This window comes from Oncorhynchus mykiss, chromosome 27 (genome assembly GCF_057628025.1).
Source record: "Oncorhynchus mykiss isolate SJ-2025 chromosome 27, ASM5762802v1, whole genome shotgun sequence".
Lineage (NCBI taxonomy): Eukaryota > Metazoa > Chordata > Actinopteri > Salmoniformes > Salmonidae > Oncorhynchus > Oncorhynchus mykiss.
In genome coordinates, this window is record NC_143048.1 from 34,144,477 (window position 1) to 34,200,984 (window position 56,508).

The 56,508-nt window shown below is 43.3% G+C and overlaps 3 protein-coding genes across 6 annotated transcripts; 1 reads left to right on the plus strand and 2 right to left on the minus strand.

Moving 5' to 3' along the window:
- Positions 1 to 3,058: 3,058 nt before the first annotated feature.
- Positions 3,059 to 10,062, plus strand: LOC110507993 (sodium- and chloride-dependent GABA transporter 2). 3 transcript variants are annotated; one of them, XM_090223883.1, is made up of 13 exons: positions 3,059 to 3,528; positions 3,795 to 3,929; positions 4,706 to 4,846; positions 5,760 to 5,844; positions 6,666 to 6,798; positions 6,960 to 7,198; positions 7,392 to 7,516; positions 7,613 to 7,725; positions 7,815 to 7,952; positions 8,259 to 8,361; positions 8,577 to 8,677; positions 8,941 to 9,111; positions 9,404 to 10,062. In XM_090223883.1, the coding sequence occupies exons 1-13, from the start codon at positions 3,087 to 3,089 to the stop codon at positions 9,524 to 9,526; spliced, it is 2,049 nt and encodes a 682-aa protein (XP_090080009.1). In that variant the 5' UTR covers positions 3,059 to 3,086; the 3' UTR covers positions 9,527 to 10,062. The 3 variants fall into 3 exon arrangements, with proteins under 3 accessions (XP_090080009.1, XP_090080008.1, XP_090080010.1); XM_090223882.1 differs by having other exon boundaries at positions 7,815 to 8,361; XM_090223884.1 differs by lacking the exons at positions 3,059 to 3,528; positions 3,795 to 3,929; positions 4,706 to 4,846 and adding an exon at positions 4,941 to 5,502 and having other exon boundaries at positions 7,815 to 8,361.
- A 6,918-nt stretch (positions 10,063 to 16,980) lies between these two features.
- ccnp (cyclin P) lies at positions 16,981 to 28,569 on the minus strand. The gene is made up of 9 exons (XM_021588430.3): positions 28,435 to 28,569; positions 22,036 to 22,161; positions 21,525 to 21,600; positions 21,260 to 21,432; positions 19,249 to 19,347; positions 18,871 to 19,026; positions 18,480 to 18,638; positions 17,821 to 17,999; positions 16,981 to 17,689 (listed from the first exon to the last, which is right to left on the minus strand). The coding sequence occupies exons 1-9, from the start codon at positions 28,486 to 28,488 to the stop codon at positions 17,512 to 17,514; spliced, it is 1,200 nt and encodes a 399-aa protein (XP_021444105.1). The 5' UTR covers positions 28,489 to 28,569; the 3' UTR covers positions 16,981 to 17,511.
- Positions 28,570 to 29,692: 1,123 nt separating this feature from the next.
- akt2 (AKT serine/threonine kinase 2) lies at positions 29,693 to 50,186 on the minus strand. 2 transcript variants are annotated; one of them, XM_036964810.2, is made up of 12 exons: positions 49,510 to 50,186; positions 39,108 to 39,285; positions 37,213 to 37,344; positions 36,812 to 36,923; positions 36,371 to 36,521; positions 34,906 to 35,037; positions 34,522 to 34,587; positions 34,211 to 34,402; positions 33,515 to 33,643; positions 32,987 to 33,201; positions 32,716 to 32,906; positions 29,693 to 32,597 (listed from the first exon to the last, which is right to left on the minus strand). In XM_036964810.2, exons 2-12 carry the CDS (start codon positions 39,151 to 39,153, stop codon positions 32,518 to 32,520), a joined length of 1,446 nt encoding a protein of 481 aa, XP_036820705.2. In that variant the 5' UTR covers positions 39,154 to 39,285; positions 49,510 to 50,186; the 3' UTR covers positions 29,693 to 32,517. The 2 variants fall into 2 exon arrangements, with proteins under 2 accessions (XP_036820705.2, XP_036820706.2); XM_036964811.2 differs by having other exon boundaries at positions 37,955 to 39,285; positions 49,510 to 49,971.
- Positions 50,187 to 56,508: the final 6,322 nt, after the last annotated feature.

Consider the following 56,508-nt stretch of genomic DNA (forward strand, 5'->3'; position numbering starts at 1 on the left):
GCTTTAAACATCCCAAGGAGCACTGTGCAAGCGATAATATTGAAATGGAAGGAGTATCAGACCACTGCAAATCTACCAAGACCTGGCCGTCCCTCTAAACTTTCAGCTCATACAAGGAGAAGACTGATCAGAGATGCAGCCAAGAGGCCCATGATCACTCTGGATTAACTGCAGAGATCTACAGCTGAGGTGGGAGACGTTTAAAGTTTGCCACAAGCCACCTGGGAGACACACCAAACATGTGGTGCTCTGGTCAGATGAAACCAAAATTGAACTTTTTGGCAACAATGCAAAACGTTATGCTTGGCGTAAAAGCAACACAGCTGAACACACCATCCCCACTGTCAAACATGGTGGTGGCAGCATCATGGTTTGGGCCTGCTTTTCTTCAGCAGGGACAGGGAAGATGGTTAAAATTGATGGGAAGATGGATGGAGCCAAATACAGGACCATTCTGGAAGAAAACCTGATGGTGTCTGCAAAAGACCTGAGACTGGGACGGAGATTTGTCTTCCAACAAGACAATGATCCAAAACATAAAGCAAAATCTACAATGGAATGGTTCAAAAATAAACATATCCAGGTGTTAGAATGGCCAAGTCAAAGTCCAGACCTGAATCCAATCGAGAATCTGTGGAAAGAACTGAAAACTGCTGTTCACAAATGCTCTCCATCCAACCTCACTGAGCTCGAGCTGTTTTGCAAGGAGGAATGGGAAAAAAATTCAGTCTCTCGATGTGCAAAACTGATAGAGACATACCCCAAGCGACTTACAGCTGTAATCGCAGCAAAAGGTGGCGCTACAAAGTATTAACTTAAGGGGGCTGAATAATTTTGCACGCCCAATCTTTCAGTTTTTGATTTGTTAAAAAAGTTTGAAATATCCAATAAATGTCGTTCCACTTCATGATTGTGTCCCACTTGTTGTTGATTCTTCACAATAAAATACAGTTTTATATCTTTATGTTTGAAGCCTGAAATGTGGCAAAAGGTCGCAAAGTTCAAGGGGGCCGAATACTTTTGCAAGGCACTGTAAATGGTCTTTAGCCTTTCGATGCACTCGTAGCAGTAAAGGCTCTCCTGGTCAAATGCCCCGTTGGCTCTGCACTCGTAGCAGTAAAGGCTCTCCTGGTCAAATGCCCCGTTGGCTCTGCACTTCATAAAGTGGACAGCTTGAAGGACTGCAGCCGCCCAGAATTGTCATCTTTGTGGACTTCAGGGGTGTATATGGAGGTGTAAATACATACCGTTCATTATTTTTCAATGAAATTGAAATAGAAAAAAATGACATCCTGTTGTTTAACTTGTTGTTTTGTAAATAAATTATCAAGATTATGAGATTATAATCTAATGGATATACAAAGACATTGAGTCGACAACATTCACCTGTAAGGTTATCATGCTGCCCAATCGTAGTCCAGGTGAATCCCAAAAACCTGTGAATGATTCTGGAGACGAAGTTCATTCCCCTCCAATGAGAGACACCCTCGTTGCTGCTGAGCCAATCAGCTATTGGGGCGTCAGCGTCCATGTGCATGGTGCTACTGTCATACTGGAGGATGGTTCTGTCATCTACACTCCACGACCCCATGAACTCTGGCAGACCTGCCACACCCTCTGACCCTATGTGATGTAGGTAGAGGACCTGAGCATCTGCATAGCAACAGAACATGCAGAGAGAAAATGTAATTGTAAATATGTTAAGCAAAGACATGGTTAATGTGATTAATATAAAGAATACATGTGCCATGTAAATGTCCTTAAATACACCCACCTGCATATGGTATGGTATGATATGGTATGGTATGGTATGATATGATATGGTATGATATGGTATGATATGATATGGCATGGTATGGTATGATATGGTATGATATGGTATGATATGATATGGTATGATATGATATGGTATGATATGGTATGGTATGATATGATATGATATGATATGATATGATATGGTATGATATGATATGGTATGATATGGTATGGTATGATATGGTATGATATGATATGGTATGATATGATATGGTATGATATGGTATGGTATGATATGATATGATATGATATGGTATGATATGGTATGGTATGATATGGTATGATATGATATGGTATGATATGATATGGTATGATATTGTATGATATGGTATGATATGATATGGTATGATATGATATGGTATGATATGGTATGATATGGTATGATATGGTATGATATTGTATGATATGGTATGATATGATATGGTATGATATGGTATGATATGGTATGATATGGTATGATATGGTATGATATGGTATGATATGGTATGGTATGATATGGTATGATATTGTATGATATGATATGGTATGATATGATATGGTATGGTATGATATGGTATGGTATGGCTGCAAAGCAGAGCCCAAATCAAGATACGCTTCATGTGAAGATGGATGTGTGCACCTTGAGTGTGAAGAGACGAGTTTCCATTCACACTTTTGTTACTGTGGGTTTGTTGACAAAGCCTCATTACCTTGTTGTACAACACACTGATTGGTCCCTTGCAAAGATTGCATCACAGACTCCGAGTAGCACGTCAGTTTTCCTCATACACGTACAGCAGACTGGTTCGACTAGTTAGGAATCTCCCCTTCTTTTCTGTCACGAATCATGATCACACTGTTGAACATAACAAATGGCACAGTGTTAATGGTTGAGACAAAAGACATTTCGATTTCAATTCAATTAAAAACTTTATGAATGCAAGGAGATGGAATGCCATTCCTCCCCTTTCTTTGAACATTTTATTGTTTTGAACCCTAAGTAGATTATGTAGGTTAATCATAACTCATCATGCTAACTGATTGATGCACTCTAGAGCCCGTGTCTTTGAGTAGGCTCCTTTCAGGCCTCAGTAACTTATTGATGCACTCTAGAGCCTATGTCTTTGAGTAGGATCCTTTCAGGCCTCAGTAACTTATTGATGCACTCTAGAGCCTATGTCTTTGAGTAGGATCCTTTCAGGCCTCAGTAACTTATTGATGCACTCTAGAGCCCATGTCTTTGAGTAGGGTCCTTTCAGGCCTCAGTAACTTATTGATGCACTCTAGAGCCCATGTCTTTGAGTAGGGTCCTTTCAGGCCTCAGTAACTTATTGAAGGATTGTAGTCGTCCAAACTCAACAGTAGCAGTTGGAATGTGTCTGTCTGAGTCAATGAGTACATTTCAGACTCCTGCTGCTTCAGTCACGCTGGCTGAACTTGGGATAGATACCAGCCTTCAGAACACAATGGACGGACAGGCATATGGGAGAGATGGAACAAAAGGAAAAGCATGGATAGAGGGCGAAAAAAGAAAGGATGACGACCTGGGTCAGAAGGAAATGTTGGTGATGGTGAAGGAAGGATGTGCAGTGAAGGAGGGATCAGCGAAGGTGAAAATGGAGGAGAGAGGTCACTGGGGCAGCAAGACGGAATTTCTTCTGGCCGTAGCAGGGAACGTGGTGGGACTAGGTAACGTGTGGAGATTCCCCTACCTCTGCTACAAAAATGGTGGAGGTGAGTCCATGAAGGAGAGGGTGCCATTGTTTTTCAAATGATGATCAGCTGATCAAATTAGGCAACTTAGATCATTTAAACCCCTGTATCATACAGTATGTTTGATACAGTACCGTTCGTACAGACCAGGTATAGCGATCACAAGACAAAGCCAAGGAATGGAAGCATGGCATTTCTCTTCTTGTTTCTATAAGGTACTTTATAGTAACTATATAGTAGCTATCATTTTGTTCTCATGTAGTGATCTGGTGGTGTGTATTTGTCAGGGGCGTTCCTGGTGCCGTACCTGGTGTTTGTGATGACCTGCGGGGTGCCCTTGTTCCTGCTGGAGACGGCCATGGGACAGTACACTCAGGAGGGGGGTATCACCTGCTGGAAGAGGCTGTGCCCTCTGGCCGAGGGTGAGCACCATGGCAACACGATGACACCCCCACCCACTGAGGAGTCACAGAAACAGGGCTGTAGACAGGACAGGCAGAAGAACATAGGAATACATGATTTCCAATTAATCCTAAATAAGTTTACACAAACTTCTGACGACAAATGAAAGGTATCCATGGCCGTTCTAGGAGGCCGAAAACACTGACACCTATGGCCTCGGTGCCACTGGATAAGAATGACATGAAGAGGATAATTTGTGAATACAGAGGGGTTAATATGTAAGCAGGCTGGAGGCACAACAAGTGCCAAGTCTGGTGACACTTTCTCACAGATCAAAGGTAAATGCTTCTGTCATTTACATATACATTTTTCATTTGAGTCAGATCCTCTTATCCAGACCCAACGTATAGTTAGTTCAAACAGCTTAAGGTGGCTAGGTGAGGCAAACACATATCACAGTAATAGTAAGTACATGTTTTTATTCAGTAGAGCAGCTATCAGCAAAGTCAGTGCTAGAAGGAAAAGACAAGTGTTAGAGCAGGAAATGTTTTTATTACATTTTGTTAGAGGGAGAGGGGAGTAATAGTTCCTTTTTGTAATCAAGTAATCAAGTTCCTTTTTGAAGAGATGGAAAATGAGTGGGAACTGTTTGTCTGAGCCTTGTTTCCCAACCTTTGGCAGAAAGAAAGTGTGGTAATTCACTCTTGATAAAGTTAGGGTTAGTGTAACACCTGTCCATTCAGGAACATGTGAAAATCATCTGGTTATGTAGTCTGTCAATGTGTCTCCCTCTCAGGTATCGGCTATGCAGGGCAGTTGATCCTCCTCTACAGCTGTATGTGTTACATCATCATTTTGGCCTGGGCTCTGTTCTACCTGGTCTTCTCCTTCAGCGCTCAGCTCCCCTGGGCAAGCTGCACCAACCCCTGGAACACTGGTATGTACCCTGGGCCGGCTGCACCAACCCCTGGAACACTGGTAGGTATCCTGGGCCGGCTGCACCAACCCCTGGAACACTGGTAGGTATCCTGGGCCGGCTGCACCAACCCCTGGAACACTGGTAGGTATCCTGGGCCGGCTGCACCAACCCCTGGAACACTGGTAGGTACCCTGGTCCGGCTGCACCAGCCCCTGGAACGCTGGTAGGTACCCTGGGCCGGCTGCACCAGCCCCTGGAACGCTGGTAGGTACCCTGGGCCGGCTGCACCAACCCCTGGAACACTGGTAGGTACCCTGGGCCGGCTGCACCAACCCCTGGAACACTGGTAGGTAACCTGGGTCGGCTGCACCAACCCCTGGAACACTGGTAGGTACCCTGGGCCGGCTGCACCAACCCCTGGAACACTGGTAGGTACCCTGGGCCGGCTGCACCAACCCCTGGAACACTGGTAGGTACCCTGGGCCGGCTGCACCAACCCCTGGAACACTGGTAGGTATCCTGGGCCGGCTGCACCAACCCCTGGAACACTGGTAGGTACCCTGGGCCGGCTGCACCAACCCCTGGAACACTGGTAGGTACCCTGGGCCGGCTGCACCAACCCCTGGAACACTGGTAGGTACCCTGGGCCGGCTGCACCAACCCCTGGAACACTGGTAGGTACCCTGGGCCGGCTGCACCATTGGTACGTAGTACTCCAACTCGCCTCCAGGTGAATTTCACTCACGTTTTTGGTATGTATTTTGACCATGTTTTGTAACTTTCCCCAGGTCATTGCTGCAAATGAGAATGTATTCTCAGTCAACTCACCTGGTAAAATAGTAAAAAATTATAACATAAAGGGTGTTCTTTACCATAAGAATTGTTAGAGCAAGTTTTAGTTGTAAACATTATGTTCTCTCTTCCCCATTAGATGACTGTGTTGACTTCTCTCAAAACCGTACTTTCAATTGGACTGGACAGATGAACTCAACCTCTGCAGCGACTGAATTCTGGGAGTAAGTTTACGGATTCAACATACCTTGATCTTCCAGTTGGCCACAACATAAAAGACAACGTCAGTTTGTCTACATTCTCCACCAGTCTCTTTCTCTAGGCGTCGTGTGCTGGTCATCTGGGGGGTAAAGGGGAGGTGGGCAGTGTCACGTGGGAGTTGCTGCTGTTTCTCACCCATCTCTCTGTCTCACCCCCTCTCTGTTTCTCCTCTCTCTGTCTCACCCCCTCTCTGTCCCTCCTCTCTCTGTTTCTCCTCTCTCTGTCTCACCCCCTCTCTGTCCCTCCTCTCTCTCTTTCTCCTCTCTCTGTTTCTCACCCATCTCTCTAGCCCTCCTCTCTCTCTCTCCTCTCTCTGTTTCTCCCTCCTCTCTCTCCTCTCTCTGTTTCTCATCTCTCTGTTTCCCCCCCTCTGTCTCTCCTCTCTCTTTCACCCCTCTCTGTCTCTCTCTCTCCTATCTGTCTCTCCCCTCTCTGTGACACTCCCCTCTCTGTCTCTCCTCTCTGTTTCTCCTCTCTCTGTTTCTCCCCCCTCTCTGTCTCTCCTCTCTCTCTCCTATCTGTCTCTCCCCTCTCTGTGACACTCCCCTCTCTGTCTCTCCCCTCTCTCTGTCTCCCCCCTTTCTGTGACTCTTCCCTCTGTCTCTCCCCCCTCTGTGACACTCCCCTCTGTCTCTCCCCTCTATTTGTCTCTCCCCTCTGTGTCTCTCCCCTCTGTCTCCCCTCTCTGTTTCTCTCCCATCTCTGTCTCTCTCCTATCTCTGTCTGTCTCTCTCCCCTCTCTCTGTGTCTCTCCCCTCTGTGTCTCTCCCCTCTCTCCATCTAGGCGTCGTGTGCTGGCCATCTCGGGGGGTATAGAGGAGGTGGGCAGTGTCAGGTGGGAGGTGCTGCTCTGTCTCATCGTCATGTGGGTCATCTGCTACTTCTGCATCTGGAAAGGGGTCAAGTCAACAGGCAAGGTGTGTGTGTTTGTGCACAGCACATATGCACACACACACAACATATGTTCTGTTTAGCATTGAAAGAGTACAATCTCTTATCCTTTTTCTCTCATGGCTTTCTGTCTTTGTGATTTTACACCCTCTCCCTGTCTCCATCCATACACACGCTCTCTCTCTAGGTTGTATATTTCACTGCTACCTTCCCCTACGCGATGCTGCTGGTACTACTGATCAGAGGCCTGACTCTGCCAGGGGCCCTGCAGGGGGTCCTGTTCTACCTCTACCCTGAACCAGACCGGCTCTCTGACCCCCAGGTGTGGATGGAGGCCGGCTCCCAGATCTTCTTCTCCTACAGTGTGGGAGTGGGCTCCTTAACCGTGCTGGGCTCCTACAATACCTACAACAACAACTGCTACAAGTGAGTCCTTATCCTCATCAGCACACTGTGTTTGGTGACACTGTGTGTTCTGACACTGTGTGTGTTGACTGTGTGTGCTGACACTGTGTGTGGTGACACTGTGTTCTGACACTGTGTGTGTTCTGACACTGTGTGTGTTGACTGCGTGTGCCGACACTGTGTGTGTGGAATGTTGTGTCTGTGTATGTTTCAGAGACTGCCTGTGGCTGTGCTTGCTGAACAGCGGCACCAGCGTGGTTGCTGGGTTCGCAGTCTTCTCAGTCCTGGGGTTCATGGCTCATGAACAGGGCGTCCCCATTGAGGAGGTGGCGGAGTCAGGTACTGCACAAATTAGTTTTTATTTTCAGGACAGTTGGACACTTGGATGAAATGAAGTGAAACAAATACATTGTATTTTAAACTGGGTTCTCTCAGGTCCTGGGCTGGCGTTCATAGCGTACCCCCAGGCAGTAGCCATGATGCCCCTGCCTCAGATGTGGGCTGCTTGTTTCTTCATCATGATCATTCTACTGGGTCTGGATACACAGGTTAGCTATTATCTACACAGTCCACACACATTAGTTCACACATTCATCTCTAAAGTTTAAAGGCCTTCTGTATTCCTCCCCCCATCCAGTTTGTTGCCATGGAGGTGGTGATGACGTCAGTATCAGACCTGTTTCCCACAGTGCTGCGGAGGACTGGGCGCAGGGAGCTCTTCCTCCTCTTCTTCTGTCTCACCTGCTTCTTCTTCCAACTCATCATGGTCACAGAGGTCAGAGAGAAAGAGAGGATAGAGAGAGAGCAGAGAGAGCGAGAAGAGAGAGAAATGCCAGGAATGGTGTTCCAGATCTCTGTGATCTACTTAAAGAGAGTGTTTGTCCTAGTCACACCTCTCTCCTCCTGTCCCCAGGGTGGAATGTATGTGTTCCAGATCTCTGTGATCTACTTAAAGAGAGTGTTTGTCCTAGTCACACCTCTCTCCTCCTGTCCCCAGGGTGGGATGTATGTGTTCCAGATCTCTGTGATCTACTTAAAGAGAGTGTTTGTCCTAGTCACACCTCTCTCCTCCTGTCCCCAGGGTGGGATGTATGTGTTCCAGCTGTTTGACTACTATGCCTGTAACGGAACATGTTTGCTCTTCCTCTCTGTGTTCGAGTCCCTGGCCATGGGATGGATATTTGGTGAGGCTGATGGAATACATTTCTGTCAATGATGTCTGTCAAATAAAAAATATCATTTATAAAATATATATAAAAGATAAACACTGTAGTGCCATAGAATCCTATAGAATGGTAAACCAGTATCATTCCACCATCAATCTTATTGAGATGATAAACCTGATATCAATACAACATGTCGATAATGTCATTAACGTGCACCCAATCTTGCCCACCAGGTGCAGAGCGTATGTATGGCGTAATAGAGGACATGACAGGGATGAGGCCTAACCCCGTCTTCAAGCTCTGCTGGCTCTACCTGACCCCTCTGGTTTCCCTGGTGAGTTTCAGGCTTTGATGGACAGTAACGGCAAGCAAGACTCACATTGTGCAATCCTCTAAGGTACCAGGAGATGGCACTATCACAATGCAATAGTTTACAAATTCATGTTTTGTAAATGGTACCTGTTGCATTTGGACGTTGACTTGCTTTACACAAGCAACTATGTTCACATGCTCACGTCAACAAGGACTGATCTGGAGTTATTCTAGAAGTTAAAAGCATTCATGTTGAAGAAATCCTCATTCCCTCGTCTCTCCCAGGTGTCGTTCATCTGCTCTCTGGTGGAGTACCAGCCCCTGACCTTCAACCGCTGGTATGTGTACCCAGGATGGGTGTATGTTCTGGGCTGGCTGTTGGCCCTCTCCTCCATCGTCCTGGTCCCCGGGTGGGCCCTGCTGCAGATCTGCATCGGGACAGGCAGCCTTAGAGAGGTGAGAGTGGGACTGCCCTGTGACAGGCAGCCTTAGAGAGGTGAGAGTGGGACTGTCCTGTGACTGGAGTTAAAACTCTGGTTTCCTTTGTGGATTGGTCATAGAATGATTATGTTTAGAGGGTCAAATTGGAGGACATATAGATCTTAAATTATTATTGTAAACTGAGTGGGTTGGTATTATTAATTCACTATAAATTATTGAAGAAACCAACTAACAAAGAAATAATGTTTAAATCATTAACCACTAAAATTGACATGTTGATGTGCTGACTTTCCCCTCAACTCCTTAGCGTTTCCTCCACTTGTGTCGGCCAGACAATGACCTCCCGTTGACCCGGAAGAGAAAGGCTGTCCTCTGGAGCAGAGATGGAGGTACACTCATGACTGCAGCAGGGGAAAGCACAGACAACTGACACACACCCAGAACAGCTTCTGTGTCAAAGCTCTTCGTATACTGAACGTTTATTTTAAGACCTAGCTGAACTCTTGTATCTTTACCAACACGTTGAGAGAAACACATTGATAATGAACAATGGTGCATGTTTCAATAGTGTCATCATGTTCCATATTTGAAGTGTTGCCACCTTACATTTGAAAGGACATAGCTCCAGCAACCTAGAGACACTGTAGGTTGTCATTGTACAAAACAATGTTCTTTCAACTGTCCCCACTCAGGGCTTAACATGAGTTATTGGCAGCTCATGACTTTCCTTTAAGTCACTCAATCCAGTTTCCGTTGTAGTCTCATAAAAGGTAATCTAGGTTGTCAGTTTCTTATTATGAAAGACCACCTTTGGCTAATATACAGAAACTGACTAATGGCATTTTGTTTTGTAAATTAGTGCTTTACCTCAACGTTAGCCTTCACTTGCATTTTTATAATCCTTACTAGACATCAGAAACAGGATATTTTCCTAAAAACACTAATTAAAGTAGATTAAAAAATGAAGCGTGTTTTGTCTTTGTCACAGGGGTTTATTGGCACTCAAGAAGCAAACACACACACTTTTTTGCTACACAGTATACAGTAGTCTAAAATCACAATACTTTGTCAATACTGAAGCCAAAAGGAAATATAAAGGGAAAATGAGAGAAAGAGAGGCAACTCCTCATGCTAACACATACTGTAAAGAAGGGTAACTTATTTAAAGGGGACTTGACTTGCTGTAAGAGGATGTAAGGAGTCTAATGGTGCCATCAAATACATCCCTAAAATCATTCAGTCGTTTTGACTTGGCTCACTGACATTTACCACCAGTCACCTCCACCCACCAGCCACCTCCACCCACCAGCCACCTCCACCCACCAGCCACCTCCACCCACCAGCCACCTCCACCCACCAGCACCAGCGACTCCTGTGGCGGTCCGGGTGCAGTGCGTGCTAACCAAGGTTGCCAGGTGCACAGTGTTTCCTCCGACACATTGGTGCGGCTGGCTTCCGGGTTGGATGCGCGCTAGGTTAAGAAGCAGTGCGGCTTGGTTGGGTATCGGAGGACGCACGACTTTCAACCTTCGTCTCTCCCGAGCCCGTACGGGAGTTTTAGCGATGAGACAAGATAGTAGCTACTAAAACAATTGGATACCACGAAATTGGGGGGAAAAAATAAATAAAAAGGCGATTCTGTTGGCCGTTTTATGTGTGGATTAATTGTCAGAGTAGAGGAATATCTCAGGTAAAATAACTCAATAACAACTTTTCCGCAGCAACCAGTGATCCGGGTCAATGGCATCAATGTAACAGCATAGCATCCCTCTCCTTGACCCTAACTGGGCTCGAACCAGGGACCCTCTGCACACAACAATGAGCATCGTTACACATCGCTCTACAAAAGTCACGGCACTTGCAGAGCAAGCGGAACAACTACTTCAAGGTCTCAGAGCGAGTGACGTCACCGATTGAAACGCTATTAGCCGCTAACTAGCTAGCCATTTCACATCGGTTACACTAAATAAAAAAACGGAAATTTACATAAATATTACAGCTTCGAGTCTTGGGTATGACGCTACAAGCTTGGCACACCTGTATTTGGGAAGTTTCTCCCATTCTTCTCTGCAGATCCTCTCAAGTTGTGTCAGGTTGGATAGGGAGCTTTGCTGCACAGCCATTTTCAGGTCTCTCCAGAGATGTTTGATCAGGTTCAAGTCAAAACCTAATAACATTTTATTGGTCACATACACATGGTAAGCAGATGTTAGTGCAAGTGTAGCTAAATACTTGTGCTTCTAGTTCCGACCATGCAGTAATATCTAACAAGTAATCTAACAATTTCACAACTACCTTACACACAAGTGTAAAGGAATGAATAAGGATATGTACATATAAATATATGGATGAGCGATGGCTGTGCGGCTTAGGTAAGCTGCAGTAGATGGTATAGAGTACAATATATACAGTGGGGCAAAAAAGTATTTAGTCCACCACCAATTGTGCAAGTTCTCCCAGACAAAATGAGAAAAAAAAAAAAAAAAAAAAAAAAACCAGGAAAATCACATTGTAGGATTTTTTTATGAATTTATTTGCAAATTATGATGGAAAATAAGTATTTGGTCAATAAAAGTTTCTCAATACTTTGTTATATACCCTTTGTTGGCAATGACAGAGGTCAAACGTTTTCTGTAAGTCTTCACAAGGTTTTCACACACTGTTGCTGGTATTTTGGCCCATTCCTCCATACAGATCTCCTCTAGAGCAGTGATGTTTTGGGGCTGTTGCTTGGCAACATGGACTTTCAACTCCCTCCAAAGGTTTTCTATGGGGTTGAGATCTGGAGACTGGCTAGGCCACTCCAGGACCTTGAAATGCTTCTTACGAAGCCACTCCTTCGTTGCCCGGGCGGTGTGTTTGGGATCATTGTCATGCTGAAAGACCCAGCCACGTTTCATCTTCAATGCCCTTGCTGATGGGAGGTTTTCACTCAAAATCTCACAATACATGGCCCCATTCATTCTTTCCTTTACACGGATCAGTCGTCCTGGTCCCTTTGCAGAAAAACAGCCCCAAAGCATGATGTTTCCACCCCCATTCTTCACAGTAGGTATGGTGTTCTTTGGATGCAACTCAGCATTCTTTGTCCTCCAAACACGACGAGTTGAGTTTTTACCAAAAAGTTATATTTAGTTTCATCTGACCATATGACATTCTCCCAATCTTCTTCTGGATCATCCAAATGTTCTCTAGCAAACTTCAGACAGGCCTGGACATGTACTGAATTAAGTTGGGGGACACGTCTGGCACTGCAGGATTTGAGTCCCTGGCGGCGTAGTGTGTTACTGATGGTAGGCTTTGTTACTTTGGTCCCAGCTCTCTGCAGGTCATTCACTAGGTCCCCCGTGTGGTTCTGGGATTTTTGCTCACCGTTCTTATGATAATTTTGACCCCACGGGGTGAGATCTTGCGTGGAGCCCCAGATTGAGGGAGATTATCAGTGGTCTTGTATGTCTTCCATTTCCTAATAATTGCTCCCACAGTTGATTTCTTCAAACCAAGCTGCTTACCTATTGCAGATTCAGTCTTCCCAGCCTGGTGCAGGTCTACAATTGTGTTTCTGGTGTCCTTTGACAGCTCTTTGGTCTTGGCCATAGTGGAGTTTGGAGTGTGACTTTGAGGTTGTGGACACGTGTCTTTTATACTGATAACAAGTTCAAACAGGTGCCATTAATACAGGTATCGAGTGGAGGACAGAGGAGCCTCTTAAAGGAGAAGTTACAGGTCTGTGAGAGACAGAAATCTTGCTTGTTTGTAGGTGACCAAATACTTATTTTCCACCATAATTTGCAAATAAATTAAAAAAAATCCTACAATGTGATTTTCTGGATTTCTCATTTTGTCTGTCATAGTTGAAGTGACCCTATGATGAAAATTACAGGCATCTCATCTTTTTAAGTGGGAGAACTTGCAATTGGTGGCTGACCAAATACTTTTTTGCCCCACTGTACATATGAGATGAGTAATGTAAACATATAAAAAAGGCATTGTTTAAAGGGACTAGTGATACACTTATTACATCCAAATGTTAATTCTTGAAAGTGGCTAGAGATGTGAGTCAGTATGTTGGTAGCAGCCACTCAATGTTAGTGATGGCTGTTTAACAGTCTGATGGCCTTGAGATAGAAGCTGTTTTTCAGTCTCTCGGTCCCCGCTTTGATGCACCTGTACTGACCTCGCCTTCTGGATGATAGCGGGGTGAACAGGCAGTGGCTCGGGTGGTTGTTGTCCTTGATCTTTTTGGCCTTCCTGTGACATCAGGTGGTGTAGGTGTCCTGGAGGGCAGTTTGCCCCTGGTGATGCGTTGTGCAGACCTCACTACCCTCTGGAGAGCCTTAGGGTTATAGGCGGAGCAGCTGCCGTACCAGGCGGTGATACAGCCTGACAGGATGCTCTCGATTATGCATCTGTATAAGTTTGAGTGTTTTTGGTGACAAGCCGAATTTCTTCAGCCTCCTGAGGTTGAAGAGGCGGTGTTGCGCCTTCACCACGCTGTCTGTGTGGGTGGACCATTTGTTTGTCTATGATGTGTACACAGAAGTTAAAACTTTCCACCTTTTCCACTACTGTTCCATCGATGTGGATAGGGGGGGGGGGGGGGGGGGTGTTCCCTCTGCTGTTTCCTGAAGTCCACGATCATCACTTTTGTTTTGTTGAGAGGTTGTTTTCTTGACACCACACTCCGAGTGCCCTCACCTCCCTGTAGGCTGTCTCGTCGTTGTTGGTAATCAAGCCTACCACTGTAGTGTCGTCTGCAAACATGATGATTGAGTTGGAGGCGTGCATGGCCACGCAGTCGTGGGTGAACAGGGAGTACAGGAGAGGGCTGAGAACACACCCTTGTGGGTGTTGAGAATCTGTGAGGTGGAGATGTTACCTACCCTCACCACCTGGGGGCGGTCCGTCAGGAAGTTCAGGACCCAGTTGCACAGGGAGGGATTGAGACCCAGGGTCTCGAGCTTAATACCGAGTTTGAAGGGTACTATGGTGTTAAATGCTGAGCTGTAGTCGATGAACAGCATTCTCACATAGGTATTCCTCTTGTCCAGATGGGTTAGGGCAGTGTGCAGTGTGATTGCATCGTCTGTGGACCTATTGGGGCGGTAAGCAATTTGGAGTGGGTCTAGGGTGTCAGGTAGGGTGGAGGTGATATGACCCTTGACTAGCCTCTCAAAGCACTTCATGATGACGGAAGTGAGTGTTACGGGGCGATAGTCTTTAGGGCAGTTGCCTTAGCTTTCTTAGGAACATGAACAATGGTGGTGGCCCTCTTGAAGCATTTGGGAACATCAGATTCTAAATCAGGATTGGTTGAAAAACACACCAGCCAGCTATTCTGCGCATGCTCTGAGGATGCGGCTAGGGATGCCATGTGGGCCGGCAGCCTTGCGAGGGTTAACATGCTTCTCACGTTGGCTGCGGTGAAGGAGAGCCCGCAGGTTTTGGTAGCGTGTATTTTCCAAAGAAACAAGCAAATTAGTTGTTTAGTTTGTCTGGGAGTAAGATGGTGTCCGTGATGGGGCTGGTTTTCTTTTTGTAATCTGTGATTGACTATAGACCCCACATACGTCTCGTATTTGAGCCGTTAAATTGAGACTCTACTTTGTCTCTATACTGACACTTAGCTTGTTTGATTGCCTTTGAGGGAATAGCTACACTGTATTCGGCCATGTTTCCGGTCACCTTGCCATTATTTATACCATAGCAGCGAATGCAGATCCTCTCAAGGCCATCAATCCACCGGAGTTGGGGAAGGTTTTAGTCGTCACCGTGGTTACGACTTCACCAATGCACTTGCTAATAAACTCACTCACTGAATCAGTGTATACATCAATGTCTTTGTCTGAGGCTATCCGGAACATATCCTAGTCCACGTGATCGAAACAATCGTGAAGCATGGAATCAGATTTGGTCGGACCAGTGTTGAACAGACGTGAGCACGGGCATTTCCCGTTTTAGTTTCTGTCTATAGGCTGGGAGCAACAAAATTGAGTCGTGGTCAGATTTGCCGAAAGCAGGGCGAGGGAGGGCTTTGTATGAGTAGCAATGATCCAGAGTGCTGCCAGCAAGTCCAGGCTCTGGCTGGGCCACTCAAGGACATCCAGAGACTTGTCCCGAAGCCATGCCTGTGTCATCTTGGCTGTGTGCTTAGGGTCGTTATCCTGTTGGAAGGTGAACCGTCACCAGAGTTGGAAGTCCTGAGCAGGTTTTCATCAAGGATCGCTCTGTACTTTGCGCAGGTCATCTTTGCCACAATCCTGACTAGTCTTCTAGTCCCTGCCGCTGAAAAACATCCCCATATCTTGTCTCGGAGCTCTAGACGATTCCTTCCACGTCATGGCTTTTGCTCTGCCATGTACTGTCAACTGAGAGACTTTAGACAGGTGTGCTTTTCCAAATCATGTCCAACCAATTGAATTTACCACAGGTGGACTCCAATCAAGTTGTAGAAACATTTAAGAATGCTCAAAGCCGAGAGCATGCACTAGCTCAATTTTGAGTCTCATAGCAAGAGTCTAAATACTTAAGGGATTATGGCTATCGGAACCCCTCAATATTCCGCTGAAAAGGCAGCGCACAAAATTCCAAAATATATTTTAGAAATGTAACTTTCACACATTAACAAGTCCAATAAACCAAATGAAAGATCAACTTCTTGTTAATCTACCCCTTGTGTCTGATTTCAAAAAGGCTTTACAGCAAAAGCACAACATATGATTATGTTAGGTCAGAGCCAAGTCAAAAACACAGCAATTTTTCCAGCCAAAAGATGAGTCACAAAAAGCAGAAATATAGATCAAAATAATCACTAACCTTTGATGATCTTCATCAGATGATACTCATAGGACATCATGCCACACAATACATGTATGCTTTGTTTGATAAAGTGCATATTTATATCAAAAAAATCTGTTTACATTGGCGCGTTACATGCAGTCATGTTTTGCTTCCAAAACATGATGAGTTTGCGGAGAGCCACATCAATTTACAGAAATACTCTTAACATTGATAAGATACAAGTGTTATTCACAGAATTAAAGATAGACTTCTCCTTAATGCAACCGCTGTGTCAGATTTTATTTTTTTTTAATTACGGAAAAAGCATACCATGCAATAATCTGTGTACAGCGATCAGAGACCAAAACAACCCAAAAAGATATCCACCATTTGAGTCAACATAAGTCAGAAATAGCATAAATATTCACTTACCTTTGATCTTCATCAGAATGCACTCCCAGGAATCCCAGTTCCACAATAAGTTTGATTTGTTCGATCAAGTTCATAATTTAGGTCCAAACAGCTACTTGTTAGCGCGTTTAGCCCAGTAATCCATCTTCATGAGGCACAAGCACTAGATACTGTAGACACTATTCGATAGGCCAAGCTTTGAAAAACTACAAACCTCAGATTTCCCACTTCCTGGTTGGATTTCGCTCAGGTTTTCACCTGCCATATGAGTTCTGTTATACTCAGACATTATTCAAACAGTTTTAGAAACTTCAGTGTTTTCTATCCAATAATATGCATATAAATCGCAACTGGGACTGAGTAGCAGGCTGTTCACTCTGGGCACATTTTTCATCCAAATGTGAAAATGCTGCCCCCTATCCTAAACAGGTTAAAAAATAAATAAATGGGCACATCTTTTCTCATAGCCTGTTTTCCCTTTGTCATTATATGTAGAGATATTAAATAGTTTTTCATACAGTTTTAGAATAAGGCTGTAATGTAACAAAATGTGGAAAAAGGGGTCTGAATACTTTCCGAATGCACAGTAGACAGTTTCTGCTGGACAACGATTGTCCCTACTTTCAAGAATCCCTGAGCTAAGGGGCAGATGTAGCCAGGCTATATAAATAAGTGCAGACAGAAACTTAGAGGTAGCTTACAACAAATGCTAGCAGACAACTTTATTTAACATCATTAAAAAAGTTCCATTAAACCATCTCACATTTAAACAATGGAAGCCTGCTTTTTTTGTCCCAACATTTTACAAGAAACAGTAAAAAAGATGAAGCATCATCAAAAGACAAAACATTTTTTACATTTTATTCGCAATTAGATCCAAGATAAGAGCATAAAAGAAATGTGGCACTGGCCAGTCCAGAACAGGCACTCAAGTCCTGCTTAACCATACAAGTCAGTTTGGTACTGCATATTATATTGACATCCCCTTCCTCCCCCTCATACCTCTTCTTGATGTGGTGGGTCAAATGTAATCTCGCAAGCCTTCATCTCAAGCTCTCTCGTTTACAATATGAAATGTCTGGAAGTAAAAGGTGACTAAGGGCCAGCAGTCCTCATTTAGGATGTCCGTCTCCCTTCCTCAAAACATGATACTGATTCCTCCTAAAATGGCCCATTCCCAGAGAAAAACAGACACGCACCTCATGTGCAGGCTACTGTGGGGCTTCAGGTGTGTGTAGTTGGCAGGCCCAACAGACAGGGGGCACTCAGCAGGGACGGGTGGCTGCTGACATGCATGGTCCCTGCTGTGGAGTACTTGAGGAAAGTAGCGCGAGTATCTTTGCTCTGGGCCCGGGCTGCAGCCCCTGCCTGGATGAGCATTATCCTCAGCAGGGTCGTCTCACTGAAGGAGGCAGACAGGACAAAAAGGTTGGGTCAAAACACAAAAGTACATTCTACTTCAAAGTCTAATAGCGAAAATGATTGGGTATCATGTCAAGTATATTTGCAATCAAGAAAAGAGCCTCTTCTCACCTGCCTACGTGGATACTTGAGGCAACACACCAGGCAGTTTCTCCCTCTGGGGTGGGGGGCTCCTGCAGTACCCTGCGGGACAGACAGAGGGCAGCACCAGCCAGGTGGGCAGCCAGGAACACCACACACTGTCCCTCCAACAGAGAGAGCTCCAGAAGGTAACGGGCCATCCACACCACCTGGACGTAGAGACACGTAAAGGGGGACGTTCCAGGTTGTCTTAATTGCGGTTGTGCTGGACATCTCAGATTACTAACATTGTCATGTGGATCTGATAATCTGAGCAGTTTGACTAGCAACTAGGTTAAAGCAGTCATTTGGCCAATGTCTGAACATTCCCATGGCGCCACATAGCACTTGTTAAGTGACATTCTGCATTGTGCAGTTAATTTCTGAAAGTTGTATATCCCTATTAAGATGTCCAGTGAAGGTAGACATGCAATTTGTTGACATCACAATACCGTACCAATTTACATATTATCCTGAATGCTAAACAAAACAAAACGGGTGTTAAATTCACTGCTCTGTCATTTGAGGGAACTGTCGGAGGCACTCGTCTTGTTAACTCTCCAACATTTAGAGAATAAAGGAGCCAACATGGCATCCATTCTAGAATCTGTGCCAACTGCTCAGGGTTAAAGTGTTGAGGGTTCACCCACCTTGGCACTGCAGTGGGCGATTGAGGCAGAGAGGAGCAGGAAGTGCAGGGGAGAACAGTGGGAAAGCTCAAACTTCAGCTCAGTGAGGACTCGGCGCTCCATACGGAGCAGCTGTCTATTGGAGTAGCCATTCTCCATGAGGAAGCACAGCTCAGACACCTGAAGAGAGGGAGGGGTTTGGAGAACACTAGAGAAAGCCCTGGTACAAAAACAACCCTGCTCAATCCCCTTCTCTAGCTCCCACTGTCAGTGTTTGAAAGTCTGGAAGAACCAGACATATATGCAACTCTTAATTGATTATGCTACACCAAGCTAGGCATAATGGCTTCAGTGAGGGAAAACATTGGTGAAGAACACCATATGTATCTGACCTAGGTTTGATGTAGAGTACCTCAGGGAGAAGACACTCTTCTTTCTTGGCAGCCAGGAAGAGACAGACCACTCCCAGTAGCTGCAGTTTGGCTGTGTTAACCTTGATCTGGTGTAGGCAGCGGTTCAGGAGGTGGACAGACAGGTAGAGGGTCTCCTCTGAGAAATGGAACACCTCCTGTAAGAGGCAGGGGTGATGGGAGGACACAATGGCCTGAATTCTACCACATACATTTAGTCTTAGGTACGCTGAAGGGCATCTGCTTAAAACCTGCTTCACTTTAGAGGGTCAACCTGTTGTCAAGTGCACATTTTCTAAATTTGAGAAGTAGCAAGGTGAGTACATTTTAACCAGGAAATCCTTTTAGATATATAGTAGAGGGACACGAGGGGAACTCACATGGACTTGGATGAGCCAGTCGACCAGGATGGCACGGGTGGTGTATGTGAAAGGTCTGGGTAGGTCTGCATTGGGGAAGGTGAACCGCAACTGACTTCTCTGGAAAAGGAGGCAGTGTCAATTAGAGGTCGACCGATTAGGATTTTAACGTCGATACAGATTATTGGAGGACCAAAAAAGCCGATACCGATTAATGGGCCGATAATTTTTTTTTATTTGTAATAATGACAATTACAACAATACTGAATGAACACTTATTTTAACTTAATATAATACATCAATAAAATCAATTTAGCCTCAAGTAAATAATGAAACATGTTCAATTTGGTTTAAATAACGCAAAAACAAAGTGTTGGAGAAGGAAGTAAAAGTGCAATACGTGCCATGTAAGAAAGCTAACGTTTCAGTTCCTTGCTCAGAACATGAGAACATATGAAAGCTGGTGGTTCCTTTTAACATGAGTCTTCAATATTCCCAGGTAAGAAGTTTTAGGTTGTAGTTATTGTAGGACTATTTCCCTCAATACCATTTGTATTTCATTAACCTTTGACTATTGGATGTTCTTCTAGGCACTTTAGTATTGCCAGTGTAACAGTATAGCTTCCGTCCCTCTCCTCGCTCCTCCCTGGGCTCGAACCAGCAACATAACGACGACAGCCACCATCGAAGCAGCGTTACCCATGCAGAGCAAGGGAAACAACCACAGGCTCAGAGCGAGAGACGTTTGAAACGCTATTAGCGCGCGTTAACTAGCTAGCCATTTCACTTCGGTTACACCAGCCTCATCTCGGGAGTTGATAGACTTGAAGTCATAAACAGTGCAATGCTTGACGCACAACGAAGAGCTGCTGGCAAAACGCATGTAAGTGCTGTTTGAATGAATGTTTACGCGCCTGCTTCTGCCTACCACCGCTCAGTCAGATACTTGTATGCTTAGTCAGATTATATGCAACGCAGGACACACTAGATAATATCTAGTAATATCAACCATGTGCAGGTAACTAGTGATTATGATTGATATATTGTTTTTTATAAGATAAGTTTAATGCTAGCTAGCAACTTACCTTGGCTTACTGCATTCGCGTAACAGGCAGTCTCCTTGTGGAGTGCAACGAGAGGGGGGCAGGTCGTTATTGTGTTGGACTAGTTAACTAAGATTGGATTCCCCGATCTGAAAAGGTGAAAATCTGTCGTTCTGCCCCTGAACGAGGCAGTGAACCCACCGTTCCTAGAACATCATTGAAAATAAGAATGTGTTCTTAACCGACTTGCCTAGTTAAATAAAGGTATTAAAATAAAAAAGGCAAATCGGTGCCAATTTCTGATTGTTATGAAAACTTTAAATCGGCCCTAATTAAATCGGCCGACCTCGTGTCAATGACAGAAGTACAGGAAACCAACAAAATAACTCCACTAGCTTGGTTTCCAGCCCATTGGCAAAAGATTTTCATGCGGATATTCAAACAATTTCCCAGTGGCGTTTCAACCAAATTGAAATTTGCAGACAAAAATAACGTTTGCATTTCCATCACAGCTTCAACTCTACCGATAGTTGTCACAAAAACAGTTGCATTAAATAGCAAATGCGCAGACTCTGGCCTTCGTGACTCAAAGTTTATGGTTGCTAAAATCAATAGCTTGCTGAATTAATTTTACAGACAGAAAGATCACACCATGTTGAATGAAGAAATGCTCTGTTCGCATTTATAAAATTGTACCAAAACTTCCTGTTGCAGCACAGCTGACGTGATATTTTTTTTTATTATACGGTATGACTACCAGCATAAAAATTGTAGATGGAAACCTATTTACTGATTCAAATGTAGAGTGATTCTTGACTAACAATACAAGTTTACTCCCAATCTTGTTCAACTTTCCTAAGTTGTGACAAGAGTGTGAGCTAAAGCCTAGGAAGCTAAAAACACTAGGAATTAACTCTGGGATCTATCAAGACTCTGGTTCTGACGCAAGGCTACTCATTACATGGAACCACCTCTATTACAACCCCCACCATCATGTCAGAGAAGATGTCCCATGCGTAGCTCCTGTCGTAGATAAGACCAAGCGTCTCCATGGCCAGCTCAGTCTCATGACGAAGCATGCCAGGCACCAACGCCTGCAGGCTATAGAGGCCCTGGAGGCCATGCAGGTAGATCAGCACAGCCTCTTCCTCCATACAGCCACCTGACCTTAGTAGAGATAGGGTTAACTTAGTACAGACATGGCTTGACACAAAATTATATGTTATATTTGGTACAGGAATATATTGCAGTGACCTGAATGAGAGGGGCTGTCGTCCTCATGGAAGCCCATGATAATGCCATCATCTGTTGACACAGGCAGCCTCCTGGCCTGCAGACATACACAGCAGGACAATTACATTAACAGAGTGTGGCACAGAGGAAGGATAAGATATCAAAATATGGTATTGTAAGACTGCATTAATATGGAGACTCCACATACTGTTCTGAGACTTCAATAAATGATTTGATGTGAAGTGTACTCGATGCATAAAGACTAGAGAGCAAGCAATGGGGTGAGACATTAGGATATGCACTTGAATGTGGGCCTTCGCAGCTGGGGTTTATTCATTATGCCAATTCTGTTGCAAAACACTCCTTAAACATAAGCCAACTGAAAGGAACCTACCTGAATTAGTCCAATAGAACCTCAAATTTTACAGTATGGACTAATGATTACACTCCAGAACAGACGGAAGAGCGTTAACAGGGGGAAGAGGAAATGGAATAGAAGGCAGGTCAGGCTCTATTAGAATGAAAGGTGTACCCATCTGGCCTCTGGCTCAGTTTTCTGGTAGGTCCCCTTGGACTCTCCCTCCTGGGGCTGCCAACGCTCTTTGGGCCCACAGGCATTGGCCAAGGCTCTTAAGGGGGCTCGTCTCTCTTCCGCCACCTGTGATGGAGGCAGCCAAAAATACATCTTAAGGACGGATGAAAATGTACACAACGGTTACCTATATAAACTCAGCATTGCCTGCAATGACAAGCAAAGTCAGAAGATGCGGTGACACACCACCCCAGACCATGACGGAACCTCCAGCACCAACACGATCCCGTTCCAGAGCACAGGCCTCGGTGTAACGCCCATTCCTTCAACGAAAAACGCAAATCCGACCATCACCCCTGGTGAGACAAAACCGCAACTCATCAGTGAAAAGCACTTTTTGCCAGTCCTGTCTGGTCCAGTGACGGTGGGTTTGTGCCCATAGCCGACATTGTTGCCGGTGATGTCTGGTGAGGACCTGCCTTACAACAGGCCTACAAGCCCTCAGTCCAGCCTATTGTGGACAGTCTGAGTACTAATGGAGGGATTGTGCATTCCTGGTGTAACTCCGGCAGTTGTTGCCATTTTGTACCTGTCCAGCAGGTGTATGGATGTACCGATCCTGTGCAGGTGGTGTTACACGTGGTCCGCCCCTGCGAGGACAATCAGCTGTCCGTCCTGTCTCCCTGTAGTGCCGTCTTAGGGGTCTCACAGTACGGACATTGCAATGTATTGCCCTGGCCACATCTGCAGTCCTCATGTCTCCTTGCAGCATGCCTACGGCACATTCACGCAGGTGAGCAGGGATCCTGGGCATCTTTCTTTTGGTGTTTTTCCAGAATCAGTAGAAAGGCCTCTTCAGTGTCCGAAGTTTACATAACTAACCTTAATTGCCCACCGTCTGTAAGCTGTTCGTGTCTTAACGACCGTTCCACAGGTGCATGTTAAGCATTTCACTGTAAGGTTGTATTACCAGTTGTATTTGGCGCACGTGACAAATAAACTTTGATTTAATGTTCATTAATTGTTTATGGTTCATTGAACAAGCATGGGAAACTGTTTCAAGCCTTTACAATGAAGATCTGTGAAGTTACTTGGATTTTTACAAATTATCTTTGAAAGGCAGGGTCCTGAAAAAGGGACGTTTCTTTTTTTGCTGAGTTTAAATCCTAATAAGCATTCTAAAAACAGAAATGACAAATTACAAAGCCCCTACCCTGGACTAGATTTAAAAATCACTAAACCATCCACTTGTCTGAAATTGAAAATGCATTTAGAAAGTATTCAGACCTGCACTTGTTCCACATGTTGTTACAGCCTCTTAAGATGGATTCAACCCCGCCCTCCCTATCAATCAATCTACACACAATACCCCATAATGACAGAGAAACCAGGTCTACAAATTAACTATTAAAAACGGAAACATTTACATAAGTAGCCGGACCATTTACTCTGTACTTTGTTGAAGCACCTTCGGCAGCAATTACAGCCGCAAGTCTTCTTGGGTGTAATGCTACAAGCCTGGCACACCTGTATTGGGGAGTTCCTCCTATTCTTCTCTGAAGATCCTCTCAAGCCCCGTCAGGTTGGATGGGGAGCTTTGCTGCATAGCCATTTTCAGGTCTCTCCAGAGATGTTCGATCGGGTTCAAGTCTGGGCTCTGGCTGGGCCACTCAAGGACATTCAGAGACTTTCCCAGAAGCCATGCCTGTGTTGTCTTGGCTGTGTGCTAAGGCTTGTTATCCTGTTGGAAGGTTAACCGTCGCCCCAGTCGGAGGTCCTGAGTAGGTTGTCGTCAAGGGTCTCTGTACTTTACGCCGTTCAGCTTTGCCTCAATCCTGACTAGTTTCCCAGTCCCTGCCACTGAAAAACATCCCCCCCAGCATGATGCTGCCACCGCCATGCTTACCCGTAGGGATGGTGCCAGGTTTCCTCCAAATGTGACGCTTTGAATTCTTTGGCCTGAATGCCATCTTGGTTATATCAGACCAGAGAATGTTGTTTCTTATGTTCTGAGAGTCCTTCAGGTGGCGTTTGGCTAACTCCAAGCGGGTTGTCATGTGCCTTTTACTGAGGAGTGGCTTCCATCTGACCACTACCATAAAGGCCTGATTGGTGGAGTGCTGCAGAGATAGTTGTCCTTATGGAAGGTTCTGCCATCTTTAGAGAGAAACTCTGGAATTCGGTCAGAGTGACCATCGGGTTCCTGGTCACCTCCCTGACCAAGGCACTCCTCTCCCGAATGCTCAGATTGGCCAGAAGAAGAGTCTTGGAAGTAGTTTGGAACCACCATTTAAGAATAATGGAGGCCACTGTGTTCGAAGGGGCCCAACAATGACAGTCATTTTTTGGTACCCTTCCCCGCATCTGTGCCTTGACACAATCTTGTCTCGGAGCTCTACAGACAATTCCTTCAACCTTGTGGCTTGGTTTTTGCTTTGACATGCACTGCCAACTGTGGGACCTTATATAGACAGGTGTGTGCCTTTCCAAATCATGTCCAATCAATCGAATTTACCACAGGTGGACTCCAATCAAGGATGATCAATGGAAACACCTGAGAAATTTCATAGCAAGGGTCTGAATACGTAAGTGAATAAGGTATGTTTTTATAAATTAGCCAACATTTCTAAAAACCTGTTTTCGCTTTGTCATTATGGGGTATTGTGTCTAGATTGATGAGATTGTATTAAAAAAAATCCATTATAGAATAAGGCTGTAATGAAACAAAATGTGGAAGGGGTCTGAATACTTTCCAAATGAAGTGCACACACACGTGCGCGATGCCACCCCTCATCTCTGATTCTCCCCTGGGCGGGCAATATCAAATGCGCCTATAGGCCATTTAATGTGGTCTCAATCATTTGATTAACAAGCTACTAAGCACAGATCAAAGTTATATTTCTAAGATGCTGGGATGGTGTAAATAAAACTAGCCAGTTTTTACACACTGCAATAGATATTCCAAACCTATGCCCGTCTGCTCTTCTCTTCTCTTGCTGATCAAAATAGTTTGTGTGCTTCTTAACCAATGGCTGTGCAGTGTAGAGCTACGGTGGCAGTTCAGGAGGGGAGTCAACGGTTTCTGCCAAAAATAGTTTCTGATTAGGCTTGGTCCCCCCAAAAAAATATACCATATTGTGCGCAGACTAGTCTGTTCTGTTCAGAGTAAGAAGGAGAGTGCATAGAGGAGGACCAGAGAGCAACTTTGATAGCTTGCTACTACAATAATTATTTCCCATGATGTATTTATCAGAGTTATTGACTTCACAATACACCAGATTCAAGTAACTTACATTACATCAGATGCATATTGGGATATCCTTGTATTGTTATTGACATTTAGAGGCAAACTTCGATTGGGAAGTAATCGAGACTGAACTATAAACGCAACATGTAAAGTGTTGGTCCCATATTTCATGAGCTGAAATAAAAGATCTCAGAAATGTTCCTTAAGTACAAAAGCTTCTCTCAAATTGTGCACAAATTTGTTTACATGCCTGTTAGTGAGTATTTCCCCTTTGCCAAGATAATTCATCCATTTGACAGCTGTGGTATATCAAGAATCTGATTAAACAGCATGACCATTACACAGGTGCACCTTGTGCTATGGAAAAAAGAAAGCCACTAAAACATGTCGCTACAGATGTCTCAAGTTGAGGGAGCACAAGAGCCGTTGCCAAAGAATTTAATGTCAATTTCTCTACCATAAGCTGCCTCCGTTGTTTTAGCTACTCACTGAAGAGTAGCCAGCAGTTAAAGAATCGCTGTCCATTCTTAGCCTGTAATTTAGGTAATTTGTGTGGTATAAAAATAAATAAAATCTGCTAATATGTAAAAGTATGTAGAATAGCATAACATGTTTAAAGGCTTTTTACTTTTATAAAACCAGGTAAACCAAAACATCCAAATGCATCTAAACGTGAACCAATGCTCAGTTGCGGTATAGTTCTAGAAACAAATCCCTCTACTTTCATATCACATCAAAAGTATTTCACAAATACAAAATACACTGCATACCACAAGAGGCTGGTGGTGCCTTCATTTGGGAAGCTGGGCTTGTGGTAATGGCTGGAGCGGAATCAAATACATAGATTCCATTTTCTCCCTTCCAACCATTATTATGAGCCGTCCTCCCCTCAGCAGCCTCCACTGCTGTACAGTTTTAACTGGTTCTAACAGTTGCAGCCAACAGTATTTTTTAGTGCCAACATGTTTGTGGTGTCCGTCTCCTGTTACACACACAGATACTGTTTTCCACAAACAATCACCCTAACCCTACACGGCCGCGTGGAAACCCTAACCCTACACGGCCGCGTGGAAACCCTAACCCTACACGGCCGCGTGGAAACCCTAACCATACACGGCCGCGTGGAAACCCTAAAGTTGTCTACTAAATGATTATTTTTGGGGGATTCTTGCCGATATGAAAGGTAAAGTCTTTGTTTCATAAACCATATGACAAGCAGCGTGTGTTAGGATGTCCTCACTTTGTCCCTTTCAGCCAGTGTGTGAACTCAGTGGGGTTTGCTTCATTTTTTGTTCAGTATTGACACTCCAAAAGGAACGCCTCAAAAAGAGCCCCTGTTGAGAGTTGGTCTGAGTTTGATTTGCTTGAATTTCTCAGTCTGGTTTCCTTTTTCAGGGCAATGTGAAAACAAAGCTCCCCAGGTGATTTTGTCATTATTCCCACACCACACACTAAACTAGTGCAACACAGTTTCCCCTGCCATTACCCAAAAAGAGAAGATGACGTGCAGCCTCGTGGGGGGGGGGGGTTATAGTTATGATTATTTGTATGTAGTATTTGATCTATAGGCCAAGACAGCGTCAAACTGATTACTCGATTGTGGGGGTTGAATAGTGTGATTAGGCAACAGTTGGTGGGAATCACAATCAAATAAATCTGTAAAATAAAAAAGCAATTCTAGCTCTTAAAGGGGCAGTAGCCTACCTTGGGTGTACAATTGAATTTAAAGCAGTTATTAATCTGCAGTTATTCTGCCATTTCTTCTGTTACCAATACTATTTACATGTTAATAGTAGCTTCTGATTGCATTTAGTTAAAAGATCAGACGTAATTGTAATCTATTAGCTTCCTAAATGTACGTAGGCGCATATATATATATATATATCACACACATACACACACACACACACACAGTTCAATAACACGTCCTGATGGAATGGCTTGTGCTTTACTATGTAAAACCCTGAGAGCATTGAGTGACTGTTGTAAAAAGACCTTGGTTTGTTCCTAAATATAGCAATGTGAATGCAAAGAGAACAGAAGCCTAAACAAAAAAAAGGGATGTGAACTGGCAAAAGACCTGAGTTCTCACTCAAAGGCAGTACAAAAAATTATTTTGCCTTCATTTATTTTACCCCAGAGTTCACTTTAAAGACTGAGATGGCTTATTTTATTAAAAGGACGATGTGTAAACACCCTTAATAACAAAACTCCCTCCTACAGAAGATGCCTTTGTCCAATGACATGTGTAATGGACCTGAGCATCATGATCAAGGGCTACAAATGATCTATGAAACCATTCCCACCCAAAACCAGAAAATGAATGTAAATTGTTTGAATAGTTTTATTTAACTAGGCAAGTCAGTTACTAACACATTTACAAATTGCGGCCTACCAAAAAGGCAAAAGCCCCCCTGTGGGGTTGGGATTAAAATCATAGGACAACAAACATCACGACAAGAGAACCCACAATACATAAGAGACCTAAGAACACAGCATGTTAGCGCCACATGACAACACAACATGGTAGCAGCATCAAACATGGTACAAACATTATTGGGCACAGACAACAGCACAAAGGTAAGGCAGATACAATACATCACGCGAAGCAGCTACAACTGTATGTAAGTGTCCATGATTGAGTCTTTGAAGAGATGGAGATAAGTGTTTTTTTGCAGCTCGTTCCAGTCGCTAGCTGCAGCGAACTGAAAAGTGGAGCGACCCAGGGGTGTGTGCTTTGGGGACCTTTAACCAAATGTGACTGGCAGAACAGAACGGGTGTTGTATGTGGAGGACGAGGGCTAAAGTAGGTATCTTAGGGTGAGTGAGGCCTAAGAGGGTTTTATAACTTGAGCATCAACCAGTGGGTCGTGCGACCGGTATAAAGATAAAATCAGTTTATTTAGTAAATATTTTATTCACCAATCATGCAGTTAAAATAGAGTTACGGGCTTCTAAGTAAGCATTTCACGGGAAGGTTAACACCTGTTACATTCGGCGAATGTGACAAATAAAATGTGATTTACTTGATAAGGGATAAACAAACTCGCAGGTGTGGGTCACCGGTGTTGTGCGCCATTTAAATGTTTGGACACATTATGGGACGTCGAATACACAAAACTGTATGCATTATATTTCAACTTTAAACTCACCTTCTTGTGCAAGTCCAGCAGTGGTATGGAATCGCAGAATCCGGTCTTGGCCATGATGCTTCGATCCGGAGAGAGCAAATTCACTTCGAGACGCTGCAGCTACTTGAAACCACGAGGAGTGGCAGATGAGACACAAAACAGTCAACATTATCTGACAGTCGGCTAATAAACACACGTGATTGACTAATTGGGGTTGGGGAGGTAGACGGCATGATTTGCATGTGTGTGACTGATCCCTGATCAGTTTACACTTACATATTCAGCATACATTTGGCAGATGAGGAATTACCCTACATCAATCAATTTGTAATTCAAAACTTTTACAATACAATGCTTGCTTTATTAGTCTATTTGCATTTTTGTTGTCACGATACCCAAACGGACACACATCAAATCAAAAGGCATGAGTCACATGCGCCGAATATAACAGGTTTACCTTACAGTAAAATGCTAACCAACAATGCAGTTTAAAAAACATTTAAGAATAAGAGAAGAGTAACAAGTAATTAAACAGCACTAAAATAACAATAGCGATACTATATACAGGGGGAGGGGGGGGGGGGGGGGGGGTACAGATACAGAGTGCAAATAGTCGGGGCAGCCATTTGATTAGATGTTCAGGAGTCTTATGGCTTGGGGTTCGAAACTGTTTTAGAAGCCTCTTGGACCTAGACTTGGCACTCCGGTACCGCTTACCGTGCTGTAGCAGAGAGAACAGTCTTTGACTAGGGTGGCTGGAGTCTGACAATTTTTCAGGCCTTCCCCTGACACCGTCTGGTATAGAAGTTCTGGATATCAGGAAGCTTGGCCCCAGTGAGGTACTGGGCCGTTCGCACTACCCTCTGTAGTGCCTTGCGGTCAGAGTCCGAGCAGTTGCCAAACCAGGCAGTGATGCAACCATGCTCCCGATGGTGCAGCTCTAGAGCCTTTTGAGGATCTGAGGACCCATGCCAAATCTTTTCAAACTCCCGAGGGGGAACATGTTTTGTCGTGCCCTCTTCATGACTGCCTTTTTGTGCTTGGACCATGTTAGTTTGTTGGTGATGTGGACACCAAGGACCTTGAAGCTCTCAATCTGCTCCACTGCAGCCTTGTCTATGAGAATGGGGACATGCTCGGTCCTCGAACACATCACAGGCTGGGAGCAGGGCACCAGAGAAATTAGGGGTATAGTGCCTTGCTCGAGGGCACAACAGCAGAAGGTAGCATATGGGACATTGAAGCTGGTAACCAAATGAAGAAAGAGACAAACACTTAATTCAGTACAAGTCTTTACTGGCACATAATTGTCACAATGTCAAATCTTGTAACAAGGGAGCTGAAGCTGTCTACCAGGACATAGTCTTCTCCCTAAAAACATAGCTCCTCCCCAGGTAAACCTCAACTCAAAAACAAGCTAACAATTCTTGGTACACCAGCATTGCGATATGACATTCGTGACTATTGATCACATTCAAAATACAGAGAAGCAAGGTAATTATTGTAAAGCTACAACTCACATTCTATCTACAAAGCTGTGGATTTCCCCTCTTCTAGCCTATAAATGATGCATTCATCAAACCTTTTTGGTATTTACATTGCCAGTGAAGAGTTCCATTTCGATTGTCTGTGTGTAAAGCCTACAAGAGAGGTCAGGGGTGTTGGCTTGCATGTTAGGTGTACACACTACTAGACAAAGCATGTTCAATTTATTGAGACAGAGAGCAACAAGGTTCAGAGACGTGTGGCTTTACTGCCAGTGTCAACATTACAAAAGGTCCACAACACCCCCTCGTGGCCATCCTAACATTGAAGACGACATGAGAGGGCCATCAGAGGGAGGTTGTTCCTGAAATCCGGTCCTGCCGTTTCTGAAGCTGCATTTACCAGGGCTGAATCTGGGCCTTAGTCAAGAAGGGATGGTGGAGGGATGTTTCCCATAGCCTCAGAGTACAGCAGTCAGACTATACTAACCCACTGAGGTACGGAGGATACAGGTACAGAGCACAGACTTGAGAGCTGTTCTACAATGCCCCACATCAACCTGCTGCTGTGCATGAGTACACACACACACAAAAAGGAACACATGAATGATCGAAATGAACAACCTAAAGAAATATCAACATGTTTAAACTTGTTTTATATAGACACACACACACACACACATTTAATATAATATATAATTGAGACAATGTCTTCCAAAGTTTTGGAATAGGTGGACCAAAAGGGAACAACATATCAAGAACAAAGATAAATGAAATGTTCCATGAGTGAAGGAATCTTTTTTTTTTTTTTTAAGGCAAAAATGAAATGTCACAGCACTTAGCTGTGGCCCACAATGGTTGTTTCACCTGTGACCACTTCTCTATATGCCTTACATGCATTCAAGACTGGTGCATCATGTGAGGGTTCCGCTCCCGTCAAAATCTGTCTACGAGAGAATACAGCGATAAGCAGATTGACTACCCTCCCGCCTTTGGGACGACTCCCTTTGTTTGAGCAGAGACAAGACCATCTCGTCATTATATACAGCATCACACCAGAATTGGAGTCAATTCCATTTCAATCCATGACTAACGCCGTTGACTTCCTAAATTGACCCCAACCCTTGTTTACATGGTCCTACTCCGGCATACTGACAGATGACTTAGTCTGTGTCTTATATTACTTTAAAAATACAAACCACAACCTTCAATATCAACCTTGTGACGAGTCTAGCTTGGCCTCATCACAAATAATAATTGATCCATGATAAAAACGTTTTCATCCTTAAATATGGAAACGTTCCAATTATTTAAAAAACAACAGATCTTTACATCAAAATAAAAAGTGAACAGGTGATTCTAAAAAATTATTGACAGCTATTCTCCAGGATATTTCTGCTCAGAGGGAGTGACAGCTACTGGAAAAATGTGAATGGCTGTGTGGGGATCTGGACTGGGCTCCGGACAGGGGATTGGTCAGGCTGGCGCTGTGGTCACTCTTCTATTCTTTCTTTTCTCATGACCGTTCTAACCACCAGGGGAACAAGTCAATCCGCAAGGCTGCTGAAGCTACAACTCCACCACCTCTCTTTTCCCTTTAAAAGTCTCATCGACTGTGCTGTAGTGTCCTTTCTTCTCCTTGTTTAGCCGACATGCAGAATCCAAAGATATCCATGCAGATGCATAAACATAAAACTGATGTTGAAATTCAAATGGTTGTTCATACATTCTCTTCCACACACTCAAACCCATTCCTATACACAGTGCAAGCAGGGAAATGGCTACTCTTCAAGGTACACACTTCTTCTTTACCCCTCTCCCACTCCACTTTCCCTCTGTAGGAACAGTCCACACGACTTGTAACAGCAAGTTTCAGCAAGAGCACTTGTAAATTGCAGAAATATGGCTTTTAAAACCGTAACAATCAAAATAAAAACGAGTTTCAATATTTTTCGCCCTCCCCCCCAAAAATATTTTTCTTCTTCTTTCATGTGTTTCTACATTTGTTTGGATTATTTTTTATTTTTTATCCAGTAGTAAAAAAAACAAATCTGCAGTGTATGGAAGGATTCATGTGTTGTTTGTCAGTGTTTGTGTGTGTTGGATAGGTGCCGCATGCGTTTGGCTGGTGGTGGAGTGGTATTTGCTGGCATAACCCAGGGATGGTAAAGTGTTGTCCATGTTTTGATGTGCCCAGTGTAGTAGTAGTGTGGAGGGCAGACAGGTGGGGTCCTGCAGGCATGGCCAAGGGCAGCCCTGTCCTGTTCCACCTGGTCCCGTCAGAATGAGAGACAGGGCCGCCAGTCTATCCACACAGGCCTGCTGAGGTCAGTCATCACGTCATGCTCTAGGATCCATGTTTTCACCACTTCCTGGTGTGTGTGTGTGTCTTGTGCAAGTGTTTGTTTGAGTGTGTCAGTTTGTGTGCACGCACACACCCATTTCCCCAGCAGCGCTAGTGTGTGAACATGTGGTAGCTTGCCTGCTCATGTGAGTGTGTGAGGTCAGTCCCGTATGCTGGTGGCGGAGTAAGAGAACTGAGGGAAGTGTGTGCGAGAGAGGTCAGTCCCGTATGCTGGTGGCAGAGTAAGAGAACTGAGGGAATTGTGTGCGAGAGAAGTCAGTCCCGTATGCTGGCGGAGTAAGAGAACTGAGGGAAGTGTGTGCGCTGGTCCTGGTCTTCTGCGTCTAAGCTGTGGTCTGGAGTAGACAGAACCAGGATTTAATACACAAACAAGGAAATGTTTTATTTTTCTTCCTACAATTAAAAAACATTTTTAAACAGTGAGACAAACACAAAGAGACACATTCAACTCACACTTGTCCGGGGGCGTTACGGTGATGGTCTGTGCCGTGAACTCATCGTCAAAGTAGCGCGTGTCCGTCTCCGACGTCACCTGGGGCTTGAAGGGAGGCAAGAGCTTCCTCTCTACCACATCCTGCCAGTTGATGGTGGTGAAGAACATATGAGTCATCACGTCTTTGGCATCTTCTTGTCCACCTCCAAGCCTACAAAATGATCAGTAATCATCAGCATCGTCACTATTTTCCTCACTCAATTGATATAAATATAAGACAGAAATACACACCTCTGCTTGGGGTCCTTTTTGAGCAGGCCAGCAAGCAGGGCCTTGGCTTCGGGGGCCAGGTTCTTGGGGAAGCGGATCTCCTCCATGAGAATGAGCTCAAACAACCGCTCGTGGTCCTGGTTGTAAAAGGGCAGTCGACCGCACATCATCTCATACATGACCACACCCAGACCCCACCAGTCCACCGCTCGGCCGTAGTCATTGTCCTCTAATACCTGGAGGGGAGAGAGATACAACTGAGATACAAAGAGAAATAGCAAATCCAATTCTATGGAAGCCATTGCAATGTGAACAATGAACTATTTGCAGACGGGCTGTCTATTCCGGTTGATAATCATTTACTTTACAACGGTAGAGTTAACTTTGTATGTTAAGCATTCTTTGCTGGATAGAGAATTATTGACTGGAAACCAATCCAAGATGAGAAACCAGCAAGGAATCTATCTGGAATTGTTAACTGGACACACTGCCATGTACTGTTCAAAGCACAACTAGAATGTATGATTTTGTTCACTACACTGTAGTTACCTCAGGTGCAAGGTATTCTGGAGTCCCACAAAAGGTCTTCATGGTAGCCCCATCTGTGATTCCCTCTTTACACAGTCCAAAATCTGTGATCTTTATGTGTCCATCTTTATCCAGCATTAAGTTCTCCAGCTGGAAGAGGAAGACAGAGAGAATGAAGAGTGAGTGACCACAGGAGAATCAGCAGCAGAAAACACCACCGCTGACATGACAGCTAACTGTAGAATGGACCACAGACTTACAGGCTTTTCACCAAGAGGCTGGTGCTCAATCAAATCACAATGTATTGTCGCATACACATATGATGGGATGTATAGACGTTGTGGACAGAATATGTAGTATATCTGAAGAACACGTATGATAGAATAGTCACACACACACACACAGCTGAATAGAATGGACTTGACTAGAATACAGTATTTACATATGAAATGGGTGAAACAGTACGGACACATTTCAAACAATAGGAAATATGGGCTGTTTTCCTTGACCCAGATTAAGCAGTCTGTGGTAGGATTGAGCCTAGTCCTATACTAATTCAGAAGCACTTTTAGTCCAAGACTGGGCTTCATCTGGGTCCAGGAAAACAGACCATATTTCATATTGTGCGAAATGTTAGTCTTGAGAATATACTTTCAATGTGAGGAGGTGCGTCAGGGAAACATCAGCCAGACATCCAGACAGGGAAGCGGCCATTACCTTAAGGTCTCTGTAGACAACGTCCCGTGAGTGGAGGTACTCCAGCGCAGACACAATCTCCGCACCGTAGAACCGTGCCCGGTCTTCTGTGAACACACGGTCTCGCGACAAGTGAAAGAACAGCTCTCCTCCGTTTGCATATTCCATCACAAAGCATAGCCGGTCATGTGTTTGGAACGCATATTTCAGTGTCTGTGTGTGAGGTGGGGGGAGGAGTCAGAATTAGTGACCACATTTGAATCAGGTGGCTCGTTGATGAAATGTTGTAATCAGTGTTCAGTAAGGTCAGATGATGTCAGATAGGAACTCACCGTTAAGAAGGGATGCCTTGTATTCTGAAGGACTCTGCTTTCTGTTACCGTGTGTGCTACCTCATCCTTATGGAACAGATCACACAAAAACACACCATAAGGGACAGACATTCACCCAGCAGTGTACAGCTGGACTTGGACTTCTGAGCCACTAAAGAACCCACAATAGAACCAAGAAGTAACAGTCATCAAAAGCAGCATACTTCCAGGGGTATGGTGCAGAAGTCTGGCCTCGTACAGAACGGAACACTTTTCCCTATATAGTGCACTACTAGTTTTGACCAGCGCCCTATGGGTACCGGTCAAAAGTAGCGCCATATATAAGGAACCATTTGGAGGCCTCTGTCTGAGCGACTGTCATTTCCTTTGATGCCAAATGGTTACCTTAGCGATGATGACTTCTTTCCTCAGGATCTTCATGGCGTAGTACATTCCTGTGGCCTTCTCCTTCACCAGGATCACCTTACCAAACGTTCCCTTCCCTAGCAGCTTCAGGTAGTCAAAGTCACTCATGGTCTGTGGGGGGGAGACAAACACCATGAGAGTTCAGATCTCAGGCTTATTCAAGACAGCTTGGATGACAGGATTTATTTGACCATGACAATTACAGAGTATAAGTAATAAAGAGTTTACATAGACCTGCACAACGGTTTTAGATGAAGAACGAGCAGAGAATGGAGCAGAAAACGCACCAACACACACTATGGCCCAGGTCACATAAGGAGATGGTAAACCAGCTGTGATGAGGTACTGTTACTAAGGAGGAGATATTCAGAACTAGGATACAGAGTTTCCAATGGACAAACGCAGCCACATCTAGAGGAGGGCTGTTGGACAAACACAAAGAGCACTGACAGGTCTGCTAGGTTGGTAGGGGGACAGTGACAGGTCTGCTAGGGGGACTCGAGGACAGGTCTGCTAGGGGGACTCGAGGACAGGTCTGCTAGGGGGACTCGAGGACAGGTCTGCTAGGGGGACTCGAGGACAGGTCTGCTAGGGGGACTCGAGGACAGGTCTGCTAGGGGGACTCGAGGACAGGTCTGCTAGGGGGACTCGAGGACAGGTCTGCTAGGTTGCTAGGGGGACAGGACAGTGACAGGTCTGCTAGGTCTGCTAGGGAGACAGGAGGACAGGTCTGCTAGGGAGACAGGAGGACAGGTCTGCTAGGTTGCTAGGGGGACAGGTCTGCTAGGTTGCTAGGGGGATAGGAGGATAGTGACAGGTCTGCTAGGTTGCTAGGGGGATAGGAGGATAGTGACAGGTCTGCTAGGTTGGTAGGGGGACAGGAGGACAGTGACAGGTCTGCTAGGTTGGTAGGGGGACAGGAGGACAGTCACAGGTCTGCTAGGTTGGTAGGGGGACAGGAGGACAGTGACAGGTTTGCTAGGTTGCTAGGGGGACAGGAGGATAGTGACAGGTCTGCTAGGTTGCTAGGGGGACAGTGACAGGTCTGCTAGGTTGCTAGGGGGACAGTGAATGGTCTGCTAGGTTGCTAGGGGGACAGTGACAGGTCTGCTAGGTTGCTAGGGGGACAGTGACAGGTCTGCTAGGTTGCTAGGGGGACAGTGACAGGTCTGCTAGGTTGCTAGGGGGACAGTGACAGGTCTGCTAGGTTGCTAGGGGGACAGTGGCAGGTCTGCTAGGTTGCTAGGGGGACAGTGACAGGTCTGCTAGGTTGCTAGGGGGACAGTGACAGGTCTGCTAGGTTGCTAGGGGGACAGTGACAGGTCTGCTAGGTTGGTAGGGGGACAGTGACAGGTCTGCTAGGTTGGTAGGGGTACAGTGACAGGTCTGCTAGGTTACTAAGGGGACAATGACAGGTCTTCTAGGTTGACAGCAGAACACTGACCACTTTGTTGCGGGACTTGGACATGGCCACCTCCATCTCCTCCATGCTGCTGCAGTCGCTGGGGGAGCCAAACGTGACGTCCATGGGCGCCTCTTCCTCTCGCATCTTCAGGCCGTTGGCCACCGCTTGGATCGCCCTCATCCATTCCTCCCTGGAAGGAGAGAGGAGGTTAAATGTAGATCACTTCAAGCCCAAAAGACATTAATGTACATTGACTGAGTGTGTGTGTGTTTGTGTGTAGATACGGTGGAAATGAGGGTGATTAACTAGTGAGGTCAATTGAGGTCACTAATGGGGTCAATTGCAGACCTCTAATCCTGAAAGTTGGTTAAGTAAAAATAATACAACTTGGAGAAGGAGGGCATTGACCAGTTTACAGAGAAACAAACACCCACACAACTCTTCCATGTTGTCCCTGCCTCTGGACCTTTCTGTTCTCACCTTTCTTCGTTACTCTCCACGTGGAAGGTGCGCTCTATGACTGTGGTCCACTGTAGGCAGCGGATGACAAACGTGTTGGGCCTGGGCCGTTCTGTCTTCATCAGCTGGCACTCTGCAGACAGGGAGTAATCGAGAAGTTAGAGTGTGCTACTCTAGACACTGAGTGAATCTCAATAGTCGTCCCTCGATTCCTCTCCTCCAGTCTTCTCTAAAAACCTCCTCAAAAAGTCACCTTATGATGTGAGGAGAGGATTCCAGGAGAGGAAACACAAGAAATAATTAAAAAATAAAAAATATTAAAATTAAGAGAGCCAATCTGTGGGAACGCCACCAAGCAACTCTCATCCTCATCCAAGTACCACCAGGCTCTAGATGTTGGCCCAAAAATGACAGAGACCAACCTGCCACAGAGAAGTTGTTGAGGGGTGGGAGGCTGTGGTCGGACGACATCTCTGGTTTCTCCTTGTAGCCGATGAAGGAGCCATCGCTCTTCAGGATGAAGTACCGTGGCCTCCACGTCTTAATGTACTCTCCTGCAGGGAGCGGGAGTTAGAGAGGGGGGAGAGCGGGAGTTAGAGGGGCACATGAGCCATACATACAGTGGAGAGAACAAGTATTTGATACACTGACGATTTTGCAGGTTTTCCTACTTACAAAGCATGTAGAGGTCTGTAATTTTTATCATAGGTACACTTTAGACGGAATCTAAAACAAAAATCCAGAAAATCACATTGTGTGATTTTTAACTTAAGATATAGGGGGCAGCATTTTCACTTTTGGATAAATAGCATGCCCCATTTCAACTTCCTGCTACTCATGCCAAGAATATAAGATATGCATATTATTAGTAGATTTGGATAGAAAACACTGAAGTTTCTAAAACTGTTTGAATCATGTCTGTGAGTATAATAGAACTTATGTAGCAGGCAAAACCCCGAGGACTAACCGTTCAGATTTTTTTGTTGTTGTTTTAAGTCTGTTAAAACGATATTTCTTAGGAACTTGTTTTCAGTTCCTTCCGCTTCCACTGGATGTCACCAGTCTTTGGAATTTGGTTGACTATTGGCGCAATTATTAGAAAATGGAAGAAGTTCAAGATGATGGTCAATCACCCTCGGTCTGGGGCTCCATGCAAGATCTCACCTCGTGGGGCATCAATGATCATGAGGAAGGTGAGGGATCAGCCCAGAACTACACAGCAGGATCTGGCCAATGACCTGAAGAGAGCTGGGACCACAGTCTCAAAGAAAACCATTAGTAACACACTACAACGTCATAGATTAAAATCCTACAGCGCACGCAAGGTCCCCCTGCTCAAGCCAGCACATGTCCAGGCCCATCTGAAGTTTACCAATGACCATCTGGATGATCCAGAGGAGGAATGGGAGAAGACCATGTGGTCTGATGAGACAAAAATAGAGTTTTTTGGTCTAAACTCCACTCGCTGTGTTTGGAGGAAGAAGGAGTACAACCCCAAGAACACCATCCCAACCGTGAAGCATGGCGGTGGAAACATCATTCTTTGGGGATGCTTTTCTGCAAAGGGGACAGGACGACTGCACCGTATTGAGGGGAGGATGGATGGGGCCATGTATCGCAAGATCTTGGACAACAACCTCCTTCCCTCAGTAAGAGCATTGAAGATGGGTCGTGGCTGGGTCTTCCAGCATGACAACGACCCGAAACACACAGCCAGGGCAACTAAGGAGTGGCTCCGTAAGAAGCATCTCAAGGTCCTGGAGTGGCCTAGCCTGTCTCCAGACCTGAACTCAATAGAAAATCTTTGGAGGGAGCTGAAAGTCCGTATTGCCCAGCGACAGCCCCGAAACTTGAAGGATCTGGAGAAGGTCTGTATGGAGGAGTGGGCCAAAATCCCTGCTGCAGTGTGTTGAAACCTGGTCAAGAACTACAGGAAACGTATGATCTCTGTAATTGCAAACAAAGGTTTCTGTACCAAATATTAAGTTCTGCTTTTCTGATGTATCAAATACTTATGTCATGAAATAAAATTCAAATTAATTACTTAAATTCTAATGAATTACTTAATCATACAATGTGATTATCTGGATTTTTGTTTTAGATTCCCTCTCTCACAGTTGAAGTGTACCTATAATAAAAATTAGACCTCTACATGCTTTGTAAGTAGGAAAACCTGCAAAATCGGCAGTGTATCAAATACTTGTTTTCCCCACTGTATTAGGGTTTATGTTTAACTAATTCTGAGTAAAGTGGACACAGTGTCCTAGAAACAGAGTAACAGACGCAGTGAAACAGCAACTAGTGAAGCTCAGCTCACCCCTCTTATGGAGCCAGCCCTCTCTGACCACACTGATGTCGTTCATGCTGGGGCAGAGGACGGAGGGTTGCTGGGTGTCAGGGTGGGGTCACAGGGGGAATTGGGGGGGGGGGGGGGGGGGCTGTGACTGTTGGCGAAGGGCGTCAGATGTGTCTCTGACAAAAACGTCACTCAATACCTGGGGGCCAGAAAGACCAAAGATAAAGATATTAGCCGCAATTGAAAGAGAATACATTTCATTGATTATTATTACAAATGAAAAGCTGAGTACTGATGATCATGAAAACACGTCACTGCGTTGGCTTATGACAATGGAAAATAATTGCACACATGACGATTACATAAACATCACTTTCCGAGATGTGTGTGTAATGTAAACTGGAAATAAGAGGCACTGTCAGATAGGAAAAACACTGTTGCATGGCAGGGGGCGTGGCTATGAGCGTGGTTGGTCGTCGGGGAGGCTACATTTTAGAGTACATTATAGAGGCCCCCATCTTGGTGCCGCAGAAGCCAATTTCCTGCAAATTGTACACATTTCTCCATTGAGCCGAGAGAACATTTTGCTGTTTTAAAGCTAGTTTCCTGCAATTCTATAGATTTTGCCCGGTGTTCTTTTGCTCAAACATAAAATACTTCTAAATTCATTGTTTTTGGAATGTTCTATTCTGCCTGTCTAGCTTCTATTTTGTAAGTTCTTAAAGATTACATATAAATATAAAATAAATAACATATAAAATAAATAACATATAAAATAAATAATAATATATATATACAGTGCCTTGCGAAAGTATTCGGCCCCCTTGAACTTTGCGACCTTTTGCCACATTTCAGGCTTCAAACATAAAGATATAAAACTGTATTTTTTTGTGAAGAATCAACAACAAGTGGGACACAATCATGAAGTGGAACGACATTTATTGGATATTTCAAACTTTTTTAACAAATCAAAAACTGAAAAATTGGGCGTGCAAAATTATTATGCAGAATTTTTTTGGTACCCTTTCCCAGATCTGCTGCGCCTCCACACAATCCTGTCTTGGAGCTCTACGGAAAATTCCTTCGACCACATGGCTTGATTTTTGCTCTGACATGCACTGTCAACTGTGGTGTGTACCTTTCATAATCATGTCGAATCGATTGCAGTTACCACAGGTGGAAACAGGACGCATCGGAGCTCAAATTCAAATCTCATAGCTACGGGTCTGAATAATTAATATCTTTTTTCACCTCTTTTTCATGATATCCAATTGGTAGTTACAGTCTTGTCCCATCGCTGCAACTCCCGTACGGACTCGGGAGAGCCGAAGGTCGAGAACCGTGCGTCCTCTGAAACATGACCCCGCCAAGCCGCACTGCTTCTTGACACAACGCACGCTTAACCCAGAACCCAGGCAGACCAATGTGTCGGAGGTAACACCGTACACCTGGCGATCGTGTCAGCGTGCATTGCGCCCGGCCCGCCACAGGAGTCGCTAGAGCGAGATGGGACAAGGACAAACTGGCCCGCCAAACCCTCCCTTAACCCACACAACGCAGGGCCAATTGTACGCCGCCACATGGGTCTTGCGGTCGAGACAGGCTGCGACACAGCCTGGAATCGAATCAGGATCTGTAGTGATACACAGCAACGCAGGTTTATCTGCTTTAGAACGCTGCGCCACTCAGGATGCTAGGGACTGAATACTTATGTACATAATGAATCTGTTTTAAATGTGTTCCTAAATTGTATAATAAGGCTGTAACGTAACAAAACGTGGAAAAAGGTGTCAATACTTCCCGAATGCACTGTACATGTGTTGGTAACATTTTCAGTGGCCATTTTTAAAAGTAGTCCTTGTGCATAGTTCTATTGTTTGTTAAAACCTCTTAAGGATCTGACCCTTTTTTCAATTTCTGCCTAAAATGACCAAATCTAACTGCCTGTAGCTCAGGACCTGAACCAAGGATATGCATATTCTTGATACCATTTAAAAGGAAACACTTTGAAGTTTGTGGAAATGTGAAATTAATTTAGGATAATTTAACATTACATCTGGTAAAAGGTAATACAAAGAAAATAGAAAATAAAAATAAAAGAGCTGCACACTCTAGGAGCTCAGATGCAAAAATGTAATACCAGCCAAGCTATCTTCATCAGGGTATAATCACAAACACTGCGGGATGACTCGTTTATATAGTGTCAAAAGACACAGGTGTCTGTAATCATGGCCAGGAGAGGCCTAATATCATTGGTTAATCATCAAATATTAAAATGTCATACAAAGAACAGCATACAAACAAATGGATCGCATACGATCATAGATTAATTTGACTATACAAGTTTACAAACAATTACAATGGCAAAGTCACAATAATCACAAGAATGGCTTCAGATCAAAGTCTACGTTGAGACCAAAGGGCGCAAGGGTCTTTAAATTAAAGATCCAGGAAGCCTCTCGTTTTAACAATAAATTATCAAGGTCACCCACTCTCCTAGGGAGGGTGACATGTTCGATGCCAATATAACGCAGAGTCGATTTCCCTGTTTGTGGGTGTTTGAAGGATCTACATTTATAAGTGCCATTGCATTGAGCACAGCCATTACATTTGTAATTTCCATCCAGTCGGGGCGCAAATAGACGTTGTTCAGGAATATCTTGGGGTGGTAAATCATAGTTTACCAATTGGTCTCTGAGATTTCTGCCCCGCGAGAATACGACCAAGGGAAGGTCCGAAAACACATTACCGAGACTATCATCGGATTTTAGGATGTGCCAATGTTTGTGAACAATTCCCTTAATTTGTTCAGAGCACGTTGAATAGCGGGTAGTTAGAACACAAGAATGTGTCTTTTTGCGAGACTGATGTAATGTCTCGTTTTTTATTTTATTTTCTCAATGGCAATATTAATCTGATCATTCTTGTAGCCCCTCTCCTTGAACTTTCTTTGCGTCTCAGCCATATTTCTGTCGAAATCGGATTGTTTTTTGCAAATTCTTTTGATTCGACAGAATTGGCTGTAGGGCAAACTGTTTTTCAAGGGAAGTGAGTGACAACTATCAGCCCTCAACAAACTGTTACGATCAGTAGGTTTCCTGTAAAGATCAGTGTATAGAACATTATCTTCACACAAGATCAGAAGATCAAGAAAACTGATTTGACGTGTATCAGATTGCATAGTAAATCTCAGATGCTCAGAACAGGAGATAAGAAAAGCATGGAACGCCTGGAGCTGTTTTGCATCACCCCTCCATTGAACAAAATATCAGAGAAATACAAAGAAAATAAACATGAGTTTCGTTTTGGTACCATCTTTGAAGAGAGAAAGAACGGCCATGATGTATTATTCCAGCCCGGGTGCAATTTGGATCATGGCCACTAGATGGCAGCAGTGTATGTGCAAAGTTTTAGACTGATCCAATTAACAATTACATATGTCAAAACATATGCCCTAACTGTTCCAAACTGTTATGGTTGGGAAGCATGTGGACGCCTTAACAGGCATGCAGGTGTAAAATGAGGAGAGCAAAAAAATTGGACCAGCAAGGCTGACATGTTTTTTATTAAATCATCAAATCTCTGTTGACTGACTCCTCTTTCTGATTCTGGCCCGTGTGTATGTGAATCTTCATCACCAGAAAGTGTTGGGTCTGTGTCTGTTCTGCAGCCAGCTCTGTTCAGTTAGAGCCCAGCGGCCACCTGTCTCAGCTTGCCTTGGCACAGGCTAGCCGTACTCCTGGTTACCATGGGCACCGCACTACCGAATAATCCCCACCTTGTGATGCACTGCCCACCGGCTGTTACACAACTAGGCTACACAATCAAATAACTGCCAACTACCTTTCATCTCCCCACCCCCCGCTGCTGCTTCCTTATCTCATTTACCCAACTCATACACACGTGAAGTCCTCTAGAGCAGGGATTCCCAAACTTTTTCACTCGGGCCGCCATTCCAGCAATGGGGAACATCTTGCCTCCCCCCCGCGCACGCTCCACGTCTATTTCTATGCTCACAAGCACTGCCGATGACACAAACTGTTCACATCCCTCTTGTTGGTGGAGAAATGTTGTGGGTTTAAAGCAAATTTTATTGCAATTCTATACATTTTGCCATGTGTATTCATGTGATATTTGAGTGACTAAAACAATATATATATGGGCTAGACAACATGACCAGAAGAACTGACGATGCAATACCCAAGGTGCATTCTACAATTACAACTTTAAAGAGTAAGTTGAGTTCCTGCCGACCCCTCAGTTTGGGAACCACTGCTTTAGAGGAACAAGACAAACAGAACTAGTGCTACCACCTTGGTAGTAACATGACCTTATTGGGTGAAACCTTTTGCAGCTAGCTTGAGCTGTCGCCTCTTTTCGGTTTGTTTACCCATTCCTCTGACTTCCAACTGACATTTCAAAAGAAAATGTCATGATGCAAGTCGTAATGACAGATGGAGGTAGGCAACAGTACTGGTACTCTGGTGTTCCCAGGTAAAGAGATGAGCTCTCTACTGGTATGTCACTAGCGATTTGTTTTGTTCCAAGGGATGGGCAACATGCCTGAACACTGCAGTGTCAAATCTCAGATTAGACCTACAAAGTAGAGGTCGACCGATTATGATTTTTCAACGCCGATACCGATTATTGGAGGACCATAAAAGCCGATACCGATTAATGGGCCGATTTATTTATTTGTAATAATGACAATTACAACAATAGTGAATGAACACTTATTTTAACTTAATATAATACATCAATACAATCAATTTAGCCTCAAGTAAATAATGAAACATGTTCAATTTGGGTTAAATAATGCAAAAACAAAGTGTTGGAGAAGAAAGTAAAAGTGCAATATGTTCCATGTAAAATATGTGCCATGTAAGAAAGCTAACGTTTCAGTTCCTTGCTCAAGAACATGAGAACATATGAAAGCTGGTGGTTCCTTTTAACATGAGTCTTCAATATTCCCAGGTAAGAAGTTTTAGGTTGTAGTTATTATAGGAATTATAGGACTATTTCCCTCAATAGTATTTATATTTCATTAACCTTTGACTATTGGATGTTCTTCTAGGCACTTTAGTATTGCCAGTGTAACAGTATAGCTTCCGTCCCTCTCCTCGCTCCTCCCTGGGCTCGAACCTGCAACATAACGACAATTAGCGCACGCTAACTTGCTAGCCATTTCACTTCACGGTTACACGAGCCTCATCTCGGGAGTTGATAGGCTTGAAGTCATAAACAGCGCAATGCTTGACGCACAACGAAGAACTGCTGGCAAAACTCATGAAAGTGATGTTTGAATGAATGTTTACGCGTCTGCTTCTGCCTACCACCGCTCAGTCAGATTACATGCAACGCAGGACACGCTAGATAATATCTAGTAATATCATCAACCATGATAAGTTAACTAGTGATTATGATTGATTGTTTTTTATAAGATAAGTTTAATGCTAGCTAGCAACTTACCTTGGCTTACTGCATTTGCCTAATAGGCAGTCTCCTTGTGGAGTGCAACGAGAGAGAGGCAGGTCGTTATTGCATTGGACTAGTTAACTGTAAGGTTGCAAGATTGGTTCCCCGAGCTGACAAGGTGAAAATCTGTCATTCTGCCCCTGAACAAGGCAGTTAACCCACTGTTCCTAGGCCGTCATTGAAAATAAGAATGTGTTCTTAACTGACTTGCCTAGTTAAATAAAGATTAAATAAAAGGTGTAAAAAATATAAATTAAAACATTAAAAAAATTGGCGCCCAAAAATACAGATTCCCGATTGTTATGAAAACTTGAAATCGGACCCAATTAATCGGCCATACCGATTAATCGGTCGACCTCTACTACAAAGCACAAGACACCCAGACACCATGGACCAAAACTGTTACAGACCTATATCCATCCTGCCCTGCCTATCTAAGGTCTTCGAAAGCCAAGTCAACAAACAGGTCACTGACCATCTCGAATCCCACCGTACCTTCTCCGCTGTGCAATCTGGTTTCCGAGCCGGTCACGGGTGCACCTCAGCCATGCTCACGGTACTAAACGATATCATAACCGCCATCGATAAAAGACAGTACTGTGCAGCTGTCTTCATTGACCTTGCCAAGGCTTTCGACTCTGCCAATCACCATATACTTATCGGCAGACTCAGTAGCCTCGGTTTTTCTGATGACTGCCTTGCCTGGTTCACCAACTACTTTGCAGACAGAGTTCACTGTGTCAAATCGGAGGGCATGCTGTCCGGTCCTCTGGCAGTCTCTATGGGGGTGCCACAGGGTTCAATTCTCGGGCCGACTCTTTTCTCTGTATATATCAATGATGTCGCTCTTGCTGCGGGCGATTCCCTGATCCACCTCTACGCAGACGACACCATTCTGTATACTTCCGGCCCGTCCTTGGACACTGTGCTATCTAACCTCCAAACGAGCTTCAATGCCATACAACACTCCTTCTGTGGCCTCCAACTGCTCTTAAACGCTAGTAAAAACCAAATGCATGCTTTTCAACCGTTCGCTGCCTGCACCCGCACGCCCGACTAGCATCACCACCCTGGATGGTTCCGACCTAGAATATGTGGACATCTATAAGTACCTAGGTGTCTGGCTAGACTGTAAACTCTCCTTCCAGACTCATATCAAACATCTCCAATCTAAAATCAAATCTAGAATCGGCTTTCTATTCCGCAACAAAGCCTCCTTCATTCACTCCGCCAAACTTACCCTAGTAAAACTGACTATCCTACCGATCCTCGACTTCGGCGATGTCATCTACAAAATAGCTCCCAATACTCTACTCAGCAAACTGTATGCAGTTTATCATAGCGCCATCCATTTTGTTACTAAAGCACCTTATACCACCCACCACTGCAACCTGTATGCTCTAGTCGGCTGGCACTCGCTACATATTCGTCGCCAGACCCACTGGCTCCAGGTCATCTACAAGTCCATGCTAGGTAAAGCTCCGCCTTATCTCAGTTCACTGGTCACGATGGCAACACCCACCCGTAGCACGCGCTCCAGCAGGTGTATCTCACTGATCATCCCTAAAGCCAACACCTCATTTGGCCGCCTTTCGTTCCAGTTCTCTGCTGCCTGTGACTGGAACGAATTGCAAAAATCGCTGAAGTTGGAGACTTATCTCCCTCACCAACTTCAAACATCTGCTATCTGAGCAGCTAACCGATCGCTGCAGCTGTACATATTCTATCGGTAAATAGCCCACCCAATTTGACCTACCTCATCCCCATACTGTTTTTATTTATTTACTTTTCTGCTCTTTTGCACACCAGTATCTCTACCTGTACATGACCATCTGATCATTTATCACTCCAGTGTTAATCTGCAAAATTGTAATTATTCGCCTACCTCCTCATGCCTTTTGCACACAATGTATATAGACTCTTTTTTTTCTACTGTGTTATTGACTTGTTAATTGTTTACTCCATGTGTAACTCTGTGTTGTCTGTTCACACTGCTATGCTTTATCTTGGCCAGGTCGCAGTTGCAAATGAGAACTTGCTCTCAACTAGCCTACCTGGTTAAATAAAGGTGAAATATATATATATTTTTTTTAAACTGCAGCTCATCATGGCAACTGTTCTCCTGGCCAATAGATTGACATATGAGTTTCAAAGAATCACATGTGAAGTTGTTCAGCTTTAGAAGATGAGCTTTTCCCTTCATCAACTAATAGGTCAGACGTCTGTTGGGATCCAAAACATTTTGCTTCCTATCTCCAAGATGGCAGAAAAAGCATAACATTATATATTTTAGTCATTTATTTGACACACTGATTCAACTTAGAGGAGCAATTTACGGTTAAGTGCCTTGCTCAAGGGCATATCGACTGATTTTCCACCTAGTCAGCTCAGGGACCTTTGGTTACCGGCCCAAAGTTCTTAAAAGGAAAACTCCACCCAAAAACTATTAGTCCATTATTGATATAGTCCCAAAATGTTTTGCATGTCAGCAATCAAGTTTAAGACATTTAACTTTGAAAATAGAGACTAATGAAACAAATACCGAAAGACCATTTTTGGGTGAAATTGTCCTTTAACCGTTAGGCTACCTGCCTCCCCACAGGGGAACCAGCATTATCAATTCCTAGAAACACAATGGGACAACACGTTCTGCTACAGGATAGGCTACGTAGATTTAACCATATTCTATTGGGAGAGGAGTAGTCAAATGTTCAATGATTATTTGTTAACACAATAAAATGATAAACAGTGGGAGGGGCCTGACATTACACAGAAGTGACTAGTGTCTGTTTGAACTGTACTGTTTGCAGAGATAAAATCCAATGGATCCCTTCCACTTAATCAATTCCAAATATATTATTAAAATAATCAAGTGTAAATCTGTGGGCTATTTAATGGGTTGATTTTGATGAGAACTGGGTACCAGTAAGACACTTGAATTGATACAAATTCAAACAACACCAATAACAGCATCAACTAGGTGGGTAGGTTGCTACTTTCAAAAGAAAAACTTGCGTGTGAGTGACATGACTTAGCTAAATAACATTACTGCATGAAACATATGAGGCAACCTCAACTGAAGCCTTAAATGACCGGGGCTTTTCAGAGTAACGTTACGTCGAACGGTGACCATGAATCGATATTAGCCAACTCAACTCATCATAAATCGTGGAGTTAAGTTTAATCGGCTAGGTCGCCATCTCCACCTGCCCCTTGTAAAAATGTTGTTGACAGATAAAATGACACCACTGCATGGAGGTGTGGGTGAATGAACAACAATGGATAATGGTTAGTTAACACACTCTGAACTAAATTCGCCTCTGCATGACCTGCTGTGAACAATGGCCGGTTAGCTAGCCATCTGGCTATCTCTACCTAGCTTCCAATGACTGATGTTTACAAAATGAAGTTACAATTAGCCATCCTGTATGGCCTACTGAAATTAATAGCTAACTAGCGTAGCTAGCTAACATTAACTAAGCAACGTTAGCAATACAAAACGTTAACCTTAGTAAATAGCTAGTTACTTACTAAACATGCTAAAATAAAGCCAAAGATGCCGGTAACCTGTGAAAGTTAGCCAACGACCTGACCAATTTGTTCACATTAACGTTATCAACCAAACAAACTGCTATTTACCAACAAAGACATGGCTTGATTAGTCATTTCATCAGCTCTGTTGGTGGTCCAACGTGTACGGAGTGACAAGACAAGGAGGGCCTTTAGCATCTGGCAAAATAATACTTGAATCAGTTATAGAACCCATTGCCCTTTATGGTTGTGAGGTCTGGGATCCGCTCACCAACCAAGAATTCACAAAATGGGACATACCACAAATTAAGACTCTGCATGCAGAATTCTGCAAAAACATCCATCTTCCTTATACAATGTAAAACACAAAATAAAGCATGCAGCGCAGAATTATGCCTATAACCGTTAATTATCAAAATCCCGAAAAGTGACGTTAAATTCTATAACCACCCGAAGAAAAGATTCCCTAACCTTCCATAACAAAGTCAACACCTAGAGAGAGATGAACCTGGAGAAGAGTCCCCTAAGCAAGCTGGTCCTGGGGCTCTGTTCACAAACACAAACACACCCTACAGAGCCCCAGGACAGCAGCACAATTAGACCCAACCAAATCATGAGAAAACAAAAAGATAATTACTTGACATATTGGAAAGAAAAAAAAAAGAAAAAAAACAGCAAACTAGAATGCTATTTGGCCCTAAACAGAGAGTACAGAGGGAGAATAACTGACCACGTAACCACGACCCAAAAGTAAGGAAAGCTTTGACTCTGCACAGACTCAGTGAGCATAGCCTTGCTATTGAGAGGCCACCCTAGGCAGACCTGGCTCCCAAGAGAAAACAGGCTATGTGCACACAGCCCACAAAATTAGGTGGAAACTGAGATGGATTTCCTAACCTCCTGCCAAATCTGTGACCATATTAGAGACACATATTTCCCTCAGATTACACAGATCCACAAAGAATTTGAAAACATATTACATTTTGTTCCCATATCTATCGGGTTAAATGCCACATTGTGCCATCACCGCAGAAAGATGTGTGACCGGTTGGCACAAGGGCAACCAGTGAAGAACAAACACCATTGTAAATAGAACCCATATTTATGTTTATTTTCCCTTTTGTACATCATTATGACACTGTACATAGCCATATGACATGTAAAATGTATTTATTCCTTTGAAACTTTTGTTAATGTAATGTTTACTGTACATTTTGTTTTGATTATTTCACTTGCTTTGGCAATGTAAACATGTTTCCCATGTCAATAAAGCCATTTGAATGGAATAGTAAATGAACGGTTTACTGCCTTTAGTTTTGTGTTGTTAGCAGCTAGCTGGCTAACATTCGCTGGTTAGTTCCTAACAGCTAGTTCTCAATCATTCGAGTTCTGCGTCGACTGACGATAAGCTTCTTACCTTGACTTCTTTAGATACTTTAGCCAAAGAGACCCTCTCCCCGAAATAATAGCAAACTGGATAACGCTCTCACGAAGTAGCAAATCCTCTGCAGATTCTCCAAGGTGGTGTATTGATCTCGGTCTCACATCCTCCAAAAAATAACCAACAAATGCCAGCTGAGCTTGTTTTTCTTCCCACAACGGCGGCGTGTTATTGCAGGTTAGTTAGCTAACTTAGCATAACGTTAGCTAGCAAGATAACGTTAGTAAAACGGTGGTCGTGTAAACTCGCGAATTGTACGTTAGTTTTTACTAGTCAACTTTTAAAGAATTACAAATCGTTAGGATTTGGAATTACAGTTCATATGTATTTTTTTCCGGCATTATTGTTCTCCCTTTTACGTTATAACAATCTTTGATTTTACCCTCAGTCCCCTGTTATTGCTGGTGCTTCAATTATAATCAGCAGGCCCCGTTCAAACGCTCACAAACAGGATATGACGTTTTGAGAGGCCACCCTACATGAAACAACTGAGAACTCGAAAAGAAACACCAACTATTTGTTTGCACTTGAAAAGAGATACTACAAAATACAACTTGTAATGGCACTCAAAATTAATGACATATATGGGGCGACAGGTAGCCTATTGGTTAGAGCGTTGGACTAATAACCGAGAAGTTGCAAGATCGAATCCCTGAGCTGATATGGTAAAAATGAACCAGTTAACCCATTATTCCTAGGACGTCATTGAAAATAAGAATGTGTCCATAACTGACTTGCTTAGTTAAATAATGCAAAGATCCCATTACAATAGCTGATATTATCAAGATTCGTCTAGTCCTTTTACGAAAACCTCAGGAAGATGGCTGTGATAGCTACATTTGCCACATTCAGAATTATGTCCCTGTAATTGAAGATTAGTTCCACTGTTTGCGATTCACCTGTGTCAATCTAAGACATTAGATGAGGCTCTGAATTTAATGAAAAAAGGAAAATAACCTGGCCCTGATGGCCTGTCAGATGAATTCTATAGGCAGTTTTGGGAGATACTAGAATACCCTATTTTTAATATGTTTCAAGGTTTCATTGAAAATTGTAAAATAGTCTCCACTATGAAAAAGGGCCTTATTTCACTGATTCCGAAGCCTGACAAATACCCTTCTTTCATTGACAATTGGAAACCAATTACTTTATTAAATATTGATTACAAATGTATTGCTCTGGTTTATGACAAAATATGTATGAAGGGCCGTCATTTAAGCTCCACCATTCGTTTAGTGTTCAGATGCAATTGACTCCGATGCTGTCATTTTAGTTTTGGACTTCTGTAAAACCTTTGACACAATTGAACATTCATTTCTCTTTCGGTCTCTTAAACATTTTGGTTTCTGGGAAAATGTTTTCAAAGTCATTCACATTTTTTTTTACATTGATAAATAGTTATGTGATATTAAACCTTACTACTTCCAAAATATTCAGTATCAACAGAAGTGTACAACAGAGATGCCCAATTTCAGCCTTGTTATTCATTTTGGTAGTGGAACTTTATCTCTAGATATTCTTAATAATACAAATCTGTATGGCTTATCCATTTTTGCATAGCAATCAACATTTCCCAAATGGCTGATGATACTACTCTTCTTTTATTTATTTTTTAAGACAAAGACCAGGTTGTCCATACCCTTAATGCTATCACTGCATTCTCTATCACATCTGAATTCAAACTGAACATTTCTAAATGTGAAATCTTATGATTATATGACTCTGATGTAAAGAAATAGAAAATATTCCTGTAAAGGGCTGTGTTAAATATTTAGGAATACATCTACCAAAAAAAACCTTAATCAGACATGAATTTCTCTCCTAAAATTAAGAAAACCAAGAATGTATTTAATAATTGGCTACAAAGGGATCTTTCTATACTTGGGAGAGTGCTTCTGTCCAAGGCAGAGGGACTGTCTCGCTTTGTGTACGCCTCATTATCTTTATTTGTAAATCCCTCTACCTATAAAGACATCAACAACACCTTTATTGACTTCATCTGGAAAAATACATTTTACAAACTGAAAAAGTCAGTCCTCTCAAATAAAATATCTGAAGGAGGTCTGGAAGTGTTGGATTTTGTTGACATAAATAACACTTTCAAGAGCAATTGGTTGAAAATATGTTTGGTCAATACAGAATCAATTTGGTATTTAATTCTAAACGATGTGTTTAATAAGTTGGGAGGTATTCAGTTTGAACTGAAATGTAATTATATTCCTGAAAGATTACCCGCTAAATTGGCTAGGTTTCACCAACAAGCTTTAATGTCCTGGAAAATATGTTTCCTGCACAATTTTTAACAACACAAAGCTCTTTTGTGGCATAATTCAGACATAACCGTAAAGAATAAGTAATTGTTCTACCCTAGCTGTCATGAGAAGAAATAATATTAACTTTGTTCTTGATGTTTTTGACAACAGGGGTAATATTCTTTCATGTTTCTTTCACATTTCAATTTATAACATTGAATGAGTTTCCAATACCTTTCAGATAGTTTATTTCTGTGATCAAAGCCACTCCCAGTGGTCTTACTACACGAATTAAAACTCATCTTAACTTTGGTGATGACCACAGAGCTTATGCAGAACTCAGTTTGGAAGGTGTGAGCTTGAGAAATCTTGTTGTAACAAATACATAAGACACATTTTCCATTCACGGAACCAACTTACGACTAGAGGAAAATGTTTCTGGAACATGCTTATTCCTGACATTGACTGGAAAAAAGCTTGGTTGATGCCTTACAAATATTGTATACCAAACAAATTTAAGGAACTGCACTTTTAAGATTCTACATAAGATATATCCATGTAATTCTATGTTGTCGAAATTTGTTGTGAAAAAGACGGTGAATATCTGACTCACTTGTTCTATGAATGTAAATCTGTGATATATTTTTGGAAAAACCTTGCAGTGTACTTATTTACCTTTTTTAACACTACCCATGTTTTTAACATGAAGGATTTAACATGTTACTATTGCAATGATAACAAGACCATTGAAATGATTGTGATTCTTTTTATTCTTGCTGCCAAATACTTTATACATAAACAAAAATTCCAGAATTCTATACCAAAGTTACAAATATCTTGTTAAGACATTAGCCATAGTGAATAACAAAAATAATAGCATCTTGCTGAATCATTACAATGAATACAATTGCACTAGAATTGTCATATTTTTTAAAATATTTTTTTAATATATATTTTTAATGTTATTTATATATATTTTTTGTTGTTGTATGTATTTAGTATTTTCTTGTTAATACCTGTGTTTTGTTTTGTTAGACATGTTTGATGTAGGGATGTAAGTTGATCATTTTGTATAATAATAAATATATACAGTACCAGTCAAAAGTTTGGACACACCTACTCATTCAAGGGTTTTTCTATATTTTTACAATTTTCTACATTGTAGAATAATAGGGAAGACATTAAACTATGAAATAACACATGAAATCATGTAGTAACCAAAAGAAGTGTTAAACAAATCAAAATATATATTATATGGGAGATTCAAAGTAGCCTTGATGACAGCTTTGAACACTTTTGGCATTCTCTCAACCAGCTTCACCTGAAATGCTTTTCTAACAGTCTTGAAGGAGTTCCCACATATGCCGAGGACCTGTTGGCTGCTTTTCCTTCACTCTGCTGTCCAACTCATCCCAAACCATCTCAACTCGGTTGAGGTCGGGTGATTGTGGAGGACAGGTCATCTGATGCAGCACTCCATCACTCTCCTTGGTCAAATAGCCCTAACACAGCCTGGAGGTGTGTTTTGGGTCATTGTCCTGTTGAAAAACAAATGATAAGCTCAAACGGGATGGCATATCACTGCAGAATGCTGTGCTAGCCATGCTGGTTAAGTGTGAATTTAATTTTTTATTTTTTTTAAATCACACAGTGTCACCAGCAAACCACCCTCACACCATCACACCTCCTCTTCCATGCTTCACGGTGGGAACCACAGATGTGGAGATCATCCATGCACCTACTCTGCATCTCACAAAGAGACTGCGATTAGAACCAAAAATCTCAGATTTGGACTCATCAGACCAAAGGACAGATTTGCACCGGTCTAATGTAAAACATAAAATATATTTTGATTTGTTTAACACTTTTTTGGTTACCACAGTTGAAGCCGGAAGTTTACATACACTTAGGTTGGAGTCATTAAAATGCGTTTTTCAACCACTCCTCAAATTTCTTGTTAACAAACTATCGTTTCGGCAAGTCGGTTAGGACATCTACATTGTGCATGACACAAGGAATTTTTCCAACAATTGTTTAGAGACAGATTATTTCACTTATCATTCACTGCATCACAATTCCAGTGGGTCAGACGTTTACATACACTAAGTTGACTGTGCCTTTAAACAGATTGGAAAATTCCAGAAAATTACGTAATCAAATCAAATCAAATGTATTTATATAGCCCTTCGTACATCAGATTATATCTCAAAGTGCTGTAAAGAAACCCAGCCTAAAACCCCAAACAGCAAGCAATGCAGATGTAGAAGCACGGTGGCTAGGAAAAACTCCCTAGAAAGGCCTAAACCTAGGAAGAAACCTAGAGAGGAACCAGGCTATGTGGGGTGGCCAGTCCTCTTCTGGCTGTGCCGGGTGGAGATAACAGAACATGGCCAAGATGTTCAAATGTTCATAAATTACCAACATGGTCAAATAATAATAATCAAAGGCAGAACAGTTGAAACTGGAGCAGCAGCACGGCCAGGTTGACTGGGGACAGCAAGGAGTCATCATGTCAGGTAGTCCTGAGGCATGGTCCTTGGGCTCAGGTCCTCCGAGAGAGAGAAAGAAAGAGAGAAAGGGAGAATTAGAGAGGGCATACTTAAATTCACACAGGACACCGAATAGGACAGGAGAAGTACTCCACATATAACAAACTGACCCTAGCCCCCCGACACAAACTACTGCAGCATAAATACTGGCGGCTGAGACAGGAGGGGTCAAGAGACACTGTGGCCCCATCCGATGACACCCCCGGACAGGGCCAAACAGGCTTAGACCCTTCATGGCTTTAGACCCTTCTGATAGGCTAATTGACATAATTTGAGTCAATTGGAGGTGTACCTGTGGCTGTATTTCAAGGCCTACTTTCAAACTCAGTGCCTCTTTGCTTGGGAAAATCAAAGGAAATCAGCCAAGACCTCAGAAAATAATGGTGGACCTCCACAAGTCTGGATCATCCTTGGGAGCAATTTCCAAAGGCCTGAAGGTACCACGTTCATCTGTGCAAACAATAGTACGCAAGTATAAACACAATTGGACAGGAAGGAGAGGTGTTCCGTCTCCTAGAGATGAACATACTTTGGTGCGAAAAGTGCAAATCAATCCCAGAACAAAAGCAAAGAACCTTGTGAAGATGCTGGAGGAAACAGGTACAAAAGTGTCTACATCCACAGTAAAACGAGTCCTATATCGACATAACCTGAAAGGCCGCTCAGCAAGGAAGAAGCCACTGCTCCAAAACCGCCATTAAAAAAAGCCAGACTACGGTTCGCAACTGCACATGGGGACAAATATTGTACTTTTTGGAGAAATGTCCTCTGGTCTGATGAAACAAAAATAGAACTGTTTGGCCATAATGACCATTGTTATGTATGGAGGAAAAGGGAGAGGCTTGCAAGCCAAAGAACACCATCCCAACCGTGAAGCACGGGGGTGGCAGCATCATGTTGTGGTGTGCTTTGCTACATGAGGGACTGGTGCACTTTACAAAATAGATGGCACCATGAGGATGGAAAATGATGTGGATATTTTGAAGCAACATCTCAAGACATCAGTCAAGAAGTTAAAGCTTGGTCGCAAATGGGTCTTCCAAATGTACAATGACCCCAAGCATATTTCCAAAGTTGTGGCAAAATGGCTTCAGGACAACAAAGTCAAGGTATTTGAGTGGCCATCACAAAGCCCTGACATCAATCCTATAGAAGATTTGTGGGCAGAACTGAAAAAGCGTGTGTGAGCAAGGAGGCCTACAAACCTGACTCAGTTACACCAGCTCTGTCAGGAGGAATGGGCCAAAATTCACCCAACGTTTTGTGGGAAGCTTGTGGAAAGCTACCTGAAACATTTGACCCAAGTTAAACAATTTAAAGGCAATGCTACCAAATACTAATTGAGCGTATGTAAACTTCTGACCCACTGGGAATGTGATGAAAGAATTAAAAGCTGAAATAAATAATTCTCTACTATTATTCTGACATTTCACATTCTTAAAATAAAGTGGTGATCCTAACTGACCTAAAACAGGGTTTTTTTACTAGGATTAAATGTCAGGGATTGTTAAACTGAGTTTAAATATATTTAGCTAAGGTGATTGTAAACTTCTGACTTCAACTGTACATGATTCCATATGTGTTGTTTCATAGTTTTTGAGGTCTTAACTATTATTCTACAATGTAGAAAACTGTAAAAAAAAATAAAAAAAAATAAAAAAAATCTGGAATGAGCAGGTGTGTCCAAACTTTTTACTGGTACTGTATATATAAATCATGCTGCATTCTCTTAACCCACATGTTCCCTCTTTGAGGAATGGGAACAGAGGAAGAAAATGTAAAATAGACTAATGTTGCTTTAGAAATGTAATTAGCCTTTTATTTCCTAAATACAAAATAGATTCTGTGGTTATTCTTATTTCCAATGTGCTTGAATCAGGAGAGACTTGAATGTATCCTCTGCTCAGTTTAATACAGAGGCTTTCATCCCCCAAGTGTGGAGGTTCTGTCCCGGTCAGTCCTACAACCAAAGAGAATGGGTGCAATTGAGCGGGTGAAATGTATGCAATGTAAATGTATCTCAATGTGCAAATTCATGAGTGAGCTTGTGGCTTTGTATCTCATCCCCATTAAGATTGCCTGTAGCCTTGATTTCTGAGGCATAAGATTTTCTAATGTAACACAGTGGAACACCCCTAAACCCCTCTTTACTCTTTCAACTCTTTGAGTGAATC

Bases quoted from the DNA above. Each gene is read 5' to 3' on its own strand.
- ccnp (XM_021588430.3), bottom strand. From the start codon at position 28,488: ATGGCCAAGACCGGATTCTGCGATTCCATACCACTGCTGGACTTGCAC. The intron at 21,601-22,035 runs GTACACCTTTCA...GTATGTCTGCAG, and splicing joins CTGAGCCAGAGGCCAGATGG to GCCAGGAGGCTGCCTGTGTC. The intron at 17,690-17,820 runs GTGAGAAGAGGC...TGCCTCCTTCAG, and splicing joins TCAAGTATCCACGTAGGCAG to TGAGACGACCCTGCTGAGGA.
- LOC110507993 (XM_090223882.1), top strand. From the start codon at position 3,087: ATGTCTTTGAGTAGGGTCCTTTCAGGCCTCAGTAACTTATTGAAGGAT. The intron at 8,362-8,576 runs GTGAGGCTGATG...CTTGCCCACCAG, and splicing joins GGCCATGGGATGGATATTTG to GTGCAGAGCGTATGTATGGC. The intron at 8,678-8,940 runs GTGAGTTTCAGG...CGTCTCTCCCAG, and splicing joins TGACCCCTCTGGTTTCCCTG to GTGTCGTTCATCTGCTCTCT.
- akt2 (XM_036964810.2), bottom strand. From the start codon at position 39,153: ATGAACGACATCAGTGTGGTCAGAGAGGGCTGGCTCCATAAGAGGG. The intron at 36,522-36,811 runs GTGAGAACAGAA...CTCTCCTTCCAG, and splicing joins GTGGAGAGTAACGAAGAAAG to GGAGGAATGGATGAGGGCGA. The intron at 33,202-33,514 runs GTAACTACAGTG...TCTCCCCTCCAG, and splicing joins CAGAATACCTTGCACCTGAG to GTATTAGAGGACAATGACTA.